General features: G+C 36.2%; 3 protein-coding genes and 1 long non-coding RNA gene across 9 annotated transcripts; all 4 read left to right on the forward strand.

Annotated features, from left to right (window-relative positions):
- The first annotated feature begins 1,486 nt into the window (after positions 1-1,486).
- Positions 1,487-29,760, forward strand: LOC141695158 (uncharacterized). 4 transcript variants are annotated; one of them, XR_012564314.1, is made up of 6 exons: positions 1,487-1,743; positions 2,560-2,829; positions 4,756-4,832; positions 4,936-5,025; positions 5,572-5,647; positions 29,248-29,760. It is a non-coding gene; the product is annotated as an uncharacterized LOC141695158 (long non-coding RNA). The 4 variants fall into 4 exon arrangements; XR_012564313.1 differs by having other exon boundaries at positions 4,756-5,025; XR_012564315.1 differs by having other exon boundaries at positions 1,488-1,641; positions 4,756-5,025.
- A 4,971-nt stretch (positions 29,761-34,731) lies between these two features.
- On the forward strand, positions 34,732-37,503 carry LOC141695294 (receptor-like protein 49). The gene has a single exon (XM_074499551.1). The coding sequence runs from the start codon at positions 34,732-34,734 to the stop codon at positions 37,501-37,503; it is 2,772 nt and encodes a 923-aa protein (XP_074355652.1).
- A 3,814-nt stretch (positions 37,504-41,317) lies between these two features.
- On the forward strand, positions 41,318-41,773 carry LOC141695295 (F-box protein SNE-like). Its single transcript, XM_074499552.1, has one exon. It carries the CDS (start codon positions 41,318-41,320, stop codon positions 41,771-41,773), a length of 456 nt encoding a protein of 151 aa, XP_074355653.1.
- Positions 41,774-44,174: 2,401 nt separating this feature from the next.
- On the forward strand, positions 44,175-48,531 carry LOC141698418 (uncharacterized). 3 transcript variants are annotated; one of them, XM_074503107.1, is made up of 3 exons: positions 44,216-44,283; positions 44,584-44,659; positions 45,216-48,531. In XM_074503107.1, exon 3 carries the CDS (start codon positions 45,315-45,317, stop codon positions 48,243-48,245), a length of 2,931 nt encoding a protein of 976 aa, XP_074359208.1. In that variant the 5' UTR covers positions 44,216-44,283; positions 44,584-44,659; positions 45,216-45,314; the 3' UTR covers positions 48,246-48,531. The 3 variants fall into 3 exon arrangements, with proteins under 3 accessions (XP_074359210.1, XP_074359208.1, XP_074359211.1); XM_074503110.1 differs by having other exon boundaries at positions 44,244-44,283; positions 45,248-48,531; XM_074503109.1 differs by lacking the exon at positions 44,584-44,659 and having other exon boundaries at positions 44,175-44,283.
- The last annotated feature ends 23,558 nt before the right edge of the window (positions 48,532-72,089 follow it).

A 72,089-nucleotide genomic window follows, 5' to 3' on the forward strand; every position in this document is an offset into this window, starting at 1 on the left:
GGAGTGCTTGGATAAGCATAATTGTATTTATTGATAACATCCTCAGTTATTCAAAGACTAAGAAGGTCTATGTAGAACGCCCAAGAATTTTCCTACGAATATTAGAAGGGAAGCAACTATACGATAAGTTTTCAAATATGAATTTTGGTTGATATTAACAAAAGATTCTGATTATTCCATTAATGATCACTTAAATAAAGCCGGTGTAGTAACATATGCCTTGTGCAGAATGATAGGATTGAATGTGATTAAGGTCACAGAGGAATTAGTAAAAGAATTGGAAAGAGTGGAAGTTAAAGTTTGAGTAACCGAGGGTGATAAGAAGCCACTGTACAAGGTTACTTTTCAGTCTAAGCTAATTGAAAAGATAAAGGTAAGTTAAGCCCTAGAAATATTGGACCGATTGAGGTATTGAGAAAAGCATGTAAAGTTGCCTATGAGTTGGCGCTGCCGCCACAGCTGCAACATACTCATAGCGTGTTTTACGTCTTTATGTCAAAAGAATATATCTTTGACTTGAACCAAGACAATGTATATGAATCAATCTATATTCTAGATCGTAAAGTGAAACCTTAGGAATAAGTCTATTCCTATAGTGAGTATGCTTTGGAGGAATCCTCAAATAGAAGGGTCTACTTAGGTATTAGAGTCAGATATTCTTGATAAATATCCTCATTTGTTTAGTTAAGTCAGATTCTAGGGACATAATCTTTTTAGGGGGGAGGATATAACGACTCGTATAACTGTATTATTTTAAAAAGTCTATTATTGAATAATTAATTATATAAAATATGGGTACTAGTTTTGACAACTGTGTGTTGGTTTTTATTAATTATTTGTGATTTATTGGTGGATAGGATTGATATGTGTAGTTAATTATTGAATTATATTGTTTTGTTTCACTTTTAAAAGTGATTTTGTTGCAATTTTATTCACATAAATATTTAGGTTATCTCTAAAATTATTTTTATAATTTTATAATTTCAATAATTATTTTTAGGATTTTATAAAATTGAGAAATCAATATTTCATCAATTATTTATCTTTAAATGATTTTCTGATTACATTTATTTGTAAAAATCCGTATTTAATTCCAGGATTTTTCAAAAATTACGAAACTCGTTTTATTAAGTTTATAATATTATGAGACTTTTAATTTTTTTTTTGGAAATTTTGGGATTAAATTCACCCGCGTGATGTTTCGTTTAATCGTTAAAAGCGGGTATTAGTTGTGTTTCAAAAATGGTTTAAAAACTACGAAATTTACGTTTTAATTAACTTCAGGATATTTATAACATTTTAAAACTATTTTGATGATTTTCTGAATTTATTTTTAACGCAACAAGGGTCGTTAATTGTAAGTTTCGGGGTAAACCGAGCCTCAGAATCTTCGTAATTATCCCAAAAGTTACGTTTCTATTTTATTAACATGGGTCCTGAGTCACAGATACGTGGTACATCAATTTTCTTACAGCATTTTTATTTCTTTCATTTTCCTTCTCCTTACCCATTTGTCTCTCTCTCGGCTGTCTCTTTTTCTCTTAAAAAATCTCTATTATCTCTCCCTTAAATTCTCCTCCTCCCTCTTATGTTCCTCTTCCTCGTTCTTTTCTCCTTTTTCCCGGCTGTTCTCGAATTTCGGTAAGTTGGGTCCCCGTTTTCTTCCATTTCTGGCCGTCTGTCACTCTCGGTTCTCCGGTGTGGTGGCAGTGGTGAGTGTGTGTGCTCGATTATGTGCACTGTGTGTGATCATGTGTATATGTGTGTGTATCGTGTATTTATGTGTGTGAGTTGTGTATGTGCGGTGTGTGCATGTGTGTGATGTTGGCAGTGATGCTTCTGTTGGGCTTGTTCTGTTTCCTGTGTTGTGTTCATGTTGGGCCGAATTTGTGCAATTGGGCTTGATTGCTATAATTTTAATTTCTTTTTCCTTTTTCTGTAAAAAATTAAATGATTACTATTCGTGAAATTAAATTATTTTGCGTGCGGGAATCATTACACTAATCGGTGGAATTTTCGTGTTGGAACTCGAATAAGCGGGTGCCCCAAAAAATTTTACCGCCGTCCGCGATGAATTTCGACGAGCGGACGGTGGACTGTGATGATGCGATTTTGAGTCCTAATATAAATAAATAATAAATGTATAAATTTTATTTTATAAGTTCGAAGCGGAGTAGTAGTTAAATATTTATACTCGAGATTTTTTTAGGATTGTGATTGTGATAGTTGGATTGTGGTTGTTGATTGTGGTGATGTCGATTATGTTTTGACGGGTATGCCGATAAACAGAGGAGGTGTTGCCCAATTTTTTTGGAAATTAAATTCAAAAATACGGGGACATATCCTGTGATTATCGGGATTACTAGTCAAACATATATACGTATATAATTATAAGTAAGTATTTTGCAGAACCTACTGGTGTGTTGTAATAAAATATTTTGTAAAATATAACTGACAACCCTGTTTTCTAAAGCGACAAGTATATGTATTTTCCGAAAATGATTATTGAACCGAGTTTGAATACATGAACCCTGATTGCTATGTGTATTGCAATAATAGGTTCAATTACGAGTCGAATTATGATATCGTTGGGTAGAATTGATAGTGAGGATATGTCAAGCATACCCGCTCTGTAGGTTCTGGTCGGAAGACTCGAAAGTTGATGTCGGACTAAAGTTAGCCTAGTGATCAGTCAACGAACTCAGCGAGGTTCCAAGCGAAGGACCTGAGTGTTGAAGTCGGATCCAGGATAGATTAAATGTAAGGCGATAAAGCCGAGCGTTCAAGTAAGTCCAAGGTCAAACTGTATCAGTTGTAAAGCTCTGCAAGGTAAGTCCCCCTGACCATTCTTTTATGGTTCAGTACATATGGATAACTGTTGTTTTATTCTCGTATATGAACATAAACGTTTTAAGTGACGTATCCCCTTTAGTCATAAATAACTGTTTTAAAACTTGTGTTGAGGAAAAGTAACTTCGAAATGTACCTATCTTGAGTGAAATGATTTGTGAATCAATTTTACGTGTGATGTTAAATGAATGGTTTTAAAATGAGATGGGTACAACTGATTTCAGAAAACTGGATAAGAGGAATGTTTGATCCACCTATGTCGTGGAATGTTTTGATCCACCTCTGTCGTGGAATGTTTTATCCACCTATTTCGTGGAATTTGGAAATAGGTAAAAAGGAAATTCAGTTAATCTATTGGAGTTGCGTATGAGGCCCGTTATTCGATAATGGCCCAGCAGGTGGTGGCGTAAGAGGCTAATTTGGTTTTGCACACTGTTTAACCGATTAGTCCAGCGTGGGGGAGACCTAGCTAGTCTCCCAAGTTCCGAAACACAATCTTTATTCTGGACGGCCGTTAGTCGCTGTCCGGTGATGATAGACTGATCAGCTTTCTTCACCAGTTGAACGTCCAATAGATTTGATTGATTAAAGTTTGAAACTGTTTAACAAATCAACTTGTATGTAGCTGATGATTTGAAAGTAAGATAGCATGCTAAAATTGAACTCTGGTCTTTATACACAGCACACGACTGATATTATTTTACAGAGCATGGTAGTTTTGAATATCGAGTTTATGAATGTTATCTCGCTTTTGTAAATAAGCTATGATTTCTGTTCCTATCATTGTTCTATCATAAATTGCTTTACTTGTTATTCATATAGTGGTATTGTTGAGCAATTGATTGCTCAACCTTGCAGAATGTTTTGCATATATATATATTGCAGATGCCTAGGAGACTCTTTCATTATAGTCAGGGAAGAGCTCCAGTTCCTTTCGTGTCAGGCTCCTCTGAGGTAGTTGTGTCAGACCAAAGATGGTCTGTTGAGTTGCTGTATTAAGATAATATTGTCAGGATTGTTTGTAATAAGTTGGTTTGTAATAGTTGTAACCTAAGTCATACTTAAACCTGTAAAAGATCTCAGTAACACGGGGTTGTGTGTATCTTTTAACATTAATTGGATTATATTAAGTATGTTATGTTTGTTATTTTGGTTGTTGGTGACGCCAACTCCTGACCCCGGGGTTGAGGCTGTCACATCATCCACGTACACTATTAGTATAGCTCTAAAAAGAATACTTTATGAACATGGTATGATCAGTTTGACATTGACTGTATTCTTTTTTTTTAATCACTTGGGTCACCCTATCAAACCAGGCTCGTGGAGACTGTTTGAGACCATTCTATGATTTTTTTAGCTTACACATTTTTTCGAAGTTTTTTGGAGAGGCTAGTCCAGGTGGAACTTCCATATAAACATCTTCCTCCAAATCTCCATTTAAAAATTCGTTATTTATGTCCAGCTATTGCAAAGGCCAGTCTAAATTTATTGCAAGAGATAATAAGACACGTAAAGAATTAAGTTTTGCAACCGGAGCAAATGTCTCCTTATAATCGATGCCATAAGATTGTGTAAACCCTTTAGCAACTAGTGTTGCTTTAAACCAATTAACACTCCCATCCGATTTTTTTTTAACTGCAAACACCCATTTGCATCCCACTATTTTTTTCCCAGGAGGAAGCTTGACATACTCCCATGTATTATTTTTCTCAAGTGGATTCACTTCCTCCTTTACGGCTTCTCTCCATTTAAGTTCAATGAAAGCTTCATGTATATTTTTTGGCACATTTATATCTGTTAGGTTAGTATCAAATGCCTTATAACTTGGAAATAAGTTTTCATAGGATACAAAATTATTGATTGGGTGTTGAGTGCAAGATCTCTTTTCTTTTCTCAATGCAATAGGCTGATCCAAATCATTGAACATAAAGGAATCAGAATTTTGAAGTGCATTACCTGTGCTTTTCGAGGATGATTGACTGGTCGGATTGAATTCTTGACTTTGCTTTGATGAATCTTGGTCTTTAATTTCATTTTGAGATTTTGGTCTTCTAGAGTAAACTATAAGATCTTTTGATTTTTCAGGTAAAGGATGATCACTTGAAGTTTTTTTTGATTTTCCAGGTAAAGGAATATTAGTGAGATCATCTATTATTTCCTGAATATAGTCAGAAGGTAAACTTCGAATAGGTAACTCATGATTGATTTCATTTGATATGGGGCTAGGATCCTTACGTGTATCTTGTGCACTAGGCATTTCTTGGACAAAACTAGACCAAAACTGATATTCGTCATTACTATCCCCTCCCAGAATATTAATTTTGGGATAGAAAGGTTAGTTTTCAAAGAAGGTCACGTCCATTGAGTTGTAAAATTTTCTGGTTTGGGGAGAATAACATTTATACCCATTTTGATTTAAAGAATATCCCAGAAAAATACATTTGAGGGACCTAGGATCAAGTTTACTTCTATTTTATTGAACAACATGGACAAATGATGTACATCCAAATATTTTTGGAGAAACTTGAGACAAAAATCTGATGTGTGGATGAGAATTTAGAAGGATACAGAATGGATTCCGAAATTTTATAACATGTGATGGCATCCGATTGATAAGATAAGTTGTCGTTAGATCAGATTCCCCCCAAAAATGTTTAGGAACATGAGTAGCAAACAAAAGGGAACGTGCAACTTCGAGAATATGTCTGTTTTTTCTTTCAGCTACCCCATTTTGTTGAGGTGTGTCAATGCATGAACTAAAATGGATAATGCCTTGATCACAAAGATAGTTTCCAAGGTAAGACTGAAAAAACTCCCTCCCATTATCAGTTTTGAGAACTTGAACTTTTGTTTTAAATTAATTCTCAATCATTTTATGAAACATTTGGAAAATATGTGCGACATCAGATTTGTGCTTCATCAAAAATACCCAGATCATCCTACTATGATCATCGATAAATGTCACAAATCGTTTAGATACAGAGATGTTATTAACTCTTGATGGTCCTCATACGTCACTATGTATCAAGTAGAATGGATGAGAAGGCTTATAACTGTGATGAGGGTAGGAATTTCGAACATGTTTATAAAATTGACAAACTTCACATTATAAACTCAAAGAATCTTTATTGAACAAGGATGGAAATAATTTTTTTAAATAAAATAGTTGGGATGACCTAATCTGTAGTGTCATAACATAATAGCATTATCTTTATTATGACTCGAGACAACACAAGAAATGTAGCATCCTTTACGCCCTACACCACTAGCTCTCAGAAGAGAGAGACCTCTGTTAGGAATATGTGTATTAGTTTGATGATAAGTTAAACAAAACACTTAAGTAGAAATCTAGTGATTGTAACCTCAACGGATAAGACCATCTTGGCTATCCGTTGAAGGAGTAGCTTTACTTAGCAATAAGTTTAGTACTGTAGCACATTTCATTCTCTGGATTTAAGTTGTAATTCTTAGATGTTGTAGGAAATTATCAGTCATGTTGACTACTAATAGATATGCAAATAGGAAGGCTAATTGTAAATATTACATGCCTTGTAATTTTGTATAAGTGAAGAAGTGTCAACGGATATTGAAGACCTTCAACGGATAAGAAACAAAGCTTCAACGGATGTCTCTAATGCTTCAACGGATAATATCCATCAACGGATAAATTCTTCAATGGATAATATCCATCAACGGATAAGCGCTTCAACGGATAAAGACTTCAACTGATAATGCATCAACGGATAAGGCTTCAACGGATAAAGCCTCAACGGATAAGGCATCAACGGATGAAAGCTTCAACGGATGCTTAGTTCATTAGCAGCTGACAGAGACACAGGGATTGACAGAGATGTGGTAGCCTATTTCAGGAACAGCAGAAAAAGCAGCCGTTTTTAGTCTGGTTCAAAATGGAAAGTCAACAGATAATTCCATATTATACTGGATAAAAATGGAATAGAAACAAGTGGAGAACTATTTTCTTATTGTACTTTATCTTTGTCTTCACTTGTAAACTTGGTGTATATAAACCAAGTAGTAGCTAGTAATTAGAAATGAATTTTCCTTGAGCTGTTTAGAAATATCCAGAGAGAAAATCATCTAGTTTGTACTAGGAAGCAGCTGTGATTTAAGTTCTTTGAATCACAGATTTTCTGAAATAACACATCTCTGGTGGAACAACAAATCCACCAGAAAAGTTTTTAAGTTCTTTGTGCTCTTTACATTTGTGTTTGAATATATATCTGTCTATATCAGCTTCAAGCAATTCACACACATTTGCTCACTAAAACACTTAGCCTTAGAAACTGCTCAAAACTTGAAAAAGTTTTGAGATTTACATTCAACCCCCCTTCTGTAAATCTCATTGTTAGTCCACTGGGAATAACAATTGGTATCAGAGCAAGCTCTTAACACACAAAGAGTTTAAAGATCTATTCTGCTAACATCATGAGTAAGAAGGATATTGGTGTAAAGATTCCAATCCTGGAAAGAGATAACTATCATCACTGGAAGGTGAAGATGCATTTACATCTTCTCTCTCAAGATGAAAGCTAAATCAACTGCATCGAGAATGGTCCTCACATCCCACACAAAGTGGCCAAAGCTGCAACTGCTACAGTTACTGTTGGACAGTCTATTCCCAAGCCAAGGGCAGAATGGACTGTTGAAGATATTGAAGAGGTCCACAAGGACAAGAAAGCCATGAACATTCTGTTTAATGGCCTTGATCAAGATATGTTTGACAATGTCATCAACTGCCAAACTGCTAAGGAAATCTGGGATACTGTGCAGCTTATCTGTGAAGGCACTGAGCAAGTTAGAGAGAACAAAATACAGCTTCTCATTCAACAGTATGAGTATTTTCACTTTGAAGAAGGAGAATCATTGAATGATACCTTCAACAGATTTCAGAAACTGTTGAATGGACTAAAGCTGTATGGGAGAGTATATCAAGTCAAGGACTCCAACTTAAAATTTCTAAGGTCTCTACCAAAGGAATGGAAACCTATGACTGTTTCTCTAAGAAATTCTCAAGATTATAAGGACTTCACACTTGAAAGATTATATGGAATTTTGAAGACTTATGAACTTGAGATGGAGCAAGATGAGCTGTTGGAAAAGGGAAAGAAAAAGGGAGGATCAGTTGCTCTTGTAGCTGATAGTGAGAAAGTTGAAGCCAGGAATGAAGAAAAGACAATGCCAAGTCTCAAAATTGGCCTAAGCAAATCAGAATCAAGCAAGGGTAAAGAGCAAGTTGCTGAGGATGAAGACAATTCCAGTCAGGATGAATCTGATGATATTGATGAACATTTAGCCTTTCTGTCCAGAAGGTTTGCAAAGATGAAGTTCAGAAAAAATACAAAGTTCACTAAGCTAAACAAAAACATGGTGGACAAATCAAAGTTCAAATGTTATAACTGTGGCATTAGTGGACACTTTGCAAGTGAGTGTAGGAAGCCAAATTCTGAGAAAAAGAAATTTGAGCAAGTTGATTACAAAAAGAAGTATTTTGATTTGCTCAAACAAAAGGAAAGAGCTTTTTTCACTCAAGGTGATTGGGCAGCAGATGGAATAAATGAAGATGATGATGTGGAATATGTCAACCTAGCCCTGATGGCTAATTCTGATGAAAATGAAACTAGTTCATCAAGCAACCAGGTAATTACTACTGACCTTTCTCAGCTTTCTAAACATGAATGCAATGAAGCCATAAATGATATGTCCAATGAATTATATCATTTACGTGTTTCCCTTAAATCACTAGCTAAAGAAAACACTAGGATCAAAGAAAATAATGTGTTTTTAAGTGATAGGAATGTTGTGTTAGAGAGTCAGGTAATTGAGCTTGAAAAGATTAAACTTAAATGCTTAACTGTTGAGAGCGAACTAGAAGAAGCTGTTAAGAAAGTAGAAATTCTTTCTAAACAGTTAGAAAGTGAGCAAGAGGTGATCAAAGCCTGGAAAACATCTAGGGATGTTGGTATTCAAATTGCCAAGGTCCAGGGAATTGAATCATTCTGTGAGGATGCCTGGAAGAAAAATAAAAAGAAGTTAGATTTAATTGATGGATTGTCAACGGATGTGGAATCAACGGATGATGAAAGTTATCCGTTGAAGGAAGAAAAGGAGCATCCGTTGAAAGCTCATCAATTAAAGCAGGCAAGTAATTTCAAGAATAAAAATCTCAATAAGAAGGTTGATTCAACTCTCAAGAACTTTGTCAAAGAAGGAGCCAGCACATCCAAAGATGCCAAACAGGTGAATATAGGACACATGACTTTAGATCAGTTAAAAAACAGGCTTAATTTGGTTGAGGACAAGAAGGAAACCAAAAGAAAATCTAAAAGAAATGGGAAGGTAGGGATTAATAAACATAGCAATTACACACCTGATAGGTATGCTCCTAGAAAAAGCTGTGTACATTGTAAAAGTGTTAATCACCTATCTGATAATTGCAAATCTGATAAAAATATTCCCATACCTTCAAATCCCCCAATGCCTAACATGTCTATGTCACATCTGCATACCATGCCTGTTATGTCTCATCACAATCCCCATGCACATTTTGCAAACATGCCATATTTTAATAATCTCTATTTCACTGCATTTAGTATGCCTCATATGCCATACAATATGCCTATGTGGAATAACATGTTTGCACAATCTATGCCTTATCCTTCAAATGTGCTAAATGATTCTATGACTAACCCTACACTTCAACCAACCACATCTGAGATCAAGGTTGACTCAAAGTTACCTAAATCAAAAGATGCAGGAGGAATGAAGTATAGGAAAAAGATTAACAAGGCTGGACCCAAGGAAACTTGGGTACCAAAATCAACTTGATTGATTTTGTTGTGTGCAGGGACAAAGAAGGAATCTATGGTACTTGGACAGTGGCTGTTCAAGACACATGACAGGAGATTTCACCCTGCTCACAGAGTTCAAGGAGAGAGCTGGCCCTAGCATAACCTTTGGAGATGACAGCAAAGGATTCACCATGGGATATGGCTTAATTTCAAAAGGAAATGTCATCATTGATGAAGTTGCATTGGTTGATGGTCTCAAACACAATTTATTGAGCATCAGTCAACTATGTGACAGAGAGAATACTGTTTCCTTCAATTATGAAGCCTGTATTGCCACAAGTAAAAAGGACAATAAAGTGGTTTTAACTGGAGTTAGAAAAGGAAATGTGTACTTAGCTGACTTCAACTCTACAGATGCAGAATCCATTACTTGTCTCTTCAGCAAAGCAAGTGCAGTTGAAAGTTGGCTATGGCACAAGAAGCTGTCCCACTTGAATTTCAAGACAATGAATGATCTAGTCAGAAAGGACTTAGTTAGAGGAATGCCTCTGGTGGAATTCACAAGGGATGGACTGTGTGATGCTTGTCAGAAAGGAAAGCAAAAGAAAGTATCATTCAGTAAGAAGCTTGAATCAGCAATTGATGAACCATTACAACTGTTGTATATGGATCTCTTTGGACCAGTCAATGTATTGTCAATTTACAGGAAAAGATACTGCCTAGTGATTGTTGATTATTTTTCTAAGTTTTCATGGGTCTACTTTCTTGGATCAAAGGATGAAGCTAGTGAAATCATTATCAATCATATCAAGCAAGTCAATAATCATCCTGATTTCAAAGTAAGGAATATTAGGAGTGACAATGGAACTGAGTTCAAGAATTCAACCATGAAGTTGTTCTGTGAAGAAAATGGGATCATGCATGAGTTCTCAGCTCCAAGAACCCCACAACAAAATGGTGTGGTGGAAAGGAAGAACAGATCACTAATTGAAGCTGCAAGGATAATGCTTGAAGAGTCAAAACTCCCAACCTACTTTTGGGCTGAGGCTGTTAACTGTGCATGTTACACTCAGAATATTTCTCTAATTAATCAAGCAAAATGCATGACTCCCTATCAATTATTCAAGAGAAGGAAACCAACCTTAAACTTTCTGCATGTCTTTGGTTGCAAATGTTACATCTTAAGGAATCAATCTGATCACAAAGGAAAGTTTGATGCAAAGGCTGATGAAGGAATATTTGTTGGTTATTCTGCTGGGAAATCATATAGGGTCTACAATCTAAGAACCAACATTGTCATGGAATCTGTGCATGTTGTGTTTGATGATAAAAGGATTGATGGACTAGCAGATGAGGGACATCATGAAGGACTCAAATTTGACAACATTGAGATATATTGTGATGACAGTGAAGAAGAGAATGATGAAGAAGGCATCTCAAGAAGAATTCAGGATCTGCCTTTGGATAATGCACATAATGCTGCATCCGTTGAAAGTCATAATTCAGCTTCCGTTGATAGAAGCAATGCAGCATCCGTTGAAAGACAAAGTGCATCATCCGTTGAAGTTCATAATGAAGCATCCGTTGATCACAGTCTGTCAACGGATAATCAATTCACTTCATCAGTTGATAGAACTCTCAATTCCTTTAAAGGATCAGCAACTCAGGGGGAGTTTCAATCAATCAACATTCTATCTCACATCATGACAATACTGAGGTAACCTCATCTAGAGCTAATCTACCACCTCAAAGGAAATGGACCAAGAATCACCCTTTTGAATTGATCATTGGTGATGCTACATCTAAAGTACAAACTAGAAGGGCTACTCAAGATGAATGTCTGTACAGTAGCTTTCTATCACAGGAGGAACCTAAGAGAGTGGAAGAAGCTCTATTGGATCCAGATTGGATTTTAGCAATGCAAGAGGAGCTAAACCAATTTGAAAGAAACAAAGTATGGAAGCTGGTGCCCAAGCCAAAGAACAAGAGTTCTATTGACACAAAATGGGTATTCAGAAACAAGATAGATGAAAATGGCATTGTCATAAGGAATAAAGCCAGATTGGTTGCTAAAGGCTATTCTCAACAAGAGGGAATAGATTTTGATGAAACATTTGCTCCAGTTGCCAGACTTGAAGCCATCAGAATCTTTCTAGCCTATGCAGCTAATGCCAATTTCAAAGTCTATCAGATGGATGTCAAGAGTGCATTTCTAAATGGGGAATTGGAGGAAGAAGTTTATGTAAGCCAACCTCCAGGATTTGAAGATCCAATTTTTCCAGACTATGTGTATTATCTGTTGAAAGCACTTTATGGACTAAAGCAAGCACCTAGAGCCTGGTATGAGACTTTGTCAAAATTCCTTCTAGATAATCACTTCACAAGAGGTACTGTTGACAAAACTCTCTTCTTTAGAAATGTTAATGGCTCTAAGATACTTGTACAAATTTATGTAGATGATATTATATTTGGATCTACAGATGATAAGCTTTGTAAAAAGTTTGCTAAATTAATGCAAAGTAAATATGAAATGAGCATGATGGGATAGCTAACTTACTTTCTTGGTTTACAAGTTAAACAAGTTAGTGGTGGAATTTTCATTAGTCAAACTAAATATATTTATGATCTTTTAAAGAAGTTTGACTTAATGGATTGTTCACCTGCAAAAACTCCCATGGCCACTGCCACTAAGCTTGAATTAAACAAGGCTGAAAAGTCTGTGGATATTACAAGTTATAGAGGAATGGTTGGCTCACTTTTATATTTAACTGCTAGTGGACCTGATACAATGTTTTCTACATGTCTCTGTGCTAGATTTCAAGCTGACCCTAAAGAATCTCACTTAGTGGCTATTAAAAGAATTTTCAGATATCTCAAGGGGACTCCAAATCTAGGAATTTGGTACCCTAGAGAGTCTGGTTTTGACCTAATTGGCTACTCAGATGCAGATTATGCAGGTTGCAAAATAGACAGGAAAAGCACAACAGGCACCTGTCAATTTCTAGGGAACAAGATTGTATCATGGTTCAGCAAGAAGCAGAATTTTGTTTCCACATCAATAGCTGAAGCTGAGTACATTGCTGCTGGTAGTTGCTGTGCACAGATACTATGGATAAGGAATCAACTATTTGACTATGGTCTGACTGTTGACAAAATTCCAATATTCTGTGACAACACAAGTGCCATTGCCATTACTGAAAATCCAGTGCAGCACTCAAGAACCAAGCACATTGATATCAAGTACCACTTCATTAGGGAACATGTGATGAAAGGTACAGTGGAACTTCATTTTGTTCCAAGTGAAAAGCAGATTGCAGACATATTTACCAAGCCACTTGATGAATCAACATTCACAAGATTAATAAGTGAGCTAGGTATGCTTAATTATTCATAATTCATGTCTTTTATGTAATCTGTCTTGAAGCCTGAAATGAAATTTGCTGCAAGAACAAAGTTGGCTTTAATTCAGACTTATCCTATCAACGGATATTCTCTATCCGTTGAAAGACAAAATTGTTCTATCAACGGATATTAATTATCCGTTGAAAGACAAATACATTTCTGGTAATTTTATCCTTCAACAGATAAAATGGTGTTATTCATCAACGGATAACTATTTCCCTTATCCGTTGAAGTGTCACGTCAGTTGCTATAAGTGAGTCACAGCCGTTGATTCTTTTACTCAACCGTTGATACAGATATGCAGTATTGTATGTAATTGTATTTAAGGTAGTTTTCAGAATTTCTACAGTTTTATTTATTCTTGAACGGCTGTAATTTACTTAAAGTATCATTTAATCATTTTATTTCAGTTTTAATTCAAGAAAGTATAAAAGCCCAATCGAACTACTATTTACATTTTACGCTTTCTTGCAATTCTTATTCTCTTTCTCTCCCAAAATTCTCAAGTTTTTCTATGCAACCTCTACTCACAACAATGGCACCAGTAGTCAAAATTATGTCTCAAACAAGATTTGTTTATGAAAAGAATAATTTCATAGCCTTGGTTGAAAAGAATGAAGCTCATTCTGATTATCACAAGATGATGGACTTCATCAAAAACTGCAAACTAAGCTATGCAATGCTGGAAGCCCCAACCATCTACTGTGAGGTGATTGAGGAGATTTGGACAACTGCAGAGTTCAACTCCACAGATATGGCCATTGCCTTCTCTCTCAAAGGTAAGGACTATTGTATTAATTGTGATGATATACAATCTTGCTTTAAATTACCTGAGAATAATGCCATGACACCACACACTGATAAAGATGTCTCTGCTATGCTAGATTCCATAGGCTATGCTTTTGATTCTGCTAGTTTAGGTAGTATTAGAAGGAAAGGCCTTAGGAAAGAATGGAGTTTTCTTGGAGATGCCTTTATTAAGGTTTTCTCTGGGAAGATTAGCAATTTTGATGCTATCACTTCATCTCTTGTTAATATGCTCTATATGCTAGTTTCTGATAGGTACTTTAATTTTAGCAACTGTGTTATGCTAGAATTAGGTTCCAGATTAGGTAACAAAGCTAATAGACCACACAACATCTACTATGCTAGATTCTTTATGTTATTGGCTAACCATGTTGCTGAAGGTTTGGTTATATCCAATGAGAATAATAAACTCAAATGCTGGGCACAAGAGAAAAGGGTCCTTGCAGACCTTTTGAGAATGATACTCAACAGCCAGGTGCCATTGGTATACTTTCCAATCATGAATGCACCACGGGTAAGTGAGGTAAATACTTCTATAACTCCTACTATTTCCAACCTCAATGTTTCTTTGCCTTCTAGTGTGGCTATGGAACCTGTGTCTCTGTCCAAACAGGCTCCTACCAAAGCCACCAAATCTAAAGTTTCCAAAGTCAAGTCAAAGAAACCTACCTCTGTTGTTTCTCAAAAGACAACAGTTGTAACAACTACCATAAACCCTGAAGGGAGTAAACAGGGTGTGAGTGGTGAGGGGAGGGGTGAACATCAAAAATCCCCCCAGGATAAGGTGGGAGAGGTGAGTGGTACCCAAACCAGCCAAGCCACAGTCTCTCAAAAGACTGTGGTGGTTCAAAAGGAGTCCAGCACATCCCTAGTTGCATCCTCCCAAAAGGATGTAACTATTGAAAATAGTCCCCAACCAGGGACACAGAACAAAAGAGGGAGGGACACTGAAGCCACACATTCACCATTTAAAGCCTTTTCAAGGAAGAAGAAGGCCAAAACCCTAGTTTCCACACAAGGGACACACACAGCACAGATACATCCACCAGTATCTGTGCCTTCTCAAAGTCAGCTTGATGTGATTCCAGTAAATGTGGAATCACAGCCCCATTCTCTCAATATAGAAACACACCAATCCTCAAATTCTCCAACACCCTCTCTGGATGTGGATATGATATTCACATCAATTCCTGATTCTCCCTCATTAAAACTCAGGGAGGAGCCCCACTCAAAACCTGATGATCATCATCTTTTAGATGATTTGTTGGATCATTAGCCAATTCTTTCAGATATAGTTGATGAATCTGTGTTACCTCACTTAAAATCAATTCACACAGATTCAACAATTGTGTCACTTTCTATATCTACATCTTTTCCTTCCTCAACGGATATCTCTCATCCGTTGACAAGTGGTTGTTCTTCAACGGATAAGCTTAACAGCAGTTATCCGTTGATGCCATCAGTTTTTACTTCAACGGATACTCCCTATCCGTTGATGGCCTCTACACACTTAACTGACACAATTCCAACTGTAGAGGACATGACAACTGTACAATCTCTTTTAGGTTTGAGGGAATGGAGTGATCTTTTGAGTGAGAGGCTGGGTTGCTCCCAGGCAAAAGGAGAGGTTGAGAGTCAACATATGCATGCTATTTCTTCCAGCATGGCAAAAGTGAGTGAGGGGAGTGCCACCTTAGTAGGTGAAGGTGAGGGTGTGAGGTGTGTGAGCCAGGGGGAGCCCCTGATGCAAAAATATAGAGAAATTGAGAGAAATGCAGGTACAGGAGGTATAAGGGTGGATCCAGCCTAGTGAGTTTGTTAGGTCCCAATTTGTTTGTAGAAGGGGGGGGGGTTGAATGCAAACAATACCGTTTAGTCGAATAAAATGCAGAATAAAATTGTGAAACAAAATTCAAGTTAAATAAAACTTTTATTAAACTTGAAAGGTGTTACAACTACGGTATCGGTTACAAGGGATTAATCTCAAATCAATTATTACAAATTTAGAATAAATTCGACATGAACTTTTTCTATTTTTGTAATTAAAAGATCAAATGCTAAATGCGATTTGAGATTAAGTTTTAGGGATTTTGATCCGCTAGATTGATACACAAGAACAAGAGAGTGATTTCTAGTTGATTGGATTTAACTTTACAAGCTAGAAATTGTAATCTTGAATTAGCAGATAAGATGAAATATTTGGCTGCTTGTTCTCTTTTTGTTCTTGGCTTCTGTTTGATTGCTTTTCTGTATTAGAGTAAGTAAATTGGATGCTTCTGCTTCTTTTTAATCAACACAGCCGAGATCAATGAACTGGTATGACAATCCTTTGTCCAATAAGACTTTCGGTGTGACAATCTTTTAGAGCTAGCAAGACAATTAAAATGAACTAGCAAGACTTTCGGTATGACTATTGATGGTCATACCGATTGTCATATTAGTTCAAATGAAATTGTCTTACTGAATTAATAAGTGATTTTAATCTAAATAATAATTCTATCAAGATAATCAACTGAATTAGCATGACTTTCGGTATGACTATCAATTGTCATACCGATTGTCATACTAGTACAATCAGTTGTCTTTTTAGAATTAAAACAGATTTTAACCAATTAAAATTCTGAAAAACCTTAATATTAATTCAGAATTAATTAATCAATTAATTTAATTAATCAAATAAATTAATCTTTGCAGATATAAATTATTTTCATAATTAAAATTATATGACTTAATTAATTAATAGAGAATTAATACTAACCCTGAGCAGCATCCATTCTTCTGACAATCTTCTGAAAGTCACTGAGACTTATGAATCAATTCCGCCACTTCAATGCTGACACTCGATGTACTGTCTGGTTCATGAGTGACTAACTTTCGTGACGTTTCTTCATGTCTTGACTTTGTTGTTCTGATTGAATCCTTGTAATAAATGATACCCTGACGAGATCTCTGTCACTTGATTAAATCCACGATCTTGATTTATATCACTGAGGCATGATCAAATTCTTGAACTTCTTCCAGTGAATCACCAAGTCTGCAGATGAACAATGTTTCTTTATCCTTTGACAGATGTTACTTTGTGAGATCTCTCTGATGATTGATCCACTATTTACTTATTACATTCTTATTTGAGTTGAGTTAAATACTCAAATAAACGAGTAGGCTATGACATATGCCTTTCAATCTCCCCCTATTTGCTTGTTAGACAATAACAACAAATACCTAGAGGATAACTCAACTAACAAATAAGAAAAAGATATAAACAGTAATGTAAAGTAAATAGCAGAAAAGTTCTGGATTATATTTAACATTTTCCAGATTCCAAATGAAATTTACAAGTGAATACAAGATAGATGTTCCTCTAGCCTGAACATATAACTATATTAGACTATCTTGATTCATAAAGCTCTAATCATATTACATTGAGTTTTGAGCTAATTGACTTCAGTTGTCTTCTCTTCTGACTTCACCTTCTTCTAAATCTTGAAGCAATTCCTTGTCAAAGACACGATCCTTTTCTGAAGTAAAGCTTGCTGGTCTGACTGGTTGAACTCCAACTGACTTCAGCTTATTCTTGAGTTGAGTGTACCTTTTAACATTCTTTTCACAATAAGCTTGAATCAAGTCAGCAGCTTGAGTCTTCAACATGGATGAATATCCAGCAGTTCTCAAATGATGTTCCATCCAGACCAGATGCTTAGCTGAGTAGTCTTTAAGAGATTGTACATCTAGCTGACAGATTTGAAGACAATCAGACTTAAAGAATCTCACCTGATGAGGATTGTTGACCACTTGAGGACTAGCCCTGCTGGCAAACTCTTTAAGCCTTTCTCGAAGAACTTCATTCAATTCTGAGCTTCTTTTGACTTTGTTTAAAAGAACCCAAATCTCTGACAAAGAACGATTCTCAAATAGATGAAGTGACACCTTGAATGATCCTTCACTCTGACAATATACAAAAATGCTCATCTCATTTAGGGATCTATCAAAAGCAGCTGTGATCCTTGAGACTTCAGTCTTGATAGCATTCATGTACATGTCATTGTTAGGATTTGAGATTTCCAGCTTGTCAAGAAGATGTAAGAACTGCCTATCATTGTTAGTGCTCAGCTGAGGCATATCAAGTACTCTCCTAGCTTCATCCCATTTTTCACCAATCTTTAGTCTGACATCTCTTCTCCTTTCTTGAGCCTTAATGTCATGAAGACGTTGCTTTTGAAGAGTTTCTGTTCTTTGTATGTCTTTCCTCCTGTCAATGATCTGAGAGACCTTCTTGAGTTCAGCTTCTTTTCTTAGCATCTCTGACTGCTCTTTCTGAAATTCTTTCTCAAACCTAGGATCCACTGTATCTTCCTCTTCCCAATCTTCAAAATCACTTTCCTCTTCAGCTTCAAATAACCCATCTTTATCTTCCTGAACTGGTTCAGTGGGAATGTCAAAAATGTCAAAGTCATCATGTTCTCCACTGTAGTAGACATCATCAGCCTTTCCTTTGTTTCCAGCAGAGGTATCTTTTTCTTTCCCTTTGGCACTACTCCCTTTCTTCTCCCCCTTAGTTGAGGGATCCTCTACTGACTTTCCTTTGGAACCTCCATCACCTCCAGAGCCTGATCCTCCACCAGACGGTCCTTCAAAATAAGCTCTTTGTTCTTCATTAGGGCAATGAGAATTCTTGATCATGTAATATAGGTGCTTCATCCCTTCATTGAGATGTTCCATGCCTGTCTCTATCTTTAGAAATCTTGAGGAGTCCAGTGAATGATTCATCTCAACGAGGTCTTCAAGAGAAGTCATTCTTGTATGTAGAGAGCAGAAGTTGGATATGTCATCAGCTGATAAATTTGGAGTGTCCTGAATAGAATTGAGCTTTGGTATTACAGTGGTCTTTAGATCTGAGATGTCATTCCTTATGATTGCAAGCTGATTGTTGACAGAGGTGGAAGAAGAAGACCGTTCAACCACTTGTGCTTTGAATGCTTGAGCTTCAGCTTGGCTTTTAGCAAGTTCTTCTTTTAGGGCAGCAATCTGAGCTAACAGGTTTACAGTATCAGTGTCTGTGTGTGCTCTCACCTGAATTTCACTCGTGTTTGGTTCACTCATCTCACGTGCATGTGTTTCTCTCAATATAATTGCTCGTGAGGAGTCTTCCAGTTGCTGTTCTTCTGTACCTGCATTAAAAATCACCCTAGCCTCTTCAAGAGAGGTCAGTGGTGGTGCAATGGGAATTCGCGAGTCCCGATCCTCAGTCAAACCTATCAAATCTTTTGGAATAGATGTCTGAATTGCTTCAGGGATAGATTGACCGAGTTGCCCTCCACTTTCTCCAGATAAATCTGCGAGTGGAGAATCCCATAAGGGAGCCAGAGGTGTTGGATCTGGGAGGGGAGAAAATGACTCTATTAAAGATGGCGGAGAGTCAGATTTTCCCTCTGAAGCATGTGACTGCTCTTCTGCCGTAACTATGGCAGGCACTGTAACCGACTCTACGTGCACTCCTCGCTGTGTGTCCTGAGTATGATCTGGGGAAGTGTATGGTTCCATTGTGAGTAATGGAATTGTGCTTGACTCAGTACAAGATGCCATGGCCCTATGGCGAATTTCAATAGATGCATCCTGTTGAGAGAATGCCTCTAGTAACTGTTCATTGGCCATTTCAAAGTCCATGTCCTGTTGGGAGGACAAGGATGGGCTTTCAGATGCCTCAGAATATGTTCTTCTTTTCTTAGGAGGAGGCAGAGCTGAGGGTTCACTCATATTTAACAATGTACTACTTCCTAGTAATCTTCTGGGTAACATTTTAGACAGTGGGGGAGAGGTTGAGATAGAATGAGACTCTGTGTTTGGCTCTATGACCTGGGATTGAAGCTGTGGTTCTACAACTTCATGGTCAGCCCTATCAACCATTGGGGGTCTTTCAACAGAAGTAGGAAGAGAGTGAGAGTGAGGAATTACTACCTGTAATGGAAGAGCCTGGGTGGCTTGTACCACTGGAGGTTGAGGTTGCTGTTCATGGCCGGGAAGATTGAAAATAGGTAAGGGAATATAATTGGCCATGAAAGCAGATACAAGTACTGGAACTTGCATAAATTTGAAGGTTGTGTCTTGGCGAGTGTAAATCTTTTTGCTAACTGAAGGGGGTTCGGTTACCGCAGAGTTAGCAAAAAGTGCTTTGTGTTCAGGGGTGAGTAGATGATCTGCTATAAGCATGAGAAAACAAGCATAGTAACATGATACCCTATGATTTGTAGAATGATCACGTAAAGCAGAAGTTAGACGTCTCAAGAGAATGGGAAAAAGTAGTTTGCCAAAATTGATCCTTTGATTGAAAACAACCGCAAGACCAATATACTGCAGAGTGGAAGTGATGTTATGAAATTGGATTTTGTGTAGTTGGCAAACACTTTGGAAAGTGTATCGAAGAAAATATCCCATTCAGACACCAAATTTGATTTAGAAAGTTTGGTTAAATTGATCACCCCCTGATAGTGAATAGCATTGAAAAAATTTGTGATATCATTTTCAGAGGGTAAATTATAGAAATTGTCTAGTGGAAAATTTAACGCACGATTGACGACTGTTTCATCAACTACATACTGTGTGTTTGCGACGGTGAATGAAAAAGATTTTGAATCATCGGCCACAGTAGAAGTTGTGCAAATCAGTCTAAGTAGATCGACGTTTAAAATCACATTTGATTTAATAGCAGAGCTAACAATCGAATGGTCATTTAAAAATCTAATCCATGGCTTAAATTTTTCAACATCACATTTTTCCGGATTAAAATAACCAACCTGATTATGCGCGACAATTTGGAAATTGAGAGCCATTTAAAATAATAATAAGACACACGCTTTTCAGAATTTTAAGAATAATATTAAGAAAATTCGAATTAATTAAATTAATTTAATAATTCGAATTAAATTAATTATAATCGAAAAATTTAGACAGAAATGTATCTCGTTAAAATTCCTAACTCACAAACACAGTTTTGACAAACCAAAAGACACAAATCAGAAATTGAAAATAAAAATAAAAAGTTCAAAATCAACAAACACAAATAGAATTTGAAGGGGCAAACTGATTTTTATTTGATTTTGCGTTTTTTTATAATAAATTTTTTTTTTTTAATAAAAATTCAACAGCACCTCTGTATATATATACTTGTATGTATATATCACAAAGTGATGAATCAGTTTGCTGAGTAAAAACTCGAGCAAGGAAAGAGCAGTTCTATTGATTTGGTTCGAGGAGAGAGAAGAGAGAAAACGAGGAAGAAACTGTTCGAAATTTTTTTTAGAAGTGATTAACTGTTGAAAATGGTTTAAAACAATACACACACACGCTTTTATATTACAGCTGGTATGACAATCCGGGATTGTCATACCGATTGTCATACCAGGCAAAAAGAAAATGAAATATATATATAATGTTTATAACTGGCAAGACAATCCAATAGTCATACCGATTGTCTTGCCAGTATAAAACTATACTGAAGAATATAATAAACAAAAACAATAGAATAAATATTAAAATTATAACTGGTATGACAATCTGATAGTCATACCGATTGTCATACCAGTATAATAATAAAATGAAACTAATTATATATATGGTTCAAAACTGGCAAGACAATTGATAGTCATACCGATTGTCTTGCCAGTATAAACTATACCGACATGTACAAACATATGCAAACATATGCAAACATATATATAAATTGATAGTCATAGCAACCTGTAAAAACAGTATCATCTTCTTCTTCCACATAACATAATTTTCTTTATCAAAAAGTGGAATTTTAACGGTTCCAACTTTTTGTGTAGTCATTATGAATTTTTTTGAGTGAATAAAAAATTCAAGAAGTGAAAGAAACACAAAAGTCTAGGATCTAGATTTGTACGTTAATCAGAAGGCTCTGATACCAATTGTTAGGTCCCAATTTGTTTGTAGAAGGGGGGGTTGAATGCAAACAATACCGTTTAGTCGAATAAAATGCGGAATAAAATTGTGAAACAAAATTCAAGTTAAATAAAACTTTTATTAAACTTGAAAGGTGTTACAACTACGGTATCGGTTACAAGGGATTAATCTCAAATCAATTATTACAAATTTAGAATAAATTCGACATGAACTTTTTCTATTTTTGTAATTAAAAGATCAAATGCTAAATGCGATTTGAGATTAAGTTCTAGGGATTTTGATCCGCTAGATTGATACACAAGAACAAGAGAGTGATTTCTAGTTGATTGGATTTAACTTTACAAGCTAGAAATTGTAATCTTGAATTAGCAGATAAGATGAAATATTTGGCTGCTTGTTCTCTTTTTGTTCTTGGCTTCTGTTTGATTGCTTTTCTGTATTAGAGTAAGTAAATTGGATGCTTCTGCTTCTTTTTAATCAACACAGCCGAGATCAATGAACTGGTATGACAATCCTTTGTCCAATAAGACTTTCGGTGTGACAATCTTTTAGAGCTAGCAAGACAATTAAAATGAACTAGCAAGACTTTCGGTATGACTATTGATGGTCATACCGATTGTCATATTAGTTCAAATGAAATTGTCTTACTGAATTAATAAGTGATTTTAATCTAAATAATAATTCTATCAAGACAATCAACTGAATTAGCATGACTTTCGGTATGACTATCAATTGTCATACCGATTGTCATACTAGTACAATCAGTTGTCTTTTTAGAATTAAAACAGATTTTAACCAATTAAAATTCTGAAAAACCTTAATATTAATTCAGAATTAATTAATCAATTAATTTAATTAATCAAATAAATTAATCTTTGCAGATATAAATTATTTTCATAATTAAAATTATATGACTTAATTAATTAATAGAGAATTAATACTAACCCTGAGCAGCATCCATTCTTCTGACAATCTTCTGAAAGTCACTGAGACTTATGAATCAATTCCGCCACTTCAATGCTGACACTCGATGTACTGTCTGGTTCATGAGTGACTAACTTTCGTGACGTTTCTTCATGTCTTGACTTTGTTGTTCTGATTGAATCCTTGTAATAAATGATACCCTGACGAGATCTCTGTCACTTGATTAAATCCACGATCTTGATTTATATCACTGAGGCATGATCAAATTCTTGAACTTCTTCCAGTGAATCACCAAGTCTGCAGATGAACAATGTTTCTTTATTCTTTGACAGATGTTACTTTGTGAGATCTCTCTGATGATTGATCCACTATTTACTTATTACATTCTTATTTGAGTTGAGTTAAATACTCAAATAAACGAGTAGGCTATGACATATGCCTTTCAATCTCCCCCTATTTGCTTGTTAGACAATAATAACAAATACCTAGAGGATAACTCAACTAACAAATAAGAAAAAGATATAAACAGTAATGTAAAGTAAATAGCAGAAAAGTTCTGGATTATATTTAACATTTTCCAGATTCCAAATGAAATTTACAAGTGAATACAAGATAGATGTTCCTCTAGCCTGAACATATAACTATATTAGACTATCTTGATTCATAAAGCTCTAATCATATTACATTGAGTTTTGAGCTAATTGACTTCAGTTGTCTTCTCTTCTGACTTCACCTTCTTCTAAATCTTGAAGCAATTCCTTGTCAAAGACACGATCCTTTTCTGAAGTAAAGCTTGCTGGTCTGACTGGTTGAACTCCAACTGACTTCAGCTTATTCTTGAGTTGAGTGTACCTTTTAACATTCTTTTCACAATAAGCTTGAATCAAGTCAGCAGCTTGAGTCTTCAACATGGATGAATATCCAGCAGTTCTCAAATGATGTTCCATCCAGACCAGATGCTTAGCTGAGTAGTCTTTAAGAGATTGTACATCTAGCTGACAGATTTGAAGACAATCAGACTTAAAGAATCTCACCTGATGAGGATTGTTGACCACTTGAGGACTAGCCCTGCTGGCAAACTCTTTAAGCCTTTCTCGAAGAACTTCATTCAATTCTGAGCTTCTTTTGACTTTGTTTAAAAGAACCCAAATCTCTGACAAAGAACGATTCTCAAATAGATGAAGTGACACCTTGAATGATCCTTCACTCTGACAATATACAAAAATGCTCATCTCATTTAGGGATCTATCAAAAGCAGCTGTGATCCTTGAGACTTCAGTCTTGATAGCATTCATGTACATGTCATTGTTAGGATTTGAGATTTCCAGCTTGTCAAGAAGATGTAAGAACTGCCTATCATTGTTAGTGCTCAGCTGAGGCATATCAAGTACTCTCCTAGCTTCATCCCATTTTTCACCAATCTTTAGTCTGACATCTCTTCTCCTTTCTTGAGCCTTAATGTCATGAAGACGTTGCTTTTGAAGAGTTTCTGTTCTTTGTATGTCTTTCCTCCTGTCAATGATCTGAGAGACCTTCTTGAGTTCAGCTTCTTTTCTTAGCATCTCTGACTGCTCTTTCTGAAATTCTTTCTCAAACCTAGGATCCACTGTATCTTCCTCTTCCCAATCTTCAAAATCACTTTCCTCTTCAGCTTCAAATAACCCATCTTTATCTTCCTGAACTGGTTCAGTGGGAATGTCAAAAATGTCAAAGTCATCCTGTTCTCCACTGTAGTAGACATCATCAGCCTTTCCTTTGTTTCCAGCAGAGGTATCTTTTTCTTTCCCTTTGGCACTACTCCCTTTCTTCTCCCCCTTAGTTGAGGGATCCTCTACTGACTTTCCTTTGGAACCTCCATCACCTCCAGAGCCTGATCCTCCACCAGACGGTCCTTCAAAATAAGCTCTTTGTTCTTCATTAGGGCAATGAGAATTCTTGATCATGTAATATAGGTGCTTCATCCCTTCATTGAGATGTTCCATGCCCGTCTCTATCTTTAGAAATCTTGAGGAGTCCAGTGAATGATTCATCTCAACGAGGTCTTCAAGAGAAGTCATTCTTGTATGTAGAGAGCAGAAGTTGGATATGTCATTAGCTGATAAATTTGGAGTGTCCTGAATAGAATTGAGCTTTGGTATTACAGTGGTCTTTAGATCTGAGATGTCATTCCTTATGATTGCAAGCTGATTGTAGGCTATGACATATGCCTTTCAGAGTTAATGAAAGTGGATGAAGCAGAAAAGGAAAGACAATTTCAGCAACATTACAAGGCTGTCATTGATAACATTTCCTTGAATGCTGACACTTTTACTCATCCTGTTTCAGCCTATCAATTGTTGGCTGCTCAGGGCAATGTGGAGGCAGAACAAACACTTAATCTTGTACACACTTCAGCATCTCTTCTCAGAGACAAAGCTGCTGTCAACAGGCTGCCTTCTCAAGATGGTGAGCCATCTGAAGAATTTGGAGTAAATTCTCATGATGATGACTCTAATTCTTTGGATGAGAGCATGAACTTAGGGGGAGTAGCAGGCCCAAGTTCTGTTCCTGATCTTCCTGCATGGGCATGGGCAAAACCATCAACACTAGGAGAGTTTGGTGTCACCTTGGTCAGACAAGTCATGCAAATTCAGCAGGCTCTTCAGGAGACTCAGGATGCTGGTACCAAGGCAATTCTTCAAGCTCATCTGGAATCTCTGCATCTCTTGCAGTTGCAGCATTACCAGCAAAATCTAAGTGTGGATGAGCTCAAGCTGGACATTGCTGATCTGAAATCCTACAATGCTGAGAAATTGGATTCTCTCATGCCCTCTGGTACTATACAAGATTTGTTGGGGAGACTGAGGAAAGCTTCTGATGCTGACAAGAGGCTGGCCAGATTGGAAGATAGGGTTCAAATCATTGAAGACTCTATGGTCACCATTCTTCAGAATCAACAAACTCAAACAAATCTACTCATGCAGCTGGCACAAGCACAAGGCTTGACCCCTACCCTTGATGATAACAAAAAGGGGGAGAATAAAAGGGAAGGGGAAGGAGAGCCATCTACAATAATTCAGATTTCTCAAGTGCTAGTTCCTGTCATCACAACTTCTCCAACTATTCAAGTCAAAGGAAAGCTAGATGGAATTGATCTAATCCAGATAGCAGCAGCTGAATTACAAGTCAAAGAGCAAAGGAAGAAGATTGATGAAAAGTTGCAACTAATATTTGGTTCTACAACTTCTCAATCACAATCTGTGAAGCATAACACAAAAGTGGAATCAATTATTGTGGAACTCAAGCCAGTAGGGAGGCATAAGGATGGAGAAACTTCTTCCAAAGATCTGCAACCTCTGGTTCTCAAGCCCAACAACAGATCCAATAAAGACTCTACAAAGAATCCTCTAAAAGAGGTGGATTTTCCTCTTCCAAAAGCTGATGAAGACAAGCTTTTAGGTAGAAGTATTGCATATCTCAAAGAGTCCATGGATGAGGCTGTAAGGAGAAACATGGCTATTATCTTTAGAGAGGGAAAGAGCATATGTGTGATGCAAGGACATCCCAAATTCTCAATAGCCAAGAAGGAAGAAGCCAAAAGGTTGAAGGAAGAAGTCAAACAGCTAAAGGCTGACAAGAGAGCACAAGCAAAACTTGAAAAACAGCTAAAGTCAAGTCAGGCTGAAGCACAGAAACCAATTGAAGACAAAGGTGAAGATGAAGAAGCTATGGGGGACATGGTTGGTACTGAGATGGAGGAAAGAAGTAAGAAAGAATGGCAGAAAGGAAAAAGAAAGAAGGTCAATGCAAAGAGAAAGGAGGTAGATAAGACTGAAGAAACCCAATCAATATCCAAACCACTACCCTCTATTCCTGAACCAATTGTACCTGACCCCTTCATGAACATTCATGGTGAAACAATCATTCCCAAGGAGGAACCAATTGATTGGGACACCATCAAATTGCCTACCTTCCTAACCTCTTCCCCACCATCAAAGAAGCAGAAAAGAATAATCAAATCAACACCCTCTAAAGCCTCAATCAAATTCACACAGAAGCCTAAGCCTAAACCTCAAACCTCTAAAGATGATTATGTTCACATCTGTGATATAAAAGAATTTTCAGACATTGAACTCTATCTGGATGAGCTGGAGGATGTAAGGGGAATAGCTGCCTACAGACAGCTACCAGAAAGACTAGTGTTCAAATACAAAGGAGCCGGGGAAAGAACATGGCCTCTTCATAGAATTCTGAATGAAGGCTACTCTACCTTGCTTAGAGTCTACTCAGCCATACAAAAGGATTCTGGCTTTACCAGGACTGCCAAGACTGAGATTCTCAACAAGATTGCCAATATAAGGAAAACTTGGAGGGAGCCCAATGCCTTGCCTAGAACTTTACTCATTCAAGAAAGAGGAATTACAATTCACAAATCACCTTATTGGTTGATGGAGTTCAGAGACAACAAAGGAGTCAGAAGATTTTTCAGAATTGAAGATCAGCTAAAGATTGCCAGTAATGAAACTCTCAAGGATATGCAATCTAAGTTAGATATCAATGAAGAAGATGAAGCTGAATTCTACAGACAACTTCAACTTCAAATAGAGGAGAATGACAGGAGGCTAGGAAAGAAAACCAGGGATCAAAGGAAAAGAAAGTAATCTGCTCAGGCTAAAGGAGCACCCTTGGAAACAATGTAATTCTTCAATTCCATACACATTTTTGTAGCACTTTTGAATTTCTGCTTTATTATAGTTCATATATTTGTCAAGTGTTTTGTTATCATCAAGTTAAACCCAAATTTATGCCTACAGTTCTAGTAGACATAAATAGGGGGAGATTGTTAGGAATATGTGTATTAGTTTGATGATAAGTTAAACAAAACACTTAAGTAGAAATCTAGTGATTGTAACCTCAACGGATAAGACCATCTTGGCTATCCGTTGAAGGAGTAGCTTTACTTAGCAATAAGTTTAGTACTGTAGCACATTTCATTCTCTGGATTTAAGTTGTAATTCTTAGATGTTGTAGGAAATTATCAGTCATGTTGACTACTAATAGATATGCAAATAGGAAGGCTAATTGTAAATATTCCATGCCTTGTAATTTTGTATAAGTGAAGAAGTGTCAACGGATATTGAATACCTTCAACGGATAAGAAACAAAGCTTCAACGGATGTCTCTAATGCTTCAACGGATAATATCCATCAACGGATAAATTCTTCAATGGATAATATCCATCAACGGATAAGCGCTTCAACGGATAAAGACTTCAACTGATAATGCATCAACGGATAAGGCTTCAACGGATAAAGCCTCAACGGATAAGGCATCAACGGATGAAAGCTTCAACGGATGCTTAGTTCATTAGCAGTTGACAGTGACAATTCACAAGCTGACAGAGGCACAGGGATTGACAGAGATGTGGTAGCCTATTTCAGGAACAGCAGAAAAAGCAGCCGTTTTTAGTCTGGTTCAAAATGGAAAGTCAACAGATAATTCCATATTACACTGGATAAAAATGGAATAGAAACAAGTGGAGAACTATTTTCTTATTGTACTTTATCTTTGTCTTCACTTGTAAACTTGGTGTATATAAACCAAGTAGTAGCTAGTAATTAGAAATGAATTTTCCTTGAGCTGTTTAGAAATATCCAGAGAGAAAATCATCTAGTTTGTACTAGGAAGCAGCTGTGATTTAAGTTCTTTGAATCACAGATTTTTTGAAATAACACATCTCTGGTGGAACAACAAATCCACCAGAAAAGTTTTTAAGTTCTTTGTGCTCTTTAAATTTGTGTTTGAATATATATCTGTCTGTATCAGCTTCAAGCAATTCACACACATTTGCTCACTAAAATACTTAGCCTTAGAAACTGCTCAAAACTTGGAAAAGTTTTGAGATTTACATTCAACCCCCCTTCTGTAAATCTCATTGTTAGTCCATTGGGAATAACAACCTCCACTCAACTCAACATTGCCAATCATCCTCCCCGAGATCAAATCCTGAAATTCACATGTTTTTTCAGTTAATTTAGTAATGCAATTTGTATCTTTAGTAAACTTGTTGATGGATAAGAGATTAAAATCAAGTTTAGGAACAAATAAGACCGAATCGAGTCTTACATCTTTGGATATGAAAACAGATCATATCCAAGCAACAACAGAGGAGGATTCATCTGCAATTCGAACCATAGTATTTGCACTACATGGCTTGTGATTTTCCAATTGAGTAATGTCTCCAGTTATATGGTCTGAAACCCCTGAATCAACAATCCAGTATTTGAGATTTTGTACTTCAGAACTAAGTGTTGTTAGAGAATTACCTTGTGTCATAGTCACGGTGCTGGTTCCAATAGATTTCAAAGCATTATGAATTGTTGCATTTAGCATTTTCTGCAACGCACCCATCTGCTCCTTGTTAAAAGGGTTCTGATTTTCACTTGTAGCTGCGTTCCCTTTGCTTTCTTGAGTAATACGTAGTGTTTGTTTTCAGTCAACTGGTTTCCCATTGAGTTTTTAACAAGTCTCTTTCGTGTGTCCGGTTGTTTTGCAGTGTTCACACCACAGACGATTGCTTTTCTTATGGAATGCATGACTGCTTGGCTCAGATGCTTTAGAAGTGTTGAAGTGTGGTCCTCGAACAACTAAGGTAGACCCAACAGTACTAGGCTGATTGGTGGTGACGCCGAGCATGACTTTCTTTCGTGTTTCTTCTCTACGAATCTCGTAAAAAACTTCACGAACACTTGGCAAAGGCTTTGTGCTCAGAATTCTTCTACGAACTTCATCCAAGTCACGGTTTAAACCTAAGAGAAATTTATAGATTCGTTCCTTCTCCTGTAGTTGTTTGTATTGTTTCCCATAATCTGGACATTTCCATGTCACGCTGTTGCCAATAACGAATGAGCATGTTGAAATAATCAGTGGTAGATGATTCTCCTTGTTTAAGATCTTGGAGAATTCCCTTAATCTCAAAGACTGTAGAAGTGTTGTCTTTGTTTGAATAGGTTTTACGCACTGCATCCCATATCTTCTTTGCAGTTTTGTAATACATAAAATTTTCTCCTATTTCGTTTGTCATGGAGTTCAGAAGCCAAGACATCACCATGTTGTTCTCCACCTTCCAAGTACGATAATCTGGACTTTTTTCATGGGTTAAATATCAAAGTGATCACTCAACTGAATGTCATATATCAGTTTAATCATTAAACTTATCGGGGTATCATTTGGATCACTAAAGTCATAATAAATATCAAATAGATACCTCAAAATATGTGCTCGAGAATTAAAATTTATTTTATGGAGTTCTAAACATTTTTCTTTAATCTTATTAGAACGGAATGAAAAGTTATAAATTCATAGTATTTTAGATGATTTTGTAAGATTTTTAAAATTTTATCTACTAATTATTTTTATTTAAATAAAGAAAGTGACTAAAAAATTAAAAATAAATAGTAGATAAATTTTTAAAAATCTTACTATATTATATAAAATACTAAAATTCATACATTTTCATTTGGTTGTAATAGGATTCAAGAAAAATATATACAACTCCATAAAATAATTTTTAATTCTCAAACACATATTTTGAGTTATATTTTCGATATTTATTATGACTTCAGTGATTCAAACGATACCCCGATAAGTTTGATGATTAAACTGCTATATGGCCTTTAATTGAGTGACCACTTTGATATTTAACCCCTTTTTCATCTGGCTTGAGAGTTGTCCCAGTAAGATACTCTTCTTTTCCTTTTCCACAAATAAAAATCATGACAAAATGGGACCATTGGTTGTAATTGTGGCTTGTAAGCTTATGACCGATAATAGGTATTGTAGTGTTTTCAGGAAAAACAACATGGTGAGAATTAACTGGAGTTTGGTTTATGTTTGGGCTAGAAGTTCCGCTTTCTGTCTCACTGGCCATGGCAGTTTGTATGTATTTTGTCATGGGAAAAAAATGAGAAGGAAAGAGGTGACAGATCTGACCTGCTCTGAAACCATAAAGATGTTTTAGGGAAGATGGTGAAGTTGGAGATTAATTTTTATTACTTCACTACTTACTACAAAACTATGAAAGGTTACTTATGGATAGAGCTGTTCACGAACCGAGCCGAGTCGAGTTTTGATCGAACCGAGCCGAGCTTTAATTTTTTTTCTGACGAGCCGAGCCGAGCCGAGCTTTCTTAACGAACAAAAACCTGTGTTCGAGCTCGAGCTCGTTAACGAACGAGCCGAACACGAGCTTTTATCGAACAAAATCGAGTCGAGTCGAACCGAGCCGAACACGAGCCGAACACGAGCTTTCTCCATCAAAACGAGCCGAGTCGAGCCGAGCCGAGCCGAGCCGAGCTTAATTAAAAAATTCTGGTCAAAACACCGGTTGACTGTTAAAATAACAAACCAAATACTTTTATTTTTTTCTAAAAATTTTGTCATATCACTAAAAAATATTGATCTTAACATCCGTACGGTTGGATCATTCATAAATATTTTTTAAAAAATCGAAACATTAATACGATACTAAACACTAATTACAAGTACAAGTCAAAACACCGGTTGACTGTTAAAATAACAAATCAAATACATTTATTTTTTTCTAAAACTTTTGTCATGTCACTAAAATATATAGATCTTAACATCCGTACGATTGGATCATCTATAAATATTTTTAAAAAAATCAAAACATGAATACGAGACTAAACACTAGTTACAAGTATTGTTCAAACAAGTGGTTGATTGTCAAAATAACAAACAAAATAAATTTATTTTTTTCTAAAATTTTTATCATGTCACTAAAATATATAGATATTAACATCCGTACGGTTGGATCATCTATAAATATTATTTAAAAAATCAAAACATTAATACGAGACTAAACAATAGTTACAAGTAAAGGTCAAAACACCGGTTGACTGTTAAAATAACAAACCAAATATATTTATTTTTTTCTAAAACTTTTGTCATGTCACTAAAATATATAGATCTTAACATCCGTACGGTTGGATCATCTATAAATATTTTTAAAAAATCAAAATATGAATACGAGACTAAACACTAGTTACAAGTATTGTTCAAACAAGTGGTTGATTGTCAAAATAACAAACAAAATAAATTTATTTTTTTCTAAATTTTTTATCATGTCACTAAAATATATAGATATTAACATCTGTACGGTTGGATCATCTATATATATTTTTAAAAAAATCAAAACATTAATACGAGACTAAACATTAGTTACAAGTAAAGGTCAAAACACTGGTTGACTGTTAAAATAACAAACCAAATGCATTTATTTTTTTCTAAAACTTTTGTCATGTCACTAAAATATATAGATCTTAACATCCGTACGGTTGGATCATTCATAAATATTTTTTAAAAAATTGAAACATTAATATGAGACTAAACACTAGTTCTAACAACTATTCAAACAATTGGTCGATTGTCAAAATAATAAACAAAATAAATTTATTTTTTTCTAATTTTTTTATCATGTCACTAAAATATATAGATATTAACATCCGTACGGTTGGATCATTCATAAATATTTTTTAAAAATTGAAACATTAATATGAGACTAAACACTAGTTACAAGTAAAGGTCAAAACAACTGTTGACTGTGAAAATAACAAATCAAATATATTTATTTTTTTTAAATTTTTTGTCATATTACTAAATAATATAGATATTAACATCCGTACGGCTGGATCATTCATAAATATTTTTTAAAAAATCGAAATATTAATATGGGAGAAGTACTAGTCAAACTACTAGTTTACCGTTAAAATAGCAAACCAAATATATTTATTTTTTCTAAATTTTTTATTATATCACTTAAATATATAGATCTTGACATCGGTACGGTTGGATCATTTATAAATAATTTCAAAAAATCGAAACACCAATCAGGAAATAAATACTAGTTACAAGTAATAGTTAAATCACTTGTTAATTATTAAAATATCAAATTAAAAAATTAATTTTTAATATCTGAATTTTTTCAAATTACTAAAATATATATTTTGACATTCGTATAGTTCAATAATTTAAAAATATTTATAAAAAATCTGAATAAAATTCATAATAATTAAATATATAAAAAATAATTTTTTTTTTTAATTTTTTTTTCGAGCCGAATCGAGCCGAGCCGAGCTCGAGCCGAACATGCCAAAAGCTCGGCTCGAGCTCGTTTTCTTAACGAACACATTTTTGTGTTCGAGCTCGAGCTCGAGCCTTTAACGAACCGAGCCGAACCGAGCCCTTAACGAGCCGAGCTCGAGCTTGTTCGCGAACGGCTCGGTTCGCGAACAGCTCTAGTTATGGAGGCTGATGAGACAGACCTCACATCTGTTTATTCATAATTACATTGATACTAATGACCCGGAAATCCTCCTGGAAATCAGGATTCAATTTTCTACAATCCTAAGTGATCTTCTCTAGGTCTTCAACTCATAACAGGTAACAGTTAAGAATGTAGCTGTAATTAGCATCATGGTAAGACAAGGCTAAGGATCTGGAAATACTAACAATCATATTTCTACAAAACTGAATATTTTCTTAAAACTCGACTTGAAAAAGAAAAATAATATAAATTAAGTAAAAAGTGTAGAGTGCGTATATTATTATAAGAAAATGGCTAGTATTTGATCTCAGTATAACTTCTAAACTATAAATTATAGTTGCAGGTTGGTTATGAAAAAATATATGTGAACTATTTGTGGACAAACTATGTTGAGCTCGATTGTTCGTGAACAAATTCGTGTTCGGTTCGGGTTTGACTCGTTTATTAACGAGCCAATTTTAAGTATCACTTTCTGCTCGATTATTAAATTCGACTAGACTCATCTCGTTTTAAAAAAAATAAACTCGCTCGATTCAGACAGAACTTGGTTGATATGAACAAATTTATAATTGATGGTCACATGCTTATAGTCTTACATGTTTGATATCTGAACATGCATGAAGAGAATAATCAATATAGCTTTTGTTAATATCGTAAAGAACATGAGTAATGTTTACATTCTTGACTACTTGAGGAAGTTCGTACTGGTCATTCTAATTACACTTTATTTTAAAGACAGTTGTTTAAATGAAACTAGTTGATTTAGCTTCGGTAAATACACAGACCAGTCGGGCAGTCACCTCTTTCCAATATAATAAGGCACTTCTACTATAAATCATTTATGTAAATGTAATCAGTTGCTAATCGATCCAGAAATTAAGAGAAGGGGTTTTGTAGCAGCCAAGTTTGTTTGTTTGTTGCTGTCAACAAAGTGTTGGGGGAGTGGTTGAGCTCTTATACTTCTTGCGAGAGGTCATGAGTTTGACTCTGGTGCGTGTGTGATTAATTAGCATGCTAAGCAAGGTCTGAATAGTAGTAAATATTGTGATTTGGCCGCCCGTCTGAATGTATACTGCACCTAGAAGCCTTGCATCAAGAAGATTCATAATCTTTTTTTAAAAGGATTAAGGTGATAATTAAAAGTTGATAGATCATGAATTCATGATACTAAGAAATTTGGTTGATTATTTATAAAAGATAAAAGGTACATATATATGTTATGTTCTTGAGATCATACAAGTCCTCTCTGAGTTATTGTGGCTTACTAATATCAATAAACAAAATAAAGGTCATGTGGAAAAATAAACACTTGAAAGATTCCTGGTAAACCAGTGAGAGTGACTTATGTGGAAGCAAATGAATTCTACGAGATGAGGTTGAATCTTCATCACTTGATGGTGAAGAGCAAAGATGTCACCATAGCTAATCCTCGAGTTTGGGAAGAAGTTAACTACGCAAGACCTGGGTTTATATGAGCAAGTCTCTCTCTTGTTTGAACTTTCTTTTTGCTGACTACATTTTACAAAGTTGACATTCTGACTTTGATTTACGCGAGGCGGGCTCTAACAATTCAGGGACTTCCTGGAATCTGGCGCCAAGGAAAAAAAATGGTTGTACTTAATGGTATATATAGCCAATTTACTGATTCTAAAACAGCATTCCAAAAATTGAAGTGTTTTTAAGATTTTATAAGCTATGGCGTCCTATAGCTTTAAAAACTCCCTATTCTTGTTTCTTCTATACACTCTTGATGTTGTTACTGTGGTGCATACCTTAACGCACTCCACTGCTACTCTGTGCCATGATCATGAGAGATCCGCTTTGTTACATTTTAAGCAAAGCCTTTCTCTTAATGTGTCTGTCTCCATTGATTCCTCTGCTTACTCAAAGACTGAATCTTGGAAGGTTACTGGAGAAAATACTACTGATTGCTGCTCGTGGCATGGGGTTGAATGCGATGATAAAACTGGTTACATCATCGGTCTTCACCTCAGCAGCAGTTTCCTCTATGGCATTCTTCATTCCAATAGCACTGTCTTTAGCCTTGTTCACCTTCAGACCCTAAACCTGGCTGATAATGACTTCCAAAACTCAACAATCCCGCGTGAAATTTCTCATCTTTCAAGTTTATCACGTCTTAATCTCTCACTCTCTGTTTTTTCTGGCCCAATCCCAGCCGAGCTGTCAAAAATGTTTAAATTGACTTCTCTTGATCTGAGCAACAACAATTTCCATGGTATCTTTCCGATTGACATTTTCCTTTTACCCCACATGCTTTCTCTTAATGTGGTTGGCAACCAATATCTCACCGGTTATTTACCTGAGTTTAACCAAACAAGCTCTTTGAAAGAACTAGCACTATATTTCACAAATTTCTCAGGTAACTTACCTATCTCAATCGGAAGCCTGCAGTCACTAACAATATTGAAACTCGGGGAATGCTATTTCTCAGGATCGATTCCAGCCTCAATTGGTAACTTAACCGAGCTCACTTATTTATCACTTTCCAATAACATGCTTGACAGGTCAAACAAACTTTCTTGGCTTGACAAGCTAACTAAACTTTCTTTTCTGGACCTAGATCATACCAATCTATATGGTGAAATCCCATCATCCTTTTCAAACCATACCCAACTTACTCATCTTTACCTTGGATCTAATCACTTTGCTGGTGAAATTCCGTTGTGGCTGATGAACATGACCCAGTTGAATACATTAAGTTTTCGCAATAATGAACTGACAGGCAATATCCCAAGCTCATTCTCACAACTCAAGAACCTTCAAAATCTTGATCTAAGTGTAAATAAGCTTGTCGGAACGGTAGAGGCTGATATTTTTCTGGGCCTCACAAAGCTCACCTTTCTCAGTTTATCTTCAAACAAGATAACGTTACTCACCCACCATCACATTAACTTCACTCATGCAAAATTTAAAACTTTACAATTAGTTAGCTGTAATCTAAAAACGTTCCCCTATTTTCTCAAATTCCAGAGTAATTTGGAAGTTCTGTTCCTGGAAGAAAATAATATTCACCATAAAATACCGCTCTGGATATGGAATGTAAGTGATCATCTTGAGGCGATTGCAGTAAATAGGAACTTCCTTACATCCATGGAACTAAATTCGACTGTTCTTCCAAGTAAGAGCTTAAGAGTCATAGACATAAGCAATAATATGCTGCAAGGTAATCTCCCAATTCTACCACCAAAAACAATTTTGTTATTTGCATCATTCAACAGACTGAGTGGACATATCCCACCCAAGATCTGTAGTCAAATGTCTCTTAAATTTCTTGACTTGTCGTATAATAACATGAGTGGACGGATTCTTCCTTGTCTCGATAATTCTTTGGAAGATCTTGTTCTCCAAGGCAACAACTTTTCAGGTCCAATTCCTCAAACATACTCAAAGGAATGCAAATTGAAGGTGATGGACTTGAGTCAAAACCAGTTCACAGAAATACCAAAATCATTGTCAAACTGTAAAATGCTTAGGATTTTGGATCTATCTGATAATCAGATTGAGCAGCCTTTTCCCATCTGGTTGGAAAGAATTCCGCAGCTGCAAGTTCTACTTCTGCACTCCAACAAATTTCATGGTGCAATGGGAAGTCCTGAAAGTCGTTTGGGGTTCCCAATGTTGCGAATACTTGATCTCTCTGGAAACTTTCTAACTGGTAATTTGCCTGTGGAGTATATCCTGATCTGGAATACAATGAAGATATCTACTCCAGAAGTGGAACCATATATAAACGTAGATGTAAACTTTAAAACCAGGACTTGGCGTTGGAGTATCCCATATATACAGGGCTCTATAACTCTTACCAACAAAGGTGTAAAGAGAAAGTACCAAAAGATTTCAAATGTTTTCACTGCTATTGATCTCTCAAGTAATAAATTTACGGGGCAGATTCCAAAAATTTTAGGGCGTCTGGAGGCGCTTCAAATGCTCGACCTTTCAAACAATGAGCTCACCGGTCCCATTCCTCAATCCTTAACGAGCCTTACGCAGCTTGAGTCATTGGACCTTTCACAAAACAAGCTCTCAGGAGTCATCCCTCAGCAACTAGCATCACAACTCCATTTCCTTGCATTTTTCAATGTGTCTTACAACCTCCTGAGTGGTCGCATACCACGAGGCTCACAATTTGAGACATTTGAGAACATTTCTTATGTGGGAAACTCAAGACTTTGCGGAGTCCCTTTAAAGAAGAATTGTGGAACAGTGCACTTATTTCCAGCTGACACAGACCAGAAAGATGAGGAAGATAATGAAGATTTTGAGTTCCCCAGTGGCTATGATTGGATCTTCATCTTAGCAGGAACCGGAGCTGGACTAATAGTTGGGTTTGTTGTGGGAAACATTATAACAGATCGATACTCGTGGCGAATTAGTTGGCTATTTTACATCATTGGACGTATGCTAAAGAACCCGAAGAGACGGAAGAGGCAGATCATTCGGAATTAGGAATGCAGGTTTGCTGCGGTTGGTAGTTGGTACCCAAGGATGTGTTCTTCTGGTCTCGTATAATGATGGTGTGTAGTATATGTGTATGTCATTGTCACTGTAAAATAAATGTGGTTATCAATATTTTATGAGCATGGTATCTTCTGCCTTCTTAGTTTAACAAGTTTTATGTAGGAAATTCGTGATTTTCTTGTTCTGTAATTTCATTCACAGTGATCTTTTATGTAATATGAACCGTAATTTCAGGCTCTTGAGTTTCTTCAGTGTATAACCTTTGGTTGAATAAATGTATTCTCGTTGAGATGCAAGGGCGGATTCATGTAGGGGCCAATGGAGACATGTGACTCCGTAGAAACAAAAATTTGAATTTGGACCACCGACTTGTAACATACTCACTTAAGTACATGGTGCCCCGGAGAAGGTGGACTATCCGCCACTGTTGAGATGTATTAGGAATCAAACAAGTGCAAGCCAGATTTGTTTTCTTCAATTGGAATACAGTGCAAACCAGAGGGTTTTTTCATTGCATTTGTACATTATATTATTCCAATTATAGATTAAAAATGGGAAAAACCTAACAAGGAGCTGCAGCTGCTGCGGCTTCTAGGCTTTATTCTTAAACCTTGCTCATTCATTGCTAATAAAAGATACTATTACATTTGAGAACTAAAACACTGAAACCTTCTCCAACCTGAAACTCTCGAGTCTAATCACACTTGGGACATAAACTGTTGCATCAAATATTCCAAAGCCACTACTCCGACGAAATATCTCAAGTTCTTGCAAAGTTTTGGTTCCTGGGTGATAGGTGAACATAAAATCATCACGGAATAACATCAAGATTGACCTGTCTTTAAAAATGGTGAGTATATATATGGACCATTTCATATAATAGCCATGGCCTAAACTTCTCCACGCGCCTGGTCCAAGTGTATAGACCTCACATTCCGACTTATATAAGCCTTCCTCGGAAGAAAAATTATCTTGATAAAAGCGCACCACCTTGTAATGCTTTGTGGATCCAACGAACCCAAAACCATAAATCACGATTGCATATGATTTTCTTATGTAGTTGTGATCCGGAAGGAGTATGTACTCTCGTGCAACTGGATTGCATTTGTAAGTTGCATCACCGGGAATATAATGCCATAAACAAACTAGGCCATCAACAGAGCCAGAAAACCACAATTCAGCAGTATCGTGGAGGCCAAATTTAGGTTCAAAAGTCATCAGAGGCTTATCCTCAAACTCACCGAATTTTAAGCAATCAGGTTCTGACCTGAAGTTCTGTTGATAAATTACAAGACCAGCAGGTGATCTTGAAAGGTGCAGATTAACAAAGTAATGTTCTGAGAGCACAAAATTGACTATTTCACATTGCTTGGAGAAGGCAGATTACAGTATCTGTTCTGTTGATAAATTACAGTATCTGATACAGCATCTACTAAAATACCAAAATTACCTTAAACTTCACCTCAATAATCGGGACCAAACCTCCACATGATCATTGCGAAAACAAATGAGCATTGTTTGTTTTTTGTTTCAAAAATAAGGGGTCTTTCATTGACCTAGCACGACAAAGCGCTCTCCGAGGGCATGGAATGACTCATTTTTTGTTCAGAATCTCCACGGTAATGTCTCTGTTAGATTCTCTGGTCGAAATACGAAAAAACTCAATTTAATTCTCGATATAAAGAGGCGAATCTAGACTGATATAAAATTTTAATAGATAATTTATTTTCAAATCTCGACTTTTAATTAAAAATGTGTTATATTTTTACCAAGTCGTCATAATATTAACAATATTTCATTATACCCCGCTATTTTGAAATCCTGGTTCCTTCTCGTCAATGAGCTCGGAATAAATCTTTATTGGCTGTATGAATTTATTTGATTGTGGATTAGATAGTAAGTTTAGGAGTTGAGAAAACACCAACATAAAATATAAATTGAAGCCAAAACAAATACTTATATCTATAATTTATTAAGGACAGACTCTAAAAGACAAACATAATCAAATTAGCAAAGATAATAGTTTCTAAGTATAATCTAGAAGAGCAGTTGAACTTGGGCTACTTGTCGTCTCTGGAAATAAGATCATTTCAATATTGAATAAAACTCTGGGCCTCGTCTTGTGGCCTGTGGGTTTTATCTCTAAGCATCCTTCTGCTTACCTTTTATCTCTTGTTTCTTCAGTTTGTTACCTTGTCTGCATTACATCCATCATATATACATGGAATGCATGATAAAAGCGTTGTGCGAAATGTCAAAATTAAGCGGACTTGACGAATATTATGCTGTTGTAATGTTTGCAATGAGGGGCATGAAATTCCACAGCAGGAGGCACTAAATAACTGGCTAAAGAAGGTAAAAAAATGTAGAATTGTTAAATCGCTTTCCTATGCTTCTCCAGCACACGAGTCCAATCCAATACCCAACAATTTTGATGTAGACACACAACCAGGGGGTGGGGTAAGGCCTTTTTGGCTAGGAATATATATACACAACATATTTGATTTTAATCTCACTGCCTTCCATTATGCATACTACAAATAACCATAGTAAACAGTAAATAATGCAATGTATATGTTGCGTCCATTCTAGGTGTTTTAAAGAAGTTTAAAATATTTCTATTATAGACCAAACTCTCAACAACAATTGCATTTGCATGGATTGTAAATGGACCCATTGATATCACATTTTTTTATCAAGTACATACCACTCCATTATTGCACTGGAAAAAAAACTAACTGCCTCGTGTATATCATATACATGTAATTCACAACAAATTTGATCGGATACACTGGTCGCAATATTTTATTATGGTAATTGAGTGTTACCGTGATAAAATATTGTGACTGATATATCTCATCCTACGATGACTGTTATATGTTAAGTTCAGTATATTTTTTAATACTCCTCCTGCAGATGGATAGATGCTCATGCATTTTCGTGATAAGAGTGTTTGGACCAATTTACATGCAGTCAATATCTTTATTAATTTTTAATTATAGAGGACGCCTCACACTGACATCTTACCGTTATAATCACTATTCTTGTACTGTGAGAAATTGAACCCGGAACTTTACAAATACTATATGATGTGTTGATAATAAATGATTTTGCAAATAAATTGAAGACCGACAATAGTTACTAGTACTAGTTAGCCATCTCGTGACACGAAAACTACTCTATGCATATGCCACATTATATGGTTACTGGCCAGCTAGCTCTTACCCGGCCTTGTATCTATTGTATACTTTGTAAGTTTGTATGCATATGTAGCTGTTTAGTGTTGTCCTCCATCTAATCATATTACAGTCATACTAGCTCTGCTCTGCTCTTCTACGTTACTATTTTTCGGTTTTGGGTAATTTCAATTTTCGATTTTAACATTGAGTGCGTTCAAGAAACTAATGCAAACACTTAAACGTAGTGCTGCGGAACAAATTCCATGCAGAGGTAGCTAGCTATAATTCAGAACCATTATTCAGACAATGCTCCATTATTCATGAACCATGATCTATGCTCCTATAGATGTTGGAATTTGACAAAATTATCAACTCTTTTCAACGGACTTATGATTAAATTCCCAGAGCATTCAACATTACAAAATGAAAACAACAAAAAACAATTTTTGGCTTTACCCCCTCCAATAATAAAGAAATATGCTCCCTCACTATGCAAAACATTTGGTTCCATTTCCTAGCTCTTGGACCTTCTTCCTTGGCTCCTTTCTCCCCATTAGATACTCCTCTTCTTTCTTATACATACATTGCGCTCATTTCATGTTACATCTACTACTATATTCACAATGTCTGAGATAGGTAAACGCAAGAGATCCAACTTTTGCATTAACGACCACATAGATATCCTCATTGAAATACTGAAGCGGCTCGACGACCGTTCACTCGGTGTAGCCGCTTCAGTATGTCGCCTATGGTGCTCCGTCACGAGAAACGACTCGTTGTGGGAGCACCTCTGCTTCCGCAACGTGTCACCAGCGCCATTGGGAGTGCGGCCCGTAGTCGTGGCGCTGGGCGGATACAGGAAGCTGTACATGGTGTGCGTCAGGCCGGTGTTGAGTAGACTTAAACGAGGGAAGCCTGGTGGTTCGGACATTGGGAGACGTGTTTGGAGTAAGCAGGAGGTTGAGCTCTGGTTGTCATTGTTTTGTGTTGAGTATTATGAGAGGTTAATGTTGGGTGGAGGAAAAGTTGGCGGTGACAAGGAAACATCTTCGTTGATGTTTCTTTGCAATGCAGTCTGATTTACAGGCACCCTCGTGTACAATTTTTTAAGTTAGAGGTCAAGCCTGGGTGCAGTGGCATAAATTTTTTGATTCATTTTTTTTTCTGAATTAATCTTTTCAGTTATCTGCTATTAATATATTATTATAGTATATAATTTTGAGGATGGATTTATTAGATATTTTTTCCTCTATTTCACTTGAATGGAACTATGGAAAAGTGACATGTCCTTATAGGTTTAGATTGTGATTTTAGGGGTTTATCATCCCAATATCATAATTTCAAACTCTCATCAGACACGAAAGTAAATGAATTGTTATGCTTGATGGGTGTGCTAACAATCCTCTAAATTAGTTGAGATGTGCGAAAGTTGATCCGGACACCGAATTAACAAAAAAAACTATGAAAAAGTGCCCGTCACAGGTGAAATCTTCCGAATAAGCAATGTTTTACTCATTTTGTGCAATAAAGTAAGGAGTTTGAGTTTGCGACTTAACAACTTGAAAATGAGGTAACTTTTTTCTTCGGTTCCCATCACGACACATGCGTCAAGATTCAAGAGAACTTATTCTGTTTAAATGTAAAAACCACGTCTTTTTGTTGATACCAAATCTTCTCTCCAACAAATATTGTGACATATCGAATTTTTCAAACTTGCCCGAGAGCTGCGGTGTTCTTTTTGCTCTTTTTTTTCCTGAAAGGATGTCCTTTTTGTTTGTTTTATATTTTTTAGAGCAATTTTAGTGGTCAATTATCAAAAAAAATATGTATACATTTTTAATTTTACATCATTTTAGCAGCTTTTTCTTAAACACACTTCAATAATGATACTCAAAAATATCAATTTCACTAATTTAATATGAAAATATACAAAGGTGTTAAGTCACCTGAAATCGGTCTTCTATGATGATACTTTGTGAATGTTTGGTAGTATTTGTTAAATTAATTATTAATACTAATAAATCGTTGAATGGTAGCACATTATTAAAGATACAAATCGTCTTGGGAAATTTGTTTTTGTAAAAAAGAAAGGGAGAGTAAAGGTTAAGTTATCGGTTGGTTCATAGTGGTTCTATGATTAAAAAAAGAAGAAGAATCGTTGAGGAAATGTTTGAGGACAATTGGACCTTGATAACAGACTTGTGCAAGCCTTTGGTCCTTTTACTAACTGTGACTCTGCAGCTGTATCTAACTTTATAATTGGAAATCTGGGGCTTACCGTATTGTTGAAGTTAATAATAATAGTAGCTTTTGGGCTGTGCGATTTATTCTAGACACATGTTTTCTTTGCTAACATCTCTCTTTTTCACACACAAACACGTGATGACGTTTTTTACTTTCATGTAACACCGGTTTAGTTGGACCTTGTTCAGTGTACTTGTTGCTATAATTTGACAGGGTAAAAATATTTTTTTGGGTTAAAATAGAACTACAAATGTTAGTTGTATTTTACATTTAACTAATTTTATTTTTTTCTTAAATTTATATAAAGTTTACCATAATTCATGTCATTTATAATCTTAATTATGTAATATGAATACATAAATATATTTCTTATTTCAAATTTTGAATGAAAGATGCATTATGCATATTTGCACAGTTTAAATCTACTCTTACTTATTTTGAGTATTTATCTCCCCCTTAGCAACTAGTGATGTCAATTCATCCCCCTGCCCATCATCTTTCACAATTTGCATGTTATGTTTTGTGTCTCCTCCTGTTTGCATCATATTTTTCTTGCTTTCTTATACTTATCTTTCATTCTTTATCTTTTTTATAATTATTCAGATCACATTTTTTTCAGATTTATGTACATTTGCTCTTCTTTTAAAAAAAAGATGAGAATTAGATATTCTTGTAGAAAATAATCACAACTAAAATATTACTATGCTTTACAATGGGAGCCGGATATTTTGTGAAAACAGATCATATGACACAAATATCTAAAATTTCAATTATCGGCCCTCTTGTTAGATTTATCGATTATAAAAAAAATTTTTCACAACATTTTATTATCACTAATTTATGAATCATCTATCTCTTACTACTTAAAAGAAAATAAATAAATTTGTATTCGCTAAACTACTACAGGAATATGCCATGTCTTAATAATTTTGTGGTTCATTTATCTTATGTTTATAATTTAATACTATGAGTAACTTTTTATAATTTTATTTTTACATAATTAAGATTAAATTATAACCAAATATATTTTTAATAATAAATTGAAGTCTGATGTAATATGCCTTGTAAAACAAGTAAAATTATGCTTAAGACAAGGATATTGCAATATTTAAACATAATTATTACAAATGTAAAAATATTCCTAATCGACTTTTACAAAGGTGCCCCTACTAAATAAATAATTTTCTCACTTGCCACCAAACCCTAACAAATAAAATAATATATTTATTTAGTAGAATTAAAATTAAAAAAGAAAATTACTCAAATAAATATAGAATCAAAGTTTTAATGAATTAAGAAGGTCCACTTTTCTTCATATCCAATTGAGTTAGTGAAGAAGAACAAGGTATGACTTCAGCTCACAGCCGTTTGCTTCATTTTTGTATACACATATACATACAAACATGTATCTATATATGTAACTATTATTAACTGTGCTTTACTTTAACTGTGCTTTGTTATTTTTCGTCGCCGATTTGCCGGAATCTTGGTTTGTCGGCGCCGGAATCTGACCTCAGCAACCTTAAATTGTTTGATCTTTAGTGAAACCTTAATAAAGTTTCAATCTTTAGCTGTATTAAGCTTGTTTCTTGGTGTTTCCTTGATTTTTGGACTCATGGGTTGGTGTTTTTTGTGTTTTTTTAAGATCTGAAGCTTGTTTGATGATCGTTGAAGCTTTTTGTGATCTGGGTCGGTTGATTTACACTTCAGTTTGATAATTGGTGAGTTTAAGCTCACTTTTATGTTGTTTTTGTAAAGATTGTTGTGTATATAGATGGGTTTTAGGGTTTGTTCGGCTGCTTAGATCCTTGGTACTTAAAGTTGAGATCTTGGGTAGAAAGTTGTCATCTTTGAATTAAATTTGGGATTTTGTAAAATTTTAGCAGGGACATGAGGTGAGGAAAAGGGGGTTTTTGATAATTCGATTTTAAAGATTATATGAATTTTATATTGTAGAATGTGGAAGGTATATCTCTTACTCAGAAGTTAAGGGCAGTTAGGTGTGTCTGCGTTGTCATGTTGATATGTTGAACTCATCTTTTGTGGCGGTCTTTGAGCATTTGACATTATATGAATCGAGTTTCATTTTAGGAGTTACACTGGTAGTTGGGTTTTGGGGATAAATTCTCGGCATAGTCTGTGTAATTTTTACTTGTAGTTATTCTTTACTATTTAGTTCTCGAAATTGAGAATGGTTTCTTGTAGTAAATATTGAGTATGCAAATTTATAGCTTTAGTCCTAAAGCTAGTTTTTGTAATACTTCTGTATATTTTCAGGCATGTAAAGATGATTATCTTCATGATTGTAGTTCATGCGGACATTTTTTGCTCGCTATAGCTTTCTGGCAGAAGTTTGGGTGCATTTGGAACTTTGAGATGGAGTCCAGCATTCAGGAAGCGCTTAGGGCTAGAGATAATGCTGAAAAGTTATTTGCGGTGAAAGACTATTCTGGGGCAAAGAATTATGCCCTAGAAGCTCAGATGTTGTGTCCTGGACTGGAGGGTATATCTCAGATGGTTGCTACCTTCGAAATTTATTATGCAGCTCAGATGGAATTTGGTGGAGAGATTGATTTCTACTTAATTCTCGGATTGGAACCATTTTGCGACAAGTGGACTCTGAAAAAACAATACAAGAAGATGGCTGTCTTGCTCCATCCTGACAAGAACAAAACTGTGGGTGCTGACGGCGCATTCAAACTTGTTTCTGAAGCATTTACACTGCTATCTGATAATGCTAAAAGAAGGTCGTATGATCAAAGGAGAAAAAAGCAGATGTCATGTGGGGTCCTCCATACAAACTCTTCCGTTCATGCTGCAAGGAATACAGGTACCTGTTCCAAGTCTGTACCATCTCATAACAGACACGATACCTTTTGGACGGTATGCACTTCTTGTCATGTTCAGTATGAATATCTAAGGAAGTACGTGAATAAGAGACTATCCTGTAAAAATTGCCGTGGTGTATTCATAGCTGTTGAGACAGGAACAGCCCCTGTCGCTGGTTCATTTCCGTATAGTCCCTGGCCACATGCACCTGATAATGGTTATGGAAGTCATGGATGTAGTGCGGGGACCTGTATTCCTGCTAGTTCTGTATGTTTTACGGGGATTGGGGTCACAGGACATCACTCTGGGCATAAGTCTGACTGTGTTCCCAATACATCGCTACAGTGGAGTGCGTACCCTGCCGGAGTTGTTGATCACAATGGTTTAGCTACTAACTCTGCCAATGCTGTTCATCAAACTAATGGAAATGTCAGTAGAGCAAAAGTTAATGGGAAGCATCATCAAAAGGATGCTATTATTGATATGAATTTTAGTGGGCAGAATGGATACAGTGAGCCCACAGTCACAAAGCTAGGTAGACCTGCTAAGAAGATGAAGGTTGAGGTGCGGACTGCAACTCGGAACGGAAACGAAGAAATGATGTCAAAATCAGAATTGGATGTAAAACTTAGCAATATGAATGGAAATATCAAATGTAATACAAGGATTTCCACTATAGCTGAAACTGTGACTAAACGTTACTCACCCGCTCCTGTATTTGATGCAAGAAAGATGTTGATTGACAAGGCAAGAACAGTAATTCGTAACAAATTAGAAGAAGTGAAACTAGCTTCAGCTGCTGCTGCACTGGTGGAGAAGAATGAAAGGGCACTTATGGAGGTTGGTATAATCAAAGACGGGCCGCTTCATCAGCAAAAGCTCAAGAAAGCTGTGTCAGTGCCAATATCAGTCCCAGACTCAGACTTCCATGATTTTGATAAGGATAGATCAGAAGAGTGCATCCAACCAAAGCAGATATGGGCATTGTATGATGAAGAAGATGGCATGCCTCGTTTGTACTGTTTGATCCGCCAAGTCATATCGCTGCAACCATTCAAGGTACATATCAGCTACTTGAGCTCCAAAACTGATACTGAATTTGGATTAGTGAATTGGCTGGATTCAGGGTTTACTAAATCTTGTGGACATTTCAGAGCAATGAACACAGACATTCTTGATCAAGTTAATATCTTTTCTCATCTTTTGAGTCGTGAGAAGGCTGGCAGGGGGGGATGTGTTAGGATTTATCCAAGAAGGGGAGACATATGGGCAGTATATCGGAACTGGTCAACAGAATGGGACAGCACAACTCCAGATGAAGTAAGACATAAGTATGAGATGGTGGAAGTTCTTGATGATTACTCTGAGGAGCTTGGAATCAAAGTCGCCCCTCTGATCAAATTACATGGCTTCAAAACAGTATATCAGAGAAACTCAAGTAAAGATGCTATCAAATGGATTCCGAGGAGAGAGATGCTACGTTTTTCACACCAGGTACCATTTTGTGTTCTTAAAGAAATAGGAACAAATTTGCCAGATGGATGCTATGATTTAGATCCTGCTGCAACTCCAGACGAGCTTCTGCAAGCAGCAATGGAAGTACAGGCAACAAAGCCCCATAAAATGGAAGATGTTATGGAAACTCCAGGGGAGCCTTTACAGCCTGTATTAGAAATTACAGCAGAAGAAAAAAAGCCCCTTGAATCTCCAACTTCTGCGCTCCAAGATTTTGATGAAATGCAGGTTGAGAAGACACCTATGGAGGTTCTTCAAGATTTTAGTGAACTCCAATATTTCAATAAAGATCAGGTGGAAAAGACTCCAATCGAGGTTCTTCAAGATTTAACTGAAGTGCAAGTTGAAAAGACACCTACCGAGGTCCTTCAAGATTTAAATGAAGTAAGGGTGGAAAGAACTCCTGCTGAGGTTCTTCAAGATTTTGATGAACTGTTTGTGGAAGAGACACCTGGTGAGACTCTTCACCAATTTAATGAGGCACGTACAGAAAATAAATCTTCTGTTGAGGTGCTTCAAGATTTCAATGCATTCCAGGTAGAAAAGACACCTACTGAGGTACTTCAAGATTTTAATGATGTGTGGGTGGACAAGACTCCTTTTGAGGTTCTTCAAGATTTCAACGACATGTTTGCAGAAAATCTTCATTATACGGATAATGGTGCAGCAACTACAATGGACCTTTTTAATACTTATACGGAAGTACAACCCCAGCAAAAGCATCATTTTTGGGGAGAGAGCTGTGCTGCAACTCCAAGTGAGCTTCATCCAGGAGTAAACAAGAGAGAAGAGGGAAAAACTTATCATAGGGAAAGTTGTGTCTCTACTTCTCTAGAGGAACAACCTGTAGCTGAACTACAGTTCAAGTCGTCAAAGCAGATGTTTCATGCAAGCAACCTGAGGCTATTCCAAGATTATCCCGAAGTTCAGGAAGAAAAAGCACCCCGTCAAGCAGAGAAATAAGGTGGATAATTGTTCAACAGTCTTTAGATTTGCCATGTATGATGTATAGATCCAAAACATGTAAGGAAGAGAAAGAGAGAAGTTCTATAGATTAGTTAAGTCAAGGGATCATAAGCTGATCCACGGCATCGATTCCAGATTCTGTTGTGGGCTCAACTTTATTGAAAAACATGTAACACTTTACAGTCTCATTGACATGTTGATTAAAGAAAACGAAACACCTGTTTAAGTCAGGTCGTATCTGAGTTGTCATGGTCGAGTAGAATTCAATGCTGTTTTTCCTGGACATCCAGGTCTGTGGATGCTGATGATGATATTATGTGTCGCATTAGTTCTATTCAGCTTGTCAGCTTCTCAAAGGGAAACCGGATTAAAGATCATGACAAGGTCCGTATGGTGTATCAAATTGTCGGGTTTAACAAGGTACTTTGCTTTAGTAATCTGAAATGTACGTCAGATTTATTTAAGACTTGACAATTGCACAGGATACAGTTCTCGTGAAAATTTATGACTTCTGAGATTACCAGAAAAGAATATAGAATAATAGTAGTTTTAAAATTTAACTTTTTTTCTAATTAGCCTAACTTAGAATAAAGATGCACAAAAAATTAAAATCCGAGAAACTTGTACGAACAAAATCCAATACGGCAACATTATGTAGAATACAATTTGGAGCTTCTTTGTTACAGCCCTGACCCAATGAAATCAATTTGGATAAACAATAAGCCGATCACAGATCTCCAAAATATCATGATTTGTTGTTGTACATATTAGTACTCCTTCTGTATACGTTACTTTTCGGCACGCTTTTCAATGCTCATTTAAAATATAACTCCACAATATTTTTAAATTTTTTTTTTCTGAATAAAAGTTTCATGTTTAAACTTTTATTCAAAAAAAATAAACTATACTTTATATAAGCCTCGAAATACGTGCAACTAGTAAACGTATAGAATCGAACGGGACAGAGGTAGTAGTATTTTATCGTATAAACTAAGGAGGCGTTTGGATGCAACATGAGGATGAGAATCGGGAATGGGAATGGAGGGTATGAGAATGGGGGTTAATGGGAATGAGAATAAAATGGAAACCCAAGGGGTATGGTGGGTTTGATTTACCCACCAAGAGAGAATGGAGTTCCCATTCCTAACCACTAAATTGGTAATCCAAACACTATCACTTGGGTTTAAGTTTCCGATTCATGTTAACCGGCACATTAACCATCAACCAAACACCCCCTAAATAAAATTCCCAAATCTTCTTAATATGAGATTGAGGTGTTAGAGCAAGTTCAACAGCCCCCTTAAACATGCTCTTAAGTCCAAATATAAGAAATATGACATAAAATTGCACTCCAACAGTGTCTTAGTGGTTATTTATATCACTAAGACACCTCTCTCATGCCTTATCTTTAAGTAATCACAAATCATCCATGTTGTGCATATGTTATGTACTTGATGATTTCATTAATAAAACACCTAAGTAGATTTTACTTAGTGAAATAATGTAGTAGTTGACGGATAAGAATTATAGTCCTGGCGGATAACTCATTATAGTCCCGACGGATGATGTCTTATTATCCATCGAGTGAGTAGCTTATGTAATAATGAGTCTGTAGCATATTTCTGCATACACCTTTGTATAGATTCTGTAGTAGCATATAAGTCATGTTGACTTTAACTAGATATGCAGAATAGGTTGATTAATTGTACATAAATGATGTCTTGTAATTCTGCATAAGTGAAATGAAGTCAAGTGACAAAATAGCTACCGACGGATGATTAACAAAACCATCGACGGATGATCAAATGGCTATCAACGGATGTTTAATATAGTAGTCGACGGATGATCAATGAAGCCATCAAAGGATGATCATAAAGTCGACGGATGATCATGTACCCAACGGATAAAGAATTCAAACATCAGTTGACAGTGACAACTAGTCACATGCGTCGGGATGTATGCAAAAAGGAATGAGGAAGCCTATTAACTGGGTAATAGAGAATAAAGTAGCAAAGCATCAAGACTGATAGTTTTTATGATGATTCTATCTTTTGACTTTGTAATCTTGGTAATATATAAACCAAGAAGTAGCAAATAGAAACAAATCTGAGATACAAAAAGTGAGAAATCTTTGTAAGCAGAATTATTAGCATTTCTCTGATTCTCAATAGTTCAAATTTGTAAGCGGCTGTGAGCACTCTTGCACACAGAGTTCTCTCGATATAATATATATCTCTGGTGGAATTGTTTAAATCCACTAGAAATTTTTAAAAACTCTTGTCTTTAATTACTTATGTTTTGATTCAATTAAGTTTTTATTCCGCATTGTGCTAATCAAAACACTTATATTAGTATTCGAGTTTGAACATTTTTATTTTAAGAAAAAAGTTCAAGAATTCCATTCAACCCCCCTTCTGTGATTCTTGCTATATTGTTAAGGGACTAACAATTGGTATCAGAGCAAGCTCTTAATCTACAAAGAGTTTAAAGATCAAAATAATTCAGCAAGATGAACAAGAAAGATGTTGGAGTCAAGATTCCTTTTCTAGATAAAGATAATTACCATCATTGGAAGGTAAAGATGCATCTTCATATGCTTTCTCAAGATGAGGCCTATGTGGACTGCATAGAAAGAGGCCCTCATGTTCCAATGAGAGCTGCAACAGGAAACGAGCCATCAGTTCCCAAGCCAAGGCATGAATGGTCTGATCCTGACATTGAACAAGACAGGAAGGATAAAAAGGCCATGAATATTCTGTTTAATGGAGTTGATGCAGACATGTTTGACAACATTATCAACTGTAAAACTGCCAAGGAAGTCTGGGATTCTATACAGATAATCTGTGATGGCACTGAGCAAGTTAGAGAAAATAAGATGCAGCTCTTGATTCAGCAATATGAGCATTTTCACAATGAGGAAAGTGAGTCTCTCACTGACATTTTTAGTAGATTTCAAAAACTACTAAATGCTCTTAAGTTGCATGGAAGAGTCTATCAGACTAAAGACTCTAATCTGAAATTCCTTAGATCTCTTCCAAAGGAATGAAAACCAATGACAGTCTCATTAAGAAACTCACAAGATTATAAGGAGTTTACTTTGGAGAGACTGTATGGCATCCTGAAAACCTATGAGCTTGAGATAGAGCAGGATGAAAGGATGGAGAGAGGGAAGCAGAGAGGAGGATCCATTGCACTAGTTGCTGAGTTGGAAAAGGAGAAGGAAGTGAAGATGGAAGCTGTTGAATCAACTTCAAAGGTCTGTGAGAACAAGGGCAAGGGGCTTGCATTAGAAAATGAAGATTCATTGAGCCAAGATGACATGGAGGACATTGATGAGCACCTAGCATTTCTTTCCAGGAGATTTTCCAAGCTCAAGTTCAAGAAGAACTTTGGAGCAGCCAAGCCAAATAGAAACATGGTGGATAAGTCAAAATTCAAATGTTTCAAATGTGGCTTGGCAGGGCATTTTGCCAATGAGTGTAGAAAGTCAGATTCCAGTAAGAAAAAGTTTGAGTCTGTGGATTATAAGCAAAAATACTTTGATGTACTCAAACAAAAGGAAATGGCTTTTATTACACAAGAAATGACTAGGCAGCAGATGGTTTGGATGAAGATGTAGATGTCAGCTATGTCAATCTAGCCCTAATGGCCAAGTCTGATGAGACAGAGACAAGTTCCTCAAGCAATCAGGTAATTACCACAAACCTTGCATATTTATCTAAAGCTGAGTATAATGATGCCATAAATGACATGTCTACAGAATTATATCATTTGCGTGTTACACTTAAGTCTCTTACTAAAGAAAATGCTAAAATCAAAGAAAACAATTTGTTTTTTAAGTGAGAGGAATAATGTGCTTGAGTCTCAGTTTATTGATTTTGAGAAATTAAGAATTGAGTGTAAAATTGCCAAGGAGGAATTAACTGAGTCCTTGAAAAAGGAAGAAATTTTAAAGAAGCAGCTCGAGCGTGAACAAGAGGTGATTAAAGCTTGGAAAACATCCAGGGATGTCCATGCTCAAATCACCAAAGTTCAAGGAATTGAGTCTTTCTGTGATGAAGCCTGGAAAAAGAACAAAGAGAAACTAGAACCTAATTTGGTAGATGGACTGCTAACAGATGTAGACTCGACGGATGATGAGGACTATCCGTCGGATAACAAAAAGTGTTATCCGTCGAATGATGAAAATCCTCATCCGTCGGCTGTGAGCAAGCCCATTAGCAAAGCCAAACTAATCAAGCTGAATGAGAAGTATGGGTCTGTTTCCAAGAATTTTGTTTCCGGAGAGTCAAGTCAAGTTAAGAAAGGGAAAAAGGCTAATTTTGGTCACATGACTGTCAAACAGTTAAGTGACAAACTTGAGAAAATTGAGGTAAAAACAGAGACTAAAAGGAAAAACAATAGGAATGGTAAAGTGGGGATTAAAAAACACAATAACTACACACCTGATAAATATGCTCCTAGAAAAATCTGTGTCAAGTGTGGTAGTGTAAATCATTTATCTGTTAATTGCAAATCTGCCATGCCTACTCCCATGTCTGTTCAGTCTCAATTTCCTAACATGAATGTCATGCCTCCCATGCCTGTTAATGCTATGCCTGCACAGAACATGAATGCACAGTTTGCTAATATGCCATTTGCGCCTAATCCTTATTATGCTGCATATAGTATGCCACAAATGCCATTTAGCATGCCCTACTGGAATAACATGTTTACACCAAACATGCCATTTCCTGTTAGTCATAATATGCATGATAATTCTGTTGCAATAAATGGTTTCAAAGGTCCAATCCAAATGACTAAGGATAAATCTGAAATTCCTAAGTCAAATGAGATAAGACCTAAGAAATAGAAAAAGAAAGCTAACAAGGTAGGATCCAAGGAAACTTGGGTACCAAAATTAACTTGATTTGATTTTGATATGTGCAGGGAAACAGAAAGAATCTTTGGTACTTGGATAGTGGTTGTTCAAGACACATGACTGGTGATTCTACCCTGCTCACAGAGTTTAAGGAGAGAGCTGTCCCATGTATTACTTTTGGAGATGACAGTAAGGGTTATACTGTGGGATATGGCTTGATTTCAAAGGACAATGTCATCATTGAGGAGGTTGCCTTAGTGGATGGTCTCAAACACAATCTGTTGAGTATCAGCCAGCTTTGTGACAAAGGAAATTCAGTAACCTTCAACTTAGAAGCCTGTGTTGTGACTAATAAAAGAAGCAACAAAGTGGTTCTCACTGGTGTGAGAAGAGGAAATGTGTACCTAGTTGATTTCAACTCAACTGAAGCAGAATCTGTAACTTGTCTTCCCAGTAAAGCAAGTCAGGATGAAAGTTGGCTATGGCACAAGAAGCTATTCCATTTAAAATTCAAGAACATGAATGAACTTGTAAAGAAAGAACTGGTAAGAGGTATTCCTCTAGTGGAGTTTTCAACGGATGGACTGTGTGATGCCTGCCAAAAAGGGAAGCAGATCAAAACATCATTCAGGAAGAAACTTGATTCAACAATTGAAGAACCTTTGCAATTGCTTCACATGGATTTATTTTGACCAGTCAATGTATTGTCCATTTCAAGGAAAAGATTTTGCCTAGTAATTGTAGATGATTTCTCAAAGTTCTCTTGGACATATTTTCTAATATCTAAAGACGAGGCTAGTGAAATCATCATCAATCACATAAGGCAAGTCAACAATCATCCTGATTTCAAAGTTAGAAAAATCAGAAGTGACAATGGAACTGAGTTCAAGAATTCTGTCATGAGAGCATTTTGTGAAGAAAATGGGATTCTGCATGAGTTTTCAGTAGCAAGGACTCCACAACAGAATGGAGTAGTGGAAAGGAAGAACATATCACTTATTGAAACTGCAAGGACAATGCTTGAAGAATCTAAACTGCCAACATATTTCTGGGCTGAAGCTGTAAATATTGCATGCTACACTCAGAATATTTCACTGGTTAATCAAGAAAGATGCATGACTCTCTATCAATTATTCAAGAACAAGAAGCCAACTCTAAACTTTCTTCATGTCTTTGGCTGTAAATGCTATATCCTGAGAAATCAAACTGATCAAAATGGGAAGTTTGATGCTAAAGCAGATGAAGGAATTTTTGTTGGATATGCTGTTAGTAAAGCATACAGAGTCTACAATCTAAGAACCAACATTGTTGTGGAATCTATACATGTTGTGTTTGATGATAAAAGGATTGAAGGACTTAAAGATGGAGATTACCATGAGAGCCTCAAATTCGACAATGTGGAGATGGTTAGTGATGACAGTGATGATGAAAGTGATCAAGAAACAGTGTCTAAGGATAATGCAGACAAATATACTACCAATGAAGCACAAAACTCAACATCTATCGAATTGCACAATACATCATCCGTCGGAAGGCAATCTGCGTTATCCGTCGGAAGTCAACCTGCCTCATCCGTCGGTACTCAAAATTCACCATCCGTCGGGTTATCAAAAGGAGCAGGAGGTCAAGACAGATCACCTATAGAAAGTTCCCCTTTCTCAAATTAAAGATCCACAAACTCAGGGGGAGTTTCTAGCAATCAAAACTCAATCACACATCAAGACTACCCTGAGGTCTCTTCATCTAGAGCTAATCTACCTCAACAAAGGAAATGGACAAAAGATCACCCCTTTGAGCTTATCATTGGTGATGTTTCTTCTAGAGTTCAAACAAGAAGAGCAACTCAGGAAGAATGTATATACAGCAGCTTTCTGTCAAAGGAAGAACCAAAGAAGGTAAAAGAAGCTTTGTTGGATTTTGATTGGATTTTAGCTATGCAGGAGGAGCTAAACCAATTTGAAAGGAATAATGTATGGAAGCTGGTACCCAAGCCTAAAGAAAAGAATCCAATAGACACCAAGTGGGTATTCAGAAACAAGATGGATGAAAATGGCATAGTAGTCAGGAACAAAGCTAGATTGGTTGCTAAAGGCTACTGTCAGCAAGAAGGAATAGATTTTGATGAAACATTTGCTCCTGTTGCAAGACTTGAAGCCATCAGAATCTTCTTAGCCTATGTAGCTCATGCCAATTTCAAGGTCTATCAAATGGATGTCAAAAGTTCCTTTCTGAATGGAGATTTGGAGGAAGAAGTATATGTCAGTCAACCTCCTGGTTTTGAAGATCCATATTTTCCAGAGTATGTCTATTATCTTCTAAAAGCACTTTATGGACTGAAGCAAGCACCTAGAGCCTGGTATGACACTTTATCAAAGTTCCTTTCGGAAAATCACTTCACAAGAGGTACTGCAGATAAAACTTTATTTTTCAGAAATGTTAATGGCTCTAGTATACTTGTTCAAATTTATGTAGATGATATTATTTTTGGCTCTACAGATGAGAAACTTTGCAAAAAGTTTGCCAAATTGATGCAAAGTAAGTATGAAATGAGTGTGATGGGAGAACTAACTTACTTTATTGGTTTACAAGTTAAGCAAGTTAGTGATGGAATATTCATTAGTCAAACTAAATATATTTTTGATCTTTTAAAGAAGTTTGATCTAATGGATTGCACATCTGCAAAAACTCCCATGACCACTGCAACTAAGCTTGCATTAAACACTACTGAAAAGTCTGTGGATATTTCAAGCTATAGGGGCATGGTTGGCTCACTTCTGTACTTAACAGCTAGTAGGCCAGATATAATGTTTGCTACATGTTTATGTGCTAGATTTCAGGCTGATCCTAGAGAATCTCACTTGATAGCTATTAAGAGAATTTTCAGATATCTCAAGGGAACACCAAACCTTGGCATTTGGTACCCTAGAGATTCTGGTTTTGATCTAACTGGTTATTCAGATGCAAATTATGCAGGTTGTAGAATTTATAGAAAAAGCACAACAGGAACCTATCAATTTCTAGGAAATAAACTTGTGTCCTGGTTCAGTAAAAAGTAAAATTTAGTTTCTAATTCTACAGCTGAAGCTGAATATATTGCCGCTGGCAGTTGCTGTGCACAAATTTTATGGATGAAAAATCAATTGCTAGACTATGGTCTGCAAGTTGAGAGAACTCCTATTTTCTGTGATAACACAAGTGCAATTGCCATCACTGAAAATCCAGTACAACATTCAAGGACAAAGCACATAGATATCAAATATCATTTCATAAGGGAACATGTGATGAATGGTACTGTAGAGTTACATTTTGTTCCAAGTGAGAAGCAACTTGCAGATATCTTTACCAAGCCACTGGATGAATCCACCTTTTCAAGGTTGGTAAGTGAGTTAGGTATGCTTAATTACTCTTAAATCTATCCGAGTTATTTTGCAAATTGTAATGCATCCAGAAATTTAGTTGATTTTTAAGTCTTGGATGAAATTTTGGCTAAGTCAAAATTTACATCTCGACGGATGACCCTTATCCATCGAGTTTAGTCATCCGTCGATATACTATTTGCTAATGAAAATCAATTACTTTTCTGGAATCTTTTAAAACTCGACGGATAACAGTTTATCCTCATCCGTCGAATTGTCTTAATCTCAGTCGTTAATTCCCTGTACATTATCCATCGAGTATACTTACAGTTTGTAAGCATTACACGACGGATAATGGGTGGAATTTTTACAGTTTATTTTTAAACGGCTATTTTAGGCAATTTCTATTGGTTAATTTACTTTACTTTATTATTTTTATCAGTTATTTTTGAGATAGTATAAAAGCTTATTTCATTGCAATTGTTTTCTTTTATCATTCTCAAATTCAACTATTCTTATTTCATTCTCTCTCAAGCAATTATTCTCCTTCTCTTCAAGCTTTCATTCTCTAACAATGGCACCTGTAGTAAAGATTATGTCTCAAACTGGGTTCATTTATGAGAAGAACAATTTCACTGCATTGGTCAATAAGGGTATTCAGCAATCAGAGGACTATCACAAGATGATGGACTTTGTGAAGAACTGCAAGCTAAATTACGCCATGCTGGAATCACCCACAATCTTCTGTGAAGTTGTTAAAGAGATGCGGACCACTGCAATCTACAACTCTACTGACAAGACCATCACTCTAACCATCAAAGGTAATGAATTCTGTATCAACAGTGATGTGATAAAAGCATGTTTCAAAATTCCTGATAATAATGTGACTTCACCACACAATGACACTGATATTATCAATATGCTTAATTCCATGCATTATGCACTTCCTACTTCTAAACTGAGTGATATTAGGAGAATGGGTCTTAGGAAGGAGTGGAGTTTCATGTGTGATGTAGTTACTAAGGTTTTCTCTGGAAAAGTCAGTAATTTTGATTCAGTGAATATTTCCATGCTTAACATGCTATACATGCTAATTACAGATAAATTTTATAATTTCAGTGACCTTTTTTTGTTTGAGTTAGGTTTTAAATTAGGTGAGTTAGCTAAAAGAGGTAAGAATGTGTATTATGCTAGATTTTTCATGTTATTGGCTAACCATCTGTGTGAAGAGATTGTGCTTGAGAACCCAAACAACAAACTGATTTGTTGGGTTCAAGAGAGAAGACTCGTTGCAGATTTGAACAGGGCCAACCATCACAAGGATGTGCCAATGTTCTACTTTCCTGTAATGCAGGCACCTCAGGTAAGTGAGGTAAGTTCATCCATCCCTACAACTATTCCAACCTCCACAATTTCTTTGAGTTCAGGAGTAGCTATGGCAACTGTACCAATGACCAAACAGTTGCCTACCAAAGCTGCAAAAACTACTACTATTTCTAAATCCAAATCAAAGAAAACCCCCTCTGGTATCTCTCAAAAGATACCAGTTGAAAAATCCACCAAAGCCAAATAGGGGAGTGTGAAGGAGGGTAAGTTAGGTGAGGGAAGGGGTGAACATCAAAGAAACCCCAAGAATAAGGTTGGAGAGTTGAGTGAATCCCAACCTAGCCACACTGCAGTTTCCCAACAAACTGCAGTACTTAAAAAGGATAAAAGCTCACTTCTAGCTGCATCCTCCCAAAAGGATGCAGTTATTGAACAAAACTCTCAGCCAAGAGCACATGCCAAAAGGGTTAGGGACACAAGCTCACCCCAAACTTATACAAGAAAGAAGAAATCTAAAACCTCTGGGGATGCACAGGGAACACACACAGTGTAAACTGGTGCTAAAGTCACAGTCCCTGTACTCTCTCAAATTCAGTTTGATGTGGCTCCAATAAATGTGGAGTCACAGCCAAAATCTCTAGTTATAGAAGCATCTCATACACCATACTCACCAACAAACTCTCTGAAAGTGGATATGATAAACACTTCAATTCCTGATTCCCCTTCTTTAACTCTGTTGGGGAAGGCAAAATTCAGTGCGAGTGAGCATCATCTTTTAGATGATTTGTTGGCTCACTTGCCAATTCTTTCAGAAACTATTGTGACATATGTGCCCCAAATATCTTCAATCAACACAGAGTCAACAATAGTTTCTCTTCCCGCCTCATTCATTTCTACTCTCTTGACGGATATTGCTCATCCGTCGAGTAGTGATTGTATCCCGATGGATAAGCCTAACAGCAGTTATCCGTCGGATAGCACTACCACTCACTCGATGGATATCACTCATCCGTCGAGTATCTCTGCACAACTCCAAACTTCAATTATTTCAAGTGCAGAAGATTTAGTGGTTGTACAGTCACTCTTAGGACTGAGAGAGGAGAGTGTCTTGAGTGAGAGGCTGGGTTGCTCCCAGGCAAAAGAAGAGGAAATGAGTGAAACTCAGTAATCCATTTATTCAGGATTGACAAAAGGGAGTGAGAGGAGTCCCACCTTAATAGGTGAAGGTGAGGGTGTGAGGGTGGGGAGCCAGGGTGAGACCCTGATGCAACAAAAGAGAGAACATGAGAGAAAAGCAGGTACAGGGGGTATAAGGGTGGATCCAGCCACTGCTCATGAGTCAATGATTGTGGATGATGCTGAAAAGGAAAGACAATTTCAGCAACATTACAAGGCTGTAATTGATAACATTTCCTTGGATGCTGACACTTTTACTCATCCTATGTCAGCCTATCAATTATTGGCTGCTCAGGGCAATGAGGAGGCATAAAAGACTTTGAATCTGGTGCATACTTCAGAATCTCTACAAAGGGATAAAGCTGCTGTCAATTTAATGCCTCCTACAACTGGTGAGCCATCTGAGAAATTTGAAGTAAATTCTAATGATGATGACTCTATTTCATTTGATGGAAGCATGAACTTAGGGGGAGATGAAGGCCCAAGTTCTATTCCAAATTTACCTGAATGGGCCTTGACAAAGGAGTCCACACTAGGAAAATTTGGTGTATCCTTGGTCAAACAAATCATGTCTATCCAAAAGGCCATTCAGAAGAGCTCAAATGCTGGTACCAAGACTATTCTTCAAGCTCACCTAGATTCTCTACATCTCATGAAGATACAGCAATTAAGACAGAATCTGAGTGTAGATGAACTCAAAAAGGATATAGCTGACTTGAAGACCTACAATTCTGAGAAGCTGGATTCAGTCATGCCATATGGTACCATGCAGGATCTATTACTGAGACTGAGAAGAGAATCAGATTCTGAAAAGAAGCTCGCCAAGTTGGAAGATAGAGTTCAAGTTATTGAAAATTCTGTGGCCATCATTCTTCAAAATCAACAGTCTCAGACAAATCTTCTAATACAACTGGCTCAAGCACAAGGCCTGATTCCTCAACTTGATGATAACAAAAAGGGGGAGAAAGAACCAAGTAAGGGGGAGAAAGGACCAAGTGAAGGGGAGAAACTTCAACTACAAATCAGCAAAGTAATTGTATCTTCAATTACTGTCTCAAAGCCACCAGTTGCAGATGGTATAGATCTGATTCAAGCAGCAGTAGCAAACTTGAAAGTTGCTGAGAAAGGATAGTTGAGTTTGATCAACTGGGAGAAGATTGCTGAGGAGATACAGAAGAAGTTTCAACTTGTCAGGGAGCCAGTTAAGTCAGCCATCCATCACTCTCAAGTCAGGCAAATCAGTGTGAATGAGATGAGCATGAATTATATGAAAATAGGACAATCTTCGTACATCAAGTCTCCAAAGGCTGAAATGATCCTTAAACCAAGGGTAAACTATTCAAAATCATCCTTGAAGAACCTCTTGGATACTGTGTATGAAACACCCAAGCCTGATGAAAAGAAACTTCTTTCAAGATCAATTGTTTTCTACAAAGATCCGACTGATTCAGCTTCTAAAAAGAGGATTGCTAAGATATTCAGAAAAGGGAAGGAAATTTGTGTGATAGCTGGACATCCTCAATTTGCTCAAGCAAAGAGAGAAGAAAAAGCCAGATTAAAGCAAGAAAAGAAGCAAGCTGCTCTAGATGCAAAGAAGGCTAGACAAAAGAAAGAGCAGATTGCTATCTTAGCCAAGCTACAGGCTGTGAGCTCATCTCAACAAATTCCCTCTCAACCTTATGAAGCCACTGAATCAAGGAAGCAAATTGAAGAACAGAAGAAATCTCCAAGGAAGAAAGAATTGGCTAAAAGAACAAAAAGGAAACTGGATATTGTTGACAAGGAATTGGGAGATCAATTTTTTCTAAGGAACCCACACCAGCTACAACTCAAGCATCAAAGCCCTCTGTGGTATTTGAAGATATAAGGGTGGTGGATCCCTATAGGAATATTCATGGTGAACCTATTGTGCCCAAGGATGAGCCAATAGAATGGGATAACATACCAATTCCTCACTTCAGTCTACCAATCCTTAGCAAGCCAAAAAGGACAAAGTCAAGGACAGTCAAGAAAGTGAAGCTGTCTCCTCTCAAATCCAAATCTGTAGTCAATGCTCAGCCCAAAGTCAACAAGGGAGACTACTTGTACTTGTGTGACATCAAAGAATTTTCTGATCTAAACCTCTATCTGGATGAACTAGATGAAGTGAGGGGAATTGATGCATACAGAAACCTACCTGAAAGGTTAGTGTTTAAGTACAAAGGAGGAAAGGAGATTGTGTGGCCACTTCACAGGATTCTTCAAGAGAGCCAAGCTGTACTGATTAAAGTTTATTCATCCTTCAAGAAGAACTTTGGGTTCAATGTCACTGCAAGAAGACTAGTATTGAAGAAGATTGAAGAACTAAGGAGTGTTAGAGCTAAATATGCACAAGAAGACTAGTATTGAAGAAGATTGAAGAACTAAGGAGTGTTAGAGTTAAATATGCACTCCCAAAGACTCTAATTATTTCATATACAGGGAGAAGAGTGCATCTAAGGCCCTACTGGCTAATGGAGTTCATAGATGACAAAGGGGTGAGAAGATTCTTCAGATTAGAAGACAAATTGAGCATCTCCAGCAATGAGACTCTCTTGGAAATGCAAGAAAAGCTAAATCTCTCAGAATCTGATGAACTGGAATTCCACAGGAAGCTCCAAAATCAGATTGATGAAAACAACAGAAAGCTTGGAAGAACATCCAGACCTTCAAGAAACTAGAAAAATCTGCTCAGGCTAGAGGAGCATCTTGAAATGACTATGAGCTAAACTTTGTACATTTTGATTATTTGAAGCACTTTCAGTATTATCTACTTTTCTTTAAAGCTGTATGTTTAGGATGTTTTGTTATCATCAAGTATCTCTTAATTTATGGCTACAATTCTAGTAGACATAAATTGGGGGAGACTGTTGTGCATATGTTGTGTACTTGATGATTTTGTTAAAAAAACACCTAAGTAGATTTTACTTAGTGAAATAATGTAGCACTCGATGGATAAGAATTATAGTCCCGACGGATAACTCATTATAGTCCCGACGGATGATGTCTTATTATCCATCGAGTGAGTAGCTTATGTAATAATGAGTCTGTAGCACATTTCTGCATACACCTTTGTATAGATTCTGTAGTAGCATATAAGTCATGTTGACTTTAACTAGATATGCAAAATAGGTTGATTAATTGTACATAAATGATGTCTTGTAATTCTGCATAAGTGAAATGAAGTCAAGTGCCAAAATAGCTACCGACGGATGATTAACAAAGCCATCGATGGATGATCAAATGTCTATCAACGGATGTTTAATATAGTAGTCGACGGATGATTAATGAAGCCATCAAAGGATGATCATAAAGTCGACGGATGATCATGTACCCAACGGATAAAGAATTCAAACATCAGTTGACAGTGACAACTGGTCACATTCGTCGGGATGTATGCAAAAAGGAATGAGGAAGCCTATTAACTGGGTAATAGAGAACAAAGTAGCAAAGCATCAAGACTGATAGTTTTTATGATGATTCTATCTTTTAACTTTGTAATCTTGGTAATATATAAACCAAGAAGTAGCAAATAGAAACAGATCTGAGATACAAAAAGTGAGAAATCTTTGTAAGCATAATTATTAACATTTCTCTGTATTCTCAGTAGTTCAAATTTGTAAGCAGCTGTGAGCACTCTTGCACACAGAGTTCTCTCGATATAATATATATCTCTGGTGGAATTGTTTAAATCCACCAGAAAGTTTTTAAAGACTCTTGTTTTTAATTACTTATGTTTTGATTCAATTAAGTTTTTATTCCGCATTGTGCTAATCAAAACACTTATATTAGTATTCGAGTTTGAACATTTTTATTTTAAGAAAAAGGTTCAAGAATTTCATTCAACCCCCCTTCTGTAATTCTTGCTATATTGTTAAGGGACTAACAATCCCTTATTTCATTTTTATCAATAAAAAATTGATTTCTCTCTCTTCTTTTTAGTTATTTTCTTTCTCTTTCTTTCATATCTCATTCAAATTTATTGTTGTTATAATAATAAGGAATGAAAATAAGGATTATTGTTGGAGTTCAAATTCAAAAGTCTTAAATCACTAAGAGTTAATATTTTATAATATTTATAAGGAACCTATAAAGAGTCTGTTGGACTTGCTCTTACATTCTCTCTGCAAACACAAAACTGGTCTTAAATCTTGTTCAATTACATTTTTACTGTATTTCACAAACTATCATGATATCAGAGCGTTGTTTTTCGATTCTCACATAACATATTAACTCTACTACCTCCGCATCAAGACACTTTATCCAGTTTGGACATCAAAACAAACACTTTATTTGCATCGTTTCTTCATTGCAAACTTTAATCTTGATTAACGATGACAACACCCGGGAGATCATATTCAATGGCGGCGACTGGTTCAACATCAACAGGTTCAATAAGCTTTGTTATCGGCTGTAATCATCCTTACTATCTCTCACCATTTGATCATCCTGGTATGATTCTTATGACAATTACATTGTGTGATCATAACTATAGTCAGTGGAGTAGACCTATGCAATTGCATTATCTTCTAAACTTAAGTTAGGGTTTATTGATGGCACTGTTGTTAAACCGCCTTCAACTTCCAATCTACTCATCGATTGGTTAAGATACAATGATATTATCGATTCATGGATATTAAATATTATTTCTCTTGAGATTCGTCAAAGTATAATGTATATTGACTCTGCTCATGCAATTTAGTCCGATCTTGCCACAAGATTTGCGCATACAAATATGCCTAAAGTTTTTAATCTCAAGAAAGAGTTGGCATATCTCAGTCAAGGAGATTTGTCCATGTCTGCATACTTTAATAAGTTTCGATCATTTACGCTGTGTTCCAGAAACGTTTTTTGAAGAGAAAAGAAAAGAAATGTAAAAAATACATTTCTTTAGCTTGTTTCCGAACAACTTTTATGAAAGAAAGGAAAAGAAAGCTGCAGATTTGGGAAGAAGTTTTCTTTATTTTTGTCTCCAAAATCTTCTACCCACTTTTGGAAAGATTAGGAGAGAAAGGAAAATTGGTTATATTCTATTTTTTTTTCTTTTATACCCTAGATTCGGGAACACAACATTAATGATGAACTTGTAGTGATCTCGGAATTGCCCAAGTGTGACTACTTTAAGTGCACATGTGAAATCAATTAGAAATTGCTGGATTTTATGAAGACTAATATGATGTCTCAATTTCTGATGGGTCTCAAATTTATTGTTATATGAGGTAACATATTAATGATGACTTCTCCTCCACCTTTGAGTGAAGTCTATGGAATCTTGCTCCAAAAAGAACATCAAAGAGAGAAATCTACTTTCATTGAAATTCAGTCCGAAAGATGTGACAACCCGGGTCAAATCCCGAGTCTTTTTTTGAAAACCGGGTCAAATCTCGATTACGAGTCCGAAATAAGTTGAAGCATATTGTCCCGAGTGCAGCCAACTTGGGTTACGACAAGACCACCACAGGCCCCCAAAAGATCATTTTTTGTTGGTGCAAGTAGTAGTAGTACTTTTTCTTATATAATAAATAGAATCCCCAAATCTCCTCGATGTGGGACTATGGTGTTACAAACTCCCCCACTTAAACTCCTGACATCCTCGTCAGGCCAGAATAGACAGCACATAGGTTTGGATCTTTGCCTCTCTAGCCATTATGGGATAATACCGTCTGGTTTTGTGTCCTCGCCTCCGGATCTCTGTCTATTGCGGGATAAGACCACCACCCTTTGTGTCCCCACCTCCGGCAACTTGACGAATCAAGCTTTCGAGAGTCGGCTTTGATACCATATGTGACAACCCAAGTCAAATCCCGAGCCTTTTTTCGAAAATCGGGTCAAATCCCGATTACGAGTCCGAAATAAGCCGGAGCATACTGTCCCGAGTGCAGCCAACTTAGGTTACGACAAGCTCGCCACAGGCCCCCAAAAGATCATGATTTGTTGGTGCAGGTAGTAGTAGTACTTTGTCTTATAAACTAAATAGAATTTTCAAATCTCCTCGATGTGGGACTGTGATGTTGCAGTTCTGCTATGGTTGTTAAGTAATACAATTAGTATGGCAATAAGAATGTCAGGATTGCTAAGAAATCTTCTATTGATAAGAGTATTCTCTCTTGTGATTATTGTCATTTTACTGTTCACCCTAAGGACACGTGTTTCCGCATTCAAGGATATCCATAATGACATAAAATATTTAGCAAACCTAAACCAACTCCAAAGATTAATCAGCCTAAACAGTCTTCTCATGTAAATTGTGTTGCAGACAATGAAAAAATTGGTGTTGGTTTTAGAATATTCAAAGCTTCCAATATTCAGAATGCCGATTTTTCTGAATCTCAATGTAAAAAAATTATGAGTCTCATCGAAGCTGGTTTCAAAGAACTACATGTCAATTTCAATGCTAGTTCTAGAAAGTCCTAAAGTGCAGCTAATATTGTTCATGTTGCAGGTGCTTTTAAACATTTTTCCTATACTTATTTGCATGGATTCTGGCGTTACAGATCATACCACTCTTTTTCTGCATTTACCTACAGATCATATTCCTACTCAATCTATTTTGCATTTGCCAAATGGTCAATCTTCTTCAGTCACTCACAGAGGAAAACTTGTCTTGTCACTAAATGTTAGGACACTAAATGTGACGGCCTCAACCCCGGGGTCAGGGGTTGACGTCATCCACAACACAACAAGTAACATAAAAAAATTCATTTCACTTATAGAACATAATCACGACCCCTCTTACCAAGATCTTTTCCAGGTTTAAGTATGACTTAGGTCATAATTTATCACAAAACTAATTCATTACAACCACCTTAACAATATTATCTTAGTACAGCAACTCAGTAGAGCACTTCTGGTCTAACAAAAATACCTCAGAGGAGCCTGACACGGAAGGAACTGGAACTCTGCCCCGACTACCACGGAAGAATCTCCTAGATATCTGCAATACATATATATAACATTTTTGCAAGGGTGGACAATCAATTGCTCAGCAGTACCACTATATGAATAATAAGCAAAAGCAATTTATGATAAATAGTTATAGGAACGGAATTCATAACTTGCTAGAAAACAAGTAAAACATGTATGAACTGGATATCAAAACTAGCATGCTCTGTAAAACCAAATCAACAGTTGTGTGCTGTGCATAAATACCAGAGTTCAATTTTTTTAGCATTCTAATTTCATTTTCAAATCTTCCATTCCATTATAGGAACCATAAAACCATTTGTTCCATTACGGGAACCATAAAACTTGTCCTGTCATAGGACCTATAAAATCTGTCCCATCACAGGACCCATAAAACTTGTCCCATCACAGGTCCTATAAAGCTTGTCCCATCACATGACCCATAAAACTTGCTCAGATATAAATGTATTGGATGATCCCTGGTGAGACAGCTTATCAGGCTATCTCCATAGGATAACTCTATCTTGGGTATCCTATGAAACTTGTTCCGGAATTCAGAGACTAGCTAGGTCCCTGTCACGCTGGGCTGGTGGTTATAATAGGGTGTGCAACCACTTCGTCTCTTACGCTATCTTCCAGGCCGTTACGGGCTCCTGCGCACACTCATCCAATTATCAGATTATTTTTATCCAGTTTTCCAAATCACTTACCTATCTCTTGTCAAAACAATTATATCACAACACACTTTCCAAAACATTTTCATTTTATTCAAAATTTAGAGATAGATATTTTCAGAAGTTACTTTTCCCCTAAAATATAAGTTAACAAAACAATTTGAAACCCATGGGATACGTAACTTAAATCGTTCTGTTCCAGTACGTAATTTAAATCAATAATTATTCATATATATTGAACCGTAAAAGATTTGTTCAGGGGTACTTGCCTTGCAGAGCTTTACAAATATTAACGATTGACCTTGAGCTGACACGGACGCTCAGGCTTTAACGTCTAACCACTAGATTACCCTGGATTCGACTTCAACACTCAGGTCCTTCGATTGGAACCTTCCTGAGCTTGTCGACTGTCCACTAGGCTCTCCAACGCCAACTATTGGGCCTTCCGACTAGCACCGACAAAGTCGAAACACCCTAACTTAGACCTTCGATTATGCTTGACATATCCTCGCTAACAATCTACCCGAACGTTAACAAAACCCGACTCGTAACATACTTCATATAATAATACATGTATCAATTAGGGTTCACGTTCTCAAAAATCGGTTCGGTGTTCGTTTCCAGAAAATATATATATCCGTCCTTTTACAAAATTAGGGTTATCGTTCTTAGCAAAGTATTCCATCACAACACATAATCAGGTTCGGTACAGAGTACTCATATATAACCAATCGACGTTCCGATAGTCATTGGGTACGACCTCGCGTTTCCGAAATTTAATTTTCCGGAAATCGGGCAGCACCCCCTTTGATTATCGGCTAACCCGTCGAACATCCCGATGTCAAATCAATTCACAACAACTACAACGACAATCCAATCACAATCCAAATGCATGATCCCAATCTCCGATTCATACCAATAATACCAATCGAAATCCATAAATTCCCAAATTTCAATATCCAATATAAACTTAACAATTATATACGACTCTTTATTTTTTTTCAAAAATAATTGTATGAATTAATTTTAATAATTTTATAAATTTAGGACTCAGAACGTATGATCACGGTCCACCGTCGGCTCGCCGAGGCTCATCGCCGACGGCGGTAAAATTCACGGGTTTCCGTTTATATCAGACGTCCTACGCGAATTTCACCGATTCCATTAATATTTTCCCACACGAAAACATTTATTTCATAAATTAATCAAATAATTCTGCAGAGAATTAGCACAATAATTTAATTATTCCATCAATATTCACAATTCCAATCGGCAAAAATAGAGTAGGGCAACACGCGCACACGCGCTACCAAACAAGGAAAGAAACCAAGTGACAAAATAGCAAGGGAAACACGGAAGAGAGACAACACTCAACCACAAAACAACTGCATGCACACATATATATATAACATATATACATATACACACAACAGACACAAACACAAGGACCAACACACGATAGCACAGGCGCCACCACCTCGCCGAAACAGCGAAGGGCGGCGACCGGAAAAAGGCTAAACCTACCAGAAAATAGAGGGGAAAAAAGAGTGAAGAAGGAGAGGGAAAGTATGGGAAGAGAGGATATGTCGATTGATACAAGGAGAAGAGAGAAGCTGCAGGGAGAGATTGAGAGACGCGAGAGAGGAGAGATTAGAGAGAGAGGGTGAGATCGAGAGAGAATAAACAGGAGGGGGAGAGAGACTGCTGTGAGATGAGAGAGAGAGACAAGGGATTAGATTGGGGAAGATGTATATAATTGTGCATATCTGATTACTAAACCCGAAAATCTGAATTTGTACCGGAATTTATCAATTTAACGAATAATTTACGGGTAGAAATAACCCGAAAATTTACCAGAACAACTTAAAAATTCTCGAAATAAATAGGAGTTTATAAAAAAAATCAAAATTTTTAAACCATTTTTGAATCGCACAACATACCCGCGTGTAACAATTAACGATCTGAGCTGCACTTAAAATAAAATCAGAAATTTACGAAAATAGTCTTAAAATGTCACAATTATCCCGAAGTTTACAAAAACATAAATTTCATAATTTTAAAATAATTTCTGAAATGTAGTTTATACCCGCTTTTATTATTTAAACGAATTGACGAGCGAGTGAAATTAATCTTAAAAATTCCCAAAATAATTTTAAAATTCTCGGAATATTCCAAACTTAAATAAATACGAGTTTCATAATTTTTGAAGAATTTTGGAATTAAATACGGATTTAAAAAATAATTGCAATCAGAAAATCATATATGGCAAAATAATTGATGAAATATTGATTTCTCAATTTTAAAAACTCCTAAAAATAATTAATAAAATTATGAAGCCATAGAAATAATTTTAGAGATAACCCAAGTATTTATGAAAATAAATCCTGAATAAAATCACCTTTAAATATAAAAGTGAAATAACACAGCTTTACAACGAATTACACAATTGATACACGAACACCAACGATCACACATAATTAACAACAAAATAATAACCAATTGACAGCACATTTCCTTCAGAAATAATAAAAATAATATCCAACATAATTAAATATTTACTTATTCAATAATTGCACATTTAAATAATAAAAATATACGAGTCGTTATACTAAATGCCTAATTTCCTTCAGAAATTCCTCTTATTTTCTCCAGGACCTTGTCTTGAAGAAGACTAGAGAGATTGATTTTGAGCAAGGTGATTTGTACCTTAAGAACAAGCTACACTTAGACTCTTCTTCCATATTTCCTTTGTATTGTAATTCTATAACCAAACATATCTTTTTCAACTCTAGCATGCCATATTAGGACATTCATCTGTTAGTTATATGAAAATCTTGTCTTATGCTGGTTTGTATTCAATTATTACTGAACTTGATGCATGGAAAATTTGTAAATTAGCTAAACAATTAAGACTTTCTTTTTCTTCAAGTCAAACTAGAAGTAATGTTTTGTTTGAATAACTTCACATGAATATCTGGGGTCCTTATAAGCAATTATACTCATGACAATTGTGGTTATTTCTTGACAATTGTTGAATCTAAATCAAGAGCCACTTCGACATTCCTGTGTTTTGATAAAACTTAAGTTAGGTACATATTTGATTTTATATTTTCTTGCTTATGTTAACAATCAGTTTCACACTACTGTTCAAGTCATCAGATCTGACAATTGTACTGAATTTATGAATAAGAATTTGTCCATAGAGTTTGCCAAATTGGGTATTATTCACTAATCTTCTTATGCTTACACTCCACAACAAAATGTTGTTATGGAGAAAAAGCGCAAAACTCCCCTGAATACTACTAGAGCCTTAAGAATCCGAGTCAAGTTACCTCTTAATTTTTTGGGGAGATTGCCTCCTCACTACAGTTTATCTACTTAAGAGAATACCAACTTTCTTTTACATGATGTTTGTCTTTATGAAATTCTGTTTGACTTTAAACTTGATTACTCTCTACTCAGAGTGTTTGGCACCTTGTGCTATGCTACTAATCTCTCCCCTGTTAAAGATAAATTTTCTGACATAGCTCACAAATGTGTGTTTCTTGACTACCATTTTGCCAAAAAAGCTTATAAAGTCACGACTTTAGCTACTAAAAGAACTTGTATTACCAGAGATGTTCAATTTATGGAAAATGTCTTTCCTTTTCATAATATCCCTTCTACATTTTTTGATTTGTTGTTTACTCATAGTGACACTACTTATGTTGAGGATACTTTTTACATACCTCCTGATACTATTTCCTCCTTAGACAATATTCCTTTTCCTGATACGTTTATGTTGGTGAGACTGTGTAGCCGTATAAACAGTAACGTGATAACTCAACACAATAAAAACATTAGAAAAGGACAGGTTAATAATACTACGTTTACACAAGAAAGCAGGAAGAATGAAGACAAGGCAAATACAAAGAATCATAAGATTAGATGAAGGCCTGAAGTCTGTCTACAGGTCACTGAAAAAAGTTCATTAATATAATCATGCCTCAGTGAAGAACAAAGATTAAAGACTTTCAGGGTTTCAGAAATGTTGAAGATTCAATATACAAGTGCTACCGGAAGATTGCAGTGTATTGATATTGATTGAAGATAGATAGTGTGTGAAGCATAAGAATCTGAAGAATTGAAGACATGGTATAGACAGAGGTTAAAGAAGACAATTGCAGTATTGAAGCTATACTCACTGACAGGAGTTCATTTATATGTTCAAACGTTGGTGAAGAACAGTAAATGAAGTATTCAAGATTGTAATATCAATGAAGACGTTGTCTAAAGTACCAAAAAGGGTTCCAGTAAAAGTACATTTGTTTATTGACAGTCAGTATTAGAAGCAATGGATATTCAACCAATCTGTATCAACACGGAAACATAAGACAAATTGAATTAGGTTCTCTCAATGCTAGTTGTTTGTGAACAAGACCAGTGCAACAGACATTAGTATACAAGAAGGGATTTTAATTTACTTACAGAAGAAAGTGTTGATAAAGTGAAGAATGGCAAAACTAAAGCAAAATATTTTAAGGCAGAAGACTCTTCACTCTGGTCGCCATAGAAGTGTAAGGACCACTACAAGTAATCTATGTGGTCGCCATAGAGACTCTAAGGCAACACAATGGTCGTCATAGAGAATTACTCTAAGGCAACACACTGGTCGCCATAGAGAATTACTCTAAGGCTACACACTGGGCGCCATAGAGAATTCCTCTAAGGCACCATAGTGGTCGCCATAGAGATCACTCTAAGGCACCAGTGGTCGCCATAGAGAATCACTCTAAGGCACCAGTGGTCGCCATAGAGCATCTACTGGTCGCCACAGAGCAATACAAATGTTGGTCACCGGAGCAACAGATGTTGGTCGTCATAAAGCATCTACTGGTCGCCATAGAGCAACACAGATGTTGGTCGCCATAGAAGAGAAGCCAAGGAATTATACTGGTCATCATAGAATACTTGGGTGATTTTCCATTGAATCAGAATGCAGCAATTCAAGGATGTATGTGGACACAAAGCAGCCACCTGTCCAAATGAATTGAAAGTCTACACAGAGAAGCAGAATATATAATAATCAAAATTATTATTGTTAAAAAAAGTTTCGTTCATCTTCTCTCTCACGGGAGGTGATGAAAACAAGAAATAAAGAGAATATAGAGAAGCTCAGCACATTGATATCCGTTTAACTTCTCACCTAGAGAAATGTTATAATGACCGATTTAACTCTTGTATATTCATAGGGGCATTATAATCGTTATCCGGTAATTAAATCCTTAGACAATAAAAAGCTAGATCATTGTATAGGATTTAATTTGTAGATCTTTATAGAAGCTAGGAACTTTGTTGTTCTTAGATTGTAGCCGGTTAATTTATTTACCGGAGTGTAGCAACACCCCTCGCGGATTTATATATGAATATATACTTCCCCATATATCTTGTGTTCCTCGTTTTATATTCCCAAACACTATTCACCTCAAGAACACGGAACCACTAACCGAGCACTAAATCTATATCCGCTAAAGATTCGAAAGAATTT

This window comes from Apium graveolens, chromosome 11 (assembly GCF_009905375.1).
Source record: "Apium graveolens cultivar Ventura chromosome 11, ASM990537v1, whole genome shotgun sequence".
Lineage (NCBI taxonomy): Eukaryota > Viridiplantae > Streptophyta > Magnoliopsida > Apiales > Apiaceae > Apium > Apium graveolens.

What these genes read in the sequence shown, in the direction of transcription:
- LOC141698418 (XM_074503109.1), top strand. Translation starts at nt 45,315, where the DNA reads ATGGAGTCCAGCATTCAGGAAGCGCTTAGGGCTAGAGATAATGCTGAA.
- LOC141695295 (XM_074499552.1), top strand. Translation starts at nt 41,318, where the DNA reads ATGTCTGAGATAGGTAAACGCAAGAGATCCAACTTTTGCATTAACGAC.
- LOC141695294 (XM_074499551.1), top strand. Translation starts at nt 34,732, where the DNA reads ATGGCGTCCTATAGCTTTAAAAACTCCCTATTCTTGTTTCTTCTATAC.